This window comes from Malus sylvestris, chromosome 3 (genome assembly GCF_916048215.2).
Source record: "Malus sylvestris chromosome 3, drMalSylv7.2, whole genome shotgun sequence".
Classification (NCBI taxonomy): domain Eukaryota; kingdom Viridiplantae; phylum Streptophyta; class Magnoliopsida; order Rosales; family Rosaceae; genus Malus; species Malus sylvestris.
Genome location: NC_062262.1, coordinates 32,892,019 through 32,963,933, shown reverse-complemented (window position 1 = coordinate 32,963,933; position 71,915 = coordinate 32,892,019). Strand labels below are relative to the sequence as shown.

At 38.2% G+C, this 71,915-nt stretch overlaps 7 protein-coding genes across 7 annotated transcripts; all 7 read left to right on the top strand.

The window, feature by feature from the left end:
- Window positions 1-5,258: 5,258 nt before the first annotated feature.
- Window positions 5,259-6,449, top strand: LOC126617198 (NAC domain-containing protein 26-like). The gene is made up of 2 exons (XM_050285232.1): window positions 5,259-5,727; window positions 6,103-6,449. The coding sequence occupies exons 1-2, from the start codon at window positions 5,259-5,261 to the stop codon at window positions 6,447-6,449; spliced, it is 816 nt and encodes a 271-aa protein (XP_050141189.1).
- Window positions 6,450-9,138: 2,689 nt separating this feature from the next.
- On the top strand, window positions 9,139-10,540 carry LOC126617197 (NAC domain-containing protein 41-like). Its single transcript, XM_050285231.1, has 2 exons — window positions 9,139-9,603; window positions 10,010-10,540. The coding sequence occupies exons 1-2, from the start codon at window positions 9,139-9,141 to the stop codon at window positions 10,538-10,540; spliced, it is 996 nt and encodes a 331-aa protein (XP_050141188.1).
- A 5,955-nt stretch (window positions 10,541-16,495) lies between these two features.
- LOC126617196 (NAC domain-containing protein 41-like) lies at window positions 16,496-17,813 on the top strand. Its single transcript, XM_050285230.1, has 2 exons — window positions 16,496-16,960; window positions 17,367-17,813. Exons 1-2 carry the CDS (start codon window positions 16,496-16,498, stop codon window positions 17,811-17,813), a joined length of 912 nt encoding a protein of 303 aa, XP_050141187.1.
- Window positions 17,814-24,328: 6,515 nt separating this feature from the next.
- LOC126617195 (NAC domain-containing protein 41-like) lies at window positions 24,329-25,669 on the top strand. Its single transcript, XM_050285229.1, has 2 exons — window positions 24,329-24,793; window positions 25,223-25,669. The coding sequence occupies exons 1-2, from the start codon at window positions 24,329-24,331 to the stop codon at window positions 25,667-25,669; spliced, it is 912 nt and encodes a 303-aa protein (XP_050141186.1).
- Window positions 25,670-42,607: 16,938 nt separating this feature from the next.
- LOC126614322 (peroxisomal and mitochondrial division factor 2-like) lies at window positions 42,608-43,348 on the top strand. The gene is made up of 2 exons (XM_050281917.1): window positions 42,608-42,682; window positions 42,844-43,348. Exon 2 carries the CDS (start codon window positions 42,852-42,854, stop codon window positions 43,314-43,316), a length of 465 nt encoding a protein of 154 aa, XP_050137874.1. The 5' UTR covers window positions 42,608-42,682; window positions 42,844-42,851; the 3' UTR covers window positions 43,317-43,348.
- Window positions 43,349-49,300: 5,952 nt separating this feature from the next.
- Window positions 49,301-50,723, top strand: LOC126617194 (NAC domain-containing protein 83-like). Its single transcript, XM_050285227.1, has 2 exons — window positions 49,301-49,765; window positions 50,193-50,723. Exons 1-2 carry the CDS (start codon window positions 49,301-49,303, stop codon window positions 50,721-50,723), a joined length of 996 nt encoding a protein of 331 aa, XP_050141184.1.
- A 5,954-nt stretch (window positions 50,724-56,677) lies between these two features.
- On the top strand, window positions 56,678-58,009 carry LOC126617193 (NAC domain-containing protein 41-like). Its single transcript, XM_050285226.1, has 2 exons — window positions 56,678-57,142; window positions 57,563-58,009. The coding sequence occupies exons 1-2, from the start codon at window positions 56,678-56,680 to the stop codon at window positions 58,007-58,009; spliced, it is 912 nt and encodes a 303-aa protein (XP_050141183.1).
- The last annotated feature ends 13,906 nt before the right edge of the window (window positions 58,010-71,915 follow it).

Below are 71,915 nucleotides of genomic sequence, written 5' to 3'. Positions count from 1 at the left end.
TGCCCTTAGGCATATAGAAAAGTTCCTTGTAAGCCATTTCGAGGATGACAAGTTATATAGGTTGGTATGCCCAGAGAGACTCCAAATTCTAGGAGACTGATGAAAATTTCGTCGGATCAAGTTTTTAATAGTATTTAATTTAGTGGGGCAAAACGACGTCATCGGGTATAATATTTTTGTTAGGGAAAGGCAGTCATTGCACTTTACCTCGACGACTTCTTTCATCGGGCAAACTCATTTTTGCCCGACAAACGACTACTTCTCGTCGGATAAGACTTCCGGTGATGGGTTTTTGCAGGACCAACTTTTCCCAACGAACTTTTGTCGTCTACAGTCTTAGGCAACAAAACCAAATTTGACCCAACGAAATTTTCTAGTTGACATTGAAACTTTGCTCACTAATAAAAAGTATTGCTCTCTTTTCTACAGTCGTTAGAGTAAGCAATACATTACATATATATATATATATATATATATGTATGTATATATATGTATGTATGTATGTATATGCATGTAGAACTTTTTTATTTATTTTAGTAAGGATCGAAATTTATATTAACAAAAGCAAACGCGATTCTCGAATGCAGGAGAAGAATATTGTTCTTTGTATTCTTAGGAGAAAGGATGACATATCAAAGAAAAGGAAGCTGGAGGAACGAGATAACAATGAAGAAAACGCAGCTAATTACTTTCAACCTCAGGCGCTTAATGCTTTAACTGTTGAAGATTACAATAATGCCCCTAGCTATATGGAGCAAAACGCATTTGATCACTTTCAACCTCAGGGCATTTGATCACTTTCAACCTCAGGCACTTACTGCTACAACGATTGGAGATTACAGTACTAACCCTAGGTATACAGAAGAGAACGTAGCTAATCACCTTCAACCTCAGGGGCTTTATGCTGCAACTACTGGAGATTACAGTAATGCCCATTGGAATACAGAACAGAACGCAGCTGATCACTTTCAACCTCGTGATAAGGCGCATAATGCTACGAATGAAGATTTAACTATTATCCTTAGGCGCATGGAGGAGATCCTTATCGGCCGTTTTTGAGGATGACAAGTTATATGAGTCGGTATGTCCTGAGAGACTCCAAATTATAGAACAAGAAGAACAAATTGCCGCAGCTGTTGGTATTGCTTACACAAAAAGAGGATTAATGTAAAATGCTTGTTAGTCGTCACTGGTTTTGCCAACCAGAGCAAATCAATGGCTAACCACGAATTGTAAAGTGATCATGTTTTCTCCTTTATAACTTTCATACTGTTGATATTTTCCGTTTATATATTTACCTACTTCCTTGAATTGTATCATGCACCTTGACACCTTGAAATTGGGTTGCTTTGTGTAAGATTATTTCATAAATCAATATCCATAGGGAAGTCATTTTAAGAAACCGACGAATTCAAGAATCCTCGCTCGTGTAAATCAAATGAGCACAATGCCTCGTTTTAATTACTCGTGATGTAAGGAAGCTTTTTTTGCATTTGTGGTCTTAAGGGGACTGAGCCTTCTTTGCCAATCGCCTGATTGGCTATCATACTAACAAGTTACTTCAGGACGAATTATCAGGAGAAGGAAAATTTAATGTGTTGATCACACGTTATGACCTTGCCTTAAATCAGTCGGGGAGCTTATAACAATAAGCTTGGTTGTATTTGTTTCAAATAGAAGATAATGAACAAGCAGAAGATTTTATTCGCGGAAATTTTGTTGGTTGTATACATAAAACCTTTGCTTGTAGCGTTGAATTGGATTTCCTGAAATAGTTTGCTTAAATCCTCAAAGGAGCTGATTCCATGAAAACATTGGCATGCAACTGTACTCTCATCTTGTAGGCTCAAGTAGCAAGGTTAAACCTCTTCCCAATTTGCATGCTTGGAAAGAACTTTAATCAATGAAACTCCGCCTTCTAACCTATATACATGTTAACCCGCCGCAAGTCCGCCTTCTTTAAAACAAATGGGTAAAAGGTCAAGTGCTTCAGATAAGGCAACACACATCCCTGGATCAGAGCCCACCCTACCCTCGGGTGGAAGCAATGGAAGTTCTCTGGTAGGAGAGAACAAGCGCTTGCACATGATTTCAATTCAATTTTTCTAGAAAAGATCGGTCACTCTACATTCCCTTCCCTTTGAGATTTTTTTAGTAGTAATAGATTATGGTTTTAGATAAACGAATGTTGCTAACTTGCCATATATAAGTGCTAACTAGTTAGTAACTTAATGTAACTATAACTACTCAGCTAATCGCTTTCAACTTCAGGCGCTTAATTCATGCTATAACTAGGAAGATTACAATACATAGAGAAAAACACATCTGATAACTTCCAACCTCAGGCTTTTAATTCTACAAATGGAGATTTCACTAATGCCCTTAGGCATATAGAGAAGTTCCTTGTGAGCAATTTCGAGGATGACAAGTTATATGGGTTGGTATGCCCTAAGAGACTCCAAATTTTAGGAGATCGATGAAAATTTCGTAGGATCAAGTTTTTAATAGTATTTAATTTAGTGGACGTTATCGGATATAATATTTTCGTCGGGTAAAGGTAATCAATGCACTTTACCCTAGCGACTTCTTTCATTGGGCAAAATCATTTTTGCCCGACAAACGACTACTTCTCGTCGAATAAGACTTCGAGTGATGGGTTTTTGCAGGACCAACTTTTCCCAACCAACTTTTGTCATCTAACGTCTTAGGCGACAAAACAAAATTTGACCCAACGAAATTTTTCGTCCGCCCAGATGATTTATTTATTTTTGTAGTGCATGTTCTGCCAAAATAGGTATTTTACCTTCTCATGAAATTTGGCCTGTGAGCATTCCGACGGACATGAAATGTAAAATATTAATTTTCCAACATCCTGCCTCTCGATTTATGATGCTTTAGTGTAAATATATCACAATATAAATAAACAACAAAAAATTGGTAGAATGGACTTCATACAAAAGCCAGGGTTCAATTCACCAGGTACGTTCATAAACTGTGCAATACAATTGAAAAAATGGCATCAGAAAAAGCATATTCCTTTAAATCAATAGTATTGCACTTGGCAAAATAAAGCAAGGTTTTAAAAGACAGTAAGCACTAATCGGGCGGTGAGCTGATATCTAACACCTAGACAGATTTAAGTAAATTTACTATATAACATATAAATGAATTGAATTTACAATATTGTATATATATAAATGAATTGAATTAACTATTATTATTTCTCTAATTCACATCATAAAGCAAGGTTTTAGAAACATAAAGCTAGCATGAATTTTATAAAAACCCTGCCCAAATCAACGTCATTTTGAATTTAGGTTGTTCTTTAAAAAAAAAAATCATACGTTGAGGTTGCCTAGGCCCTTGAGGCGAACAACCTAGGCATTCAGGCTAGTCTATAGGCTATAGCCCACTCCTGCCGGGCAGAGGCATTTTCTTCATAGTTCCTCCCTAAAAACTGTCTAGGCGAGTCTTAAAAATAATTTTTTAAAACACGGGCTACGATCTAACAAACAGGTAGTCACGGTCTTTTCTTACCTTTAACCTCCACCCTAATCATTATTACTTCCTTATAATTCTTCCCAACATACATAACACAAAGAAATGCTTACCTCCAAATTATAAGCTGAAAGAGACAGGCACTTGACGTTGTCGATATTTTCAAGAATTTTGATTGAAAGATTATCGAAGAAAAATACCTGAGGAAAAAGCTACGGAGAACGGAGGGCAATGAGAACCACAGGAGCGCCGGAAGCGGTGACGTTTTTATCACCTCTGTAACTGTGAAGTGGGAACCTTCCAGGCTTCGATCATTTTTGAGAACTTGATTTATATTTTTGTACAATTTAGTTTTTTGTTTTTATATATATATTTTTAAAGTTTTTGCTTTGGTTGGGCCTTAGGATGACTTGGGTAAGGCCGACTAATTTGAATCTAATGGTAACTAAAAAAATATTACTAGAACATTGATAAATTAAGACGATGAAGAAGGAAAACTAGCATATTCCTAATCTACATTAAGAAATAAAAGGAAAAGTTTAAGAGTTGAACAAGCATGAGTAAGGCAGTTGTTAACCCAAACATCAAAAGTAAGTGAAATTGGTCGAAATGATCATTTTTAAATTCAAAATTTTGATATGTGATCTAATATCTTAGTAGAAAAGGTGTTGTTTTTAATTCGTCTCTCTGGCAACTTGTGAGTTGGGACTGCCATCACCTTCAACTCCTCCGAAGCCTTCCAATATCGACCACCTCTTCACCACCATCAAGTTTACCCAATTAATTAAAATAAATCCTTATTGTAACTTAAAGTTTTAAATACTACGATGTAGTGATATTCCTCTTCACTTGTAAGTGAAAGGTTTTAGGTTCGATTTATCGAACCACATTATTGTTAGCCTATTGTGAGGCTAAGCCCACCCTGTTCCCGATAGAGTAGATAATATCATTTGTTAAGAAAAAACATTAAATAGAAAGAAAAAGAGATATAAAACATCAAAATATAATTAATAAATGAGGTGACTAAATGTATTAAGGGACGAAAATTAGATATTGATCTTACACAAGGTTATACTCTAAAGTTATCTTTTCCAATGATTAAAATGAAGTTTTCTAATAAATACTATAATATGCCCCACACTTTGTGTGTGAAAATAATTTTAATTTTAATTGTAAAATGGGAAGGAGAAAGGAGAAAAAAAGGAATGTGGATTAGAGAGAGAAGTTTTCTTTTTTGTATTTTATTTTTCAAAATTAGAGGACGTTAGGATCACCCGTGGGTGAGGGTTTAAAAAAACTGCAAAATTTAATTTGTGTGAATTCACTTTACTGCCCATGATTTTGTTTTGTGGTAGGAAACAAAATTATCGTTTTACTCTTTTTTGATTGACAAAGAGGGTTTTATTAATGTAGTTTAGATATCTATAAAATATGTATGTATGTATGTATGTATGTATGTTTGTATGGTTGGGCAATTTAAACCATACATGTATAATGACGGTTACTTTTTTATACTGGAATTATTTCCCATTTAGCTAGCGGTTGATGATAAAGATAAAATACTCTCTTAATTCCAGTTAAAAAGGCCACGTAATAAACACCAAGTAATTTTAACTAGCTTGACACACAAGAAACCCTAGCCCATTGTTACCTATATAAATACATGCCGCTAGCTAATGATCACCCTATTCAGTATCATTACTTGCTCATCGCCTCCGCTTTTCTCATTCTTCTCAAATCCTTGCTATTAGAAAGTTATTATGGCTGGTTACTACCAAGTTCCAGTAGGGTACAGGTTCATGCCTCGAGACGACGAACTACTTCTTGGCTACCTTCGTCCCAAACTTGACGGACAGGACTATCCCAAGGGCATTGTTCATGACTGTGATCTCTACGGTCTTGAAGAACCATCGGACATATGGAGACGTCTTAACCGTGCATCACATGATGGTCAAGAATGTACAGATGATAAAGATATCTACGTCTTCACCACACTCAACTCGAAGGCTCCTAATGGCTCGCGTGTTTGCCGAACAGTTGGCACCACCGGCGGCACTTGGAAAGGCGAAGATGCCGGCAAGGAAATCTACGCTTCTGGGATTAAACAAGCTATTGGCTTCAGAAAAAGATTTACGTACAGGAACAAAGGATCCCCGCAGAATGACCATTGGATTATGCTTGAGTTCCATCTTGATCCATCTTTACTACGAAACAAACATCATCAAGTAAGTACACTTTTCTTTCTTTTAAATTGTTTTTAGGTTTTCTGTCTAAACTTGGCCTCTAGAAAAAAGTTAAGAAGAACGAATCAAAAGCTTATAAAATATATGCACGCTTATACATATATTAATATTGGCAGGCAAGGAAGTATATTGGCATGGGAACAATCTTATAAGGACTTAATTATTTGCGATTTGCGATTTCCTTTTTCTTTTTTCTTAATTTCCTAGTTGACATTGAAACTTTGCTCACTAATAAAAAGTATTGCTCTCTTTTCTACAGTCGTTAGAGTAAGCAATACATTATATATATATACACACACACACACACATATGTATGTATGTATGTATGTATATGCATGTAGAACCTTTTTATTTATTTGAGTTCCATTTGCTTCTCTCGCGGGTTCTCGGAGCGGACGCCGGCGGCTGACAAGGTCAGAGGCTCGCAACAGAGGGAAGTTTGTCAACAAGGTCAGAGGCTCGGGATTCCCGGAGATGAGCCTCGACGAAAGAGAGTGGGTGAAGAAAATGGTGATGACGGGGCAAGTCGCCGGAGGTCTGACGGCGTACGATCGCCACATCTTGTTGGCAGTAAACATCGGAGCGGCGAGCCTATCGTTTGTTGGGTCAGGGTTCATCGTCCTCTTCAAAAAGCTCCGCAAGTTCTCCTTCAAGCTCGTCTTCTACCTCGCGCTCCACATCGCCTTGGAAACTGATCCACGGAAATGAAAAGAAAAAGTAAAGTAAGTCTGCCAGAGAGGGTGGAGGTGGAGAGATAGAGACACAGTGGAGAGAAAAGAAGAAAAGCAAAAGATTTTCCTATTATTATGATTCCTTCTGTCTGCCAGGTGAAGAGACAGAGAGAGTGCAGTGGAAAAAAAAAGCAGAAAAAAAGCAAAAGAGAAAGCAAAAGCAAGGAATAAACACCACACTAGAATGATATGATTTACTTTCCTTGTTTTTGTATGATGTGATTTATTTTTCTTATCTTTCGGAGACATCTGTATAAACCCTATCAGAGGGTAATAATAATAATAAAAAAAAACGGCAAAGCCCAAAATAAATGGGCTGAAATGTTGTGTGGAGGGCAATGGCCCATAAGCCCAAAATAGAACCAACCAGGTGACCAAAAGTACCCCCAGTACTACAAAAAATTATTCGGCACCCCGCCGCTATTATCGCCAACCAGGTAATCAAAAGTACGCCCAGTACTCCAAACTATCCAGCAGCCTGCCGCTATTATCACTAACCAGGTGATCGAAAGTACGCCAAGTACTTCAAATTATACATGAGCATTACTCATGTCAATCATACATAAACATTCATGAGCATTACTCATATCAATCATACATAAACATTCATGAGCATCACTCATGTCAACTTTTATGAGCATCACTCATGTCAACATCCATGAGCATCACTCATGTCAATCAACATAAACATTCATGAGCATCACTCATGTCAATCAACTTCAAAAGCTTCATTTACAAAGCTCTAGCTTCAAAAGCTTCATTTACAGAGCTCTAGCTTCAAAAGCTTCATTTACAGAGCTCTAGCTTCAAAAGCTTCATTTACAAAAGCTCTAGCTTTAAAAGCTTCATTTACAGAGCTCTAGCTTCAAAAACTTCATCTACAAAAGCTCTAGCTTTAAAAGTTTCATTTACAGAGCTCTAGCTTCAAAAGCTTCATTTACAGAGCTCTAGCTTCAAAGCTTCACTTGCAAAGCTTCACCTACAAAGCTTCAGTGCAGGGTATACAAATACCGCCTCCGAACAACCGCCACTTCGGCCCATACATGGATTCAATTTGAAGTCTCCAGCCAACATACTCTATTGACCAAAGACTTGGGGATGTACCATATATTAGGCCTTAATTGGGCCTCATGAAAAATACTTGGGGGACTTAGCCTATTATTTATGTATCGAGGAGAGCATCGCCGCCTGCTGAGTAACCGCCTCGCCGCGAGCATCAATCCTAACCCATCACTTATGTATTGAGGAACGAGCCCTTAGTTTATAAAAGGGACTCCCTCACCATCATTAAAAAGCATCGCCGCCTGCTCTAGCCCATCATTTATGTATTGAGGAGCGAGCCCTTATTCTATAAAAGGGACTCCCTCACCTTCAACCGCCACAAGCCGAGCCAACCAAGGCAACATAAGCCACAAGCCGAGCAGCCTCGCAACATGTACTACATCTAGTTGAGCCTTATTTCACATTGAGCGTCGCCTCATATCGAGTATTCAGCTCTAGACGACATCTAGTTACTTCGGTCCACACATGGACTGAATTTCAAGTCTCCAGCCAAAAGACTCTCTTGATAAAAGACTTGGGGGACTAGTGTTTGTACCATACTTAGGGTCTCCGTATTTAGATCTCGTATAAATACTCGGGGGACTTAAATGTAATTATGTAATAAAGGAATGGGCAAATATGTAATAAGCGAGGAGCCCTTATTCTATAAAAGGACTTCTCACCCTCACAATTAGGGGAGGCCAATTCCTAGGCCATAGAAGGGCTCTCTCACCCTCAGAAGCTCTCTCCATCTCTCTCCCTCACCTCTCAGATAAATATAATATCAGTGTGGACGTAGCCCAAACATTGGGGCGAACCACGATACATCTTGTATTATTTACATTTCTTGCAGATTCACGGTCGGATTTACGTTGTTCCAAGACCTCCGGTTTTGTGCATCGACATAATTAATAAATGAGGTGACTAAATGTATTAAGGGACGAAAATTAGATATTGATCTTACACAAGGTTATACTCTAAAATTATCTTTTCCAAGGATTAAAATGAAGTTTTCTAATAAATACTAGCATATGCCCCACACTTTGTGTGTGAAAATAATTTGAATTGTAAAATGGGAAGGAGAAAGGAGAAAAAAAGGAATGTGGATTCGAGATAGAAGTTTTCTTTTTTGTATTTTATTTTTCAAAATTAGAGGATGTAGGGTTTAAAAAAACTGCAAAATTTAATTTGTGTGAATTTACTTTACTGCCCATGATTTTGTTTTGTGGTAGGAGACAAAATTATCGTTTTACTCTCTTTTGATTGACAAAGAGGGTTTTATTAATGTAGTTTAGACATCTATAAAATATGTATGTATGTATGTTTGTATGGTTAGGCAATTTAAACCATACATGTATAATGACGGTTACTTTTTTATACTGGAATTATTTCCCATTTAGCTAGCGGTTGATGATAAAGATAAAATACTCTCTTAATTCCTGTTAAAAAGGCCACGTAATAAACACCAAGTAATTTTAACTAGCTTGACACACAAGAAACCCTAGCCCATTGTTACCTATATAAATACATGCCGCTAGCTAATGATCACCCTATTCAGTATCATTACTTGCTCATCGCCTCCGCTTTTCTCATTCTTCTCAAATCCTTGCTATTAGAAAGTTATTATGGCTGGTTACTACCAAGTTCCAGTAGGGTACAGGTTCATGCCTCGAGACGACGAACTACTTCTTGGCTACCTTCGTCCCAAACTTGACGGACAGGACTATCCCAAGGGCATTGTTCATGACTGTGATCTCTACGGTCTTGAAGAACCATCGGACATATGGAGACGTCTTAACCGTGCATCACATGATGGTCAAGAATGTACAGATGATAAAGATATCTACGTCTTCACCACACTCAACTCGAAGGCTCCTAATGGCTCGCGTGTTTGCCGAACAGTTGGCACCACCGGCGGCACTTGGAAAGGCGAAGATGCCGGCAAGGAAATCTACGCTTCTGGGATTAAACATGCTATTGGCTTAAAGAAAAGATATACGTACAGGAACAAAGGATCCTCACAGAATGACCATTGGATTATGCATGAGTTCCATCTTGATCCATCTTTACTACGAAACAAACATCATCAAGTAAGCACACTTTTCTTTCTTTTAAATTGTTTTTAAGTTTTCTGTCTAATTATTCGGAAAATCACTATATAAAATTGGCCTCTAGAAAAATGTTAAAAGACAGATCACAAGCTTATAAAATATATTCACGCTTATGCATATATTAATATTGGCTGGCAAGGAAGTATATTGGCATGGGAACAATCTTATAAGGACTTAATTATTTGCGATTTCCTTTTTCGTTTTCTTAATTTTCTAGTTGACATTGAAACTTTGCAGTATTGCTCTCTTTTCTACAGTCGTTAGAGTAAGCAATACATTACACATATATATATATATGTATGTATATGCATGTTGAACATTTTTATTTATTTTAGTAAGGATCGGAATTTATATTAACAAAAGAAAACGCGATTCTCGAATGCAGGAGAAGAATACTGTTCTTTGTATTCTTAGAAGAAAGGATGACATATCAAAGAAAAGGAAGCTGGAGGAACGAGATAACTATGAAGAAAACGCAGCTAATCACTTTGAGCCCCAGGCGCTTAATGCTTTAACTGTTGAAGATTACAATAATGCAACAAGCTATATGGAGCAAAACGCATTTGATCACTTTCAACCTCAGGCACTTACTGCTACAATGATTGAAGATTACAGTACTGACCCTAGGTATACAGAAGAGAACGCAGCTAATCACTTTCAACCTCAGGGGCTTTATGCTGCAACTACTGGAGATTACAGTAATGCCCATTGGTATACAGAAGAGAACGCAGCTAATCACTTTCAACCTCAAGAGCATTATGCTGCAACTACCGGAGATTACAGTAATGCACATTGGTATACAGAACAGAACGCAGCTGATCACTTTGAACCTCATGATGAGGCGCATAATGCTACAAATGAAGATTTAACTACTGCCCTTAGGCGTATGGAGGAGATCCTTATGAACGGTTTTTGAGGATGACAAGTTATATGAGTTGGTATGTCCTGAGAGACTCCAAATTATAGAAGAAGAAGAAGAAGAAGAAATTGAAGCAGCTGTTGGTATTGCTTCCACAAAAACAGGATTAATGTAAAATGCTTGTTAGTGTTCACTGGTATTGCCAACCAGAGTAAATCAATGGCTAACCACGAATTGCAAAGTGATCATGTTTTGTCCTTTATAACTTTCATACTGTTAATATTTTCGGCTTATATATTTACCTTCTTCCTTGAATTGTATCACGCACCTTGACACCTTGAAATTGGGTTGCTTTGTGTAAGATTATTTCATAAATCAATATACATAGGGAAGTCTTTTTTAAGAAACCGATGAATTCAAGAATGCTCGCTCGTGTAAATCAAATGAGCACAATGCCTCGTTTTATTTACTTGTGTTGTAAGGAAGCTTTCTTTGCATTTGTGGTTTTAAGGGGATCGAGCCCTGTTTGCCAATCGCCTACTATCATACTAACAAGTTACTTCAGGGCGAATTATCAGGAGAGGAAAATTAAATGTGTTGATCACACATTATGACCTTGCCTTAAATCAGTCAGGGAGCTTATAACAATAAGCTTGGTTGAATTTGTTTCAAACAGAAGATATTTAACAAGCAGTACGTACTTTTTAATTTCTTGGAAATTTTATTGGTTGTAATAAAACCTTCGCTTTCAGCGTTGAATTAGATTTCCTGAAATAGTTGGCATGCAACCGTACTCTCATCTTCTAGGCTGAAGTAGCTATGTTAAACCTCTTCCCAATTTGCATGCTTGGAAAGAACTTTAATCAATGAAACTCCGCCTTCTAACCTATATATACATGTTAACCCGCCGCAAGTCCGCCTTCTTTAAAAAAATTTGTGAAATGTCAAGTGCTTCAGATAAGGCAACACACATCCCTGGATCGGAGCCCACCCTACCCTCGGGTGGAAGCAATGGAAGTTCTCTGGTAGGAGAGAACAAGCGCTTGCACATGATTTCAATTCAATTTTTCTTGAAAAGATCGGTCACTCTACATCCCTTTCCCTTTGAGATTTTTTTAGTAGTAATACATTATGGTTTTAGATAAACGAATGTTGCTAACTTGCCATATATAAGTGCTAACTAGTTAGTAACTTAATGTAACTTTAACTACTACTTAGCTAATCGCTTTCAACTTTGGGCGCTTAATTCATGCTATAACTAGGAAGATTACAATACATAGAGAAAAACACATCTGATAACTTCCAACCTCAGGCTTTTAATTCTACAAATGGAGATTTCACTAATGCCCTTAGGCATATATAGAGAACTTCCTTGTGAGCAATTTCGAGGATGACAAGTTATATGGGTTGGTATGCCCTAAGAGACTCCAAATTTTAGGAGATCGATGAAAATTTCGTAGGATCAAGTTTTTAATAGTATTTAATTTAATGGACGTTATCGGATATAATATTTTCGTCGGGTAAAGGCAATCAATGCACTTTACCCTAGCGACTTCTTTCATCGGGCAAAATCATTTTTGTCCGACAAACGACTACTTCTCGTCGAATAAGACTTCGAGTGATGGGTTTTTGCAGGACCAACTTTTCCCAACCAACTTTTGTCATCTAACGTCTTAGGCGACAAAACAAAATTTGACCCAACGAAATTTTTCGTCCGCCCAGATGATTTATTTTTTTTTGTAGTGCATGTTCTGCCAAAATAGGTATTTTACCTTCTCATGAAATTTGGCCTGTGAGCATTCCGACGGACATGAAATGTAAAATATTAATTTTCCAACATCCTGCCTCTCGATTTATGATGCTTTAGTGTAAATATATCACAATATAAATAAACAACAAAAAATTGGTAGAATGGACTTCATACAAAAGCCAGGGTTCAATTCACCAGGTACGTTCATAAACTGTGCAATACAATTGAAAAAATGGCATCAGAAAAAGCATATTCCTTTAAATCAATAGTATTGCACTTGGCAAAATAAAGCAAGGTTTTAAAAGACAGTAAGCACTAATCGGGCGGTGAGCTGATATCTAACACCTAGACAGATTTAAGTAAATTTACTATATAACATATAAATTAATTGAATTTACAATATTGTATATATATAAATGAATTGAATTAACTATTATTATTATTTCTCTAATTCACATCATAAAGCCATAACAAACTAATAGAAACCAAGTTAGAAACATAAAGCTAGCATGAATTTTATAAAAACCCTGCCCAAAACGACGCAATTTTGAATTTAGGTTGTTCTTTAAAAAAATTAAAAAAAAATCATACGTTGAGGTTGCCTAGGCCCTTGAGGCGAACAACCTAGGCGTTCGGGCTAGTCTATAGGCTATAGCCCACTCCCGCCGGGCAGAGGCATTTTCTTCATAGTTCCTCCCCAAAAACTGTCTAGGCGAGTCTTAAAAATAATTTTTTAAAACACGGGCTACGATCTAACAAACAGGTAGTCACGGTCTTTTCTTACCTTTAACCTTCACCCTAATCATTATTACTTCCTTATAATTCTTCCCAACATACATAACACAAAGAAATGCTTACCTCCAAATTATAAGCTGAAAGAGACAGGCACTTGACGTTGTCGATATTTTCAAGAATTTTGATTGAAAGATTATTGAAGAAAAATACCTGAGGAAAAAGCTACGGAGAACGGAGGGAAATGAGAACCACAGGAGCGTCGGAAGCGGCGACGTTTTTATCACCTCTGTAACTTTGAAGTGAGAACCTTCCAGGCTTCGATCATTTTTGAGAACTTGATTCATTTTTTTGTACAATTTAGTTGTTTGTTTTTATATATATTTTTAAAGTTTTTGCTTTGGTTGGGCCTTAGGATGACTTGGGTAAGGCCAACTAATTTGAATCTAATGGTAACTAAAAAAATATTACTAGAACATTTGTAAATTAAGAAGATGAAAAAGGAAAACTAGCATATTCCTAATCTACATTAAAATATGTAAGGAAAAGTTTAAGAGTTGAACAAGCATGAGTAAGGCAGTTTATAACCCAAACATCAAAAGTAAGTGAAATTGGTCGAAATGATCATTTTTAAATTCAAATTTTTGACATGTGATCTAATATCTTAGTAGATAAGGTGTTGTTTTTGAATTCGTCTCTCTGGCAACTTGCGAGTTGGGATTGCCATCACCTTCAACTCCTCCCAAACCTACCAATCTCGACCACCTCTTCACTGCCATCAAGATTATTGAACACCACCATCGTCTATGGAGACCAGGGCCCTTAAGTGTCCATGTCGGAATTGGTGATGGCTACTGTCGAGTGAATCGAGTCATGAGTGAATGGAACAGGAGTGTCTAAGTGAGGGAAAAAAATTAAATCCAACGGTGTAGTGGAAGTGAGATTAATCATTAAATCCAATCCAATTATCCAATGCTAGAGGTACATTTCTCCTATTTTTGGACCCGCCCTGCCCCGTCAATTCCTGTACCAGTCTTGTCCCACCCCGTCATGTTTCTTCTTCAAAATATTTAGACCCACCCTGTACCCGCCTCAAACTGCTTGAACCCACCCGACCTGCGGGTCCATGACTCATTTGCCTACCCCTTAGATTTTGATAATGTAAAATGGTTGTTCTCTTTGACTTTTTGTTATTTTTTTTATGCTTTTTGTTATTAGTTTACCCAATTAATTAAAATAAATCCTTATTGTAACTTAAATTTTTAAGTACTATGGTGTAGTGATATTCCTCTTCACTTGTAAGTGAAAGGTTTTTGGTTCGATTTTCACTAAAGGTGAAGTCGAACCACATTATTGTTAGCCTATTGTGAGGCTAAGCCCACCCTGTTCCCGATAGAGTAGATAATATCATTTGTTAAGAAAAAACATTAAAATTAGAAAGAAAAAGAGAAATAAAACATCAAAATATAATTAATAAATGAGGTGACTAAATGTATTAAGGGACGAAAATTAGATATTGATTACACAAGGTTATACTCTAAAATTATCTTTTCCAAGGATTAAAATGAAGTTTTCTAATAAATACTAGCATATGCCCCACACTTTGTGTGTGAAAATAATTTTAATTTTAATTGTAAAATGGGAAGGACAAAGGAGAAAAAAAGGAATGTGGATTAGAGAGAGAAGTTTTCTTTTTTGTATTTTATTTTTCAAAATTAGAGGATGTTAGGATCACCCGTGGGTGAGGGTTTAAAAAAACTGCAAAATTTAATTTGTGTGAATTTACTATTTGCCCATGATTTTGTTTTGTGGTAGGAGACAAAATTATCGTTTTACTCTCTTTTGATCAATGACTAAAATATCGATAATATCGGCGAAATATCGCCGATATTATCGTTTTTCAAAGAGACCGATATATTCCCACGTATCCCCCTAATTGTCATCAAAATATCGCGATATTATCGATAATATCGATAATATTGCGATATATTCAATATTATTGAAACAATCGTCATGGCTCCGTCGTCGAAAGGGCAGTCGAGGCTGCGTCGTCGCAGCTGCCTAGATCTCTCTTTGCAATCCAGGCTTAGACCCAAGATATGCGCCTCCGTCGTCGAAAATGAAAAATTCATTTTCTCCGGATCCCAAAACCCGCTCGGGTTTGAATCAAACCATTTGATGGATCCCCTTGCCTGATGGTGGTCGTCGGGAGGTGAGAAAGGGAGGAGGAACGGTCCACAGGTGGTGATGGCGCTCACCGGAATGTGCGCCACTGTGGTGCTCGGCGGGTGTGGGTGTGGTGGTCTGTGCTCCGGGAAGGAGAGTTGCAGAGAGATAGCCATGGTTGCTTTGCTAGAGGTTTCTGGAAAAGAGAGAGAGAGGGAGAAAGATTTCTGGGATTTTTAGTTTCACGGGGTGATAGGAAATAAGAGAGAGAGAGAAAGAGAGAGACTTATGGGATACGAAAAAGAAGAAAATAAAGTAGAGGAAGAAGAAGTGAGAGAGGAGGAACGAGATACGAAAAAGAAAATGTCTGATATAGGATTGGGAGTCTCAATTTGGGACCTTGGGTTATGTGAGGGAGGTGAGGTGGAAGGGTCACCATGTGGTTTAAAGAAAATGTTAAACACTAATTTCATTCAAAATATATTATATTTATTATTTTTTTTAAATTAAATTGTTTTATTTGGGAAATCCATCTTTGAGACCTTGAAAGTCTCTTTGAAGATCAAATCATGCTATATACTTGAAACTCTAACGTCACATATACTATATTTTTGTAAAAAAAAGAAACATATTTTTCATGTCTTTCTTATATTGTACTAATTCATTATATATAAATGATTATGGTGTGTTTAAACTTGTTTCATTAATTACTACATATTTTCTACACTCACAATGTTTGCCAGCTCGCTATATAATCAACTTAAATCAGTTAAATCCATCATGCAATGCATTTCCTTCCAATTTTTTGTGATAAACTAATATATAATTGACAAAATAAACATCCTGCAAAGATTCAATAAAAAATTTCCAAGTTTTTCTTACAATTTCCATGGTTTTTATTCAATTTTTATCGATATCGATAATATCCCGATATTTCCATCGAAATTTCCGTGTTTTTGGACTACCGATATTTCCAATATCATCGATATTTCATGCCTTGCTTTTGATTGACAAAAGGGTTTTATTAAGGTAGTTTAGATATCTATAAAATATGTATGTATGTTTGTATGGTTGGGCAATTTAAACCATACATGTATAATGACGGTTACTTTTTTATACTGGAATTATTTCCCATTTAGCTAGCGGTTGATGATAAAGATAAAATACTCTCTTAATTCCAGTTAAAAAGGCCACGTAATAAACACCAAGTAATTTTAACTAGCTTGACACACAAGAAACCCTAGCCCATTGTTACCTATATAAATACATGCCGCTAGCTAATGATCACCCTATTCAGTATCATTACTTGCTCATCGCCTCCGCTTTTCTCATTCTTCTCAAATCCTTGCTATTAGAAAGTTATTATGGCTGGTTACTACCAAGTTCCAGTAGGGTACAGGTTCATGCCTCGAGACGACGAACTACTTCTTGGCTACCTTCGTCCCAAACTTGACGGACAGGACTATCCCAAGGGCATTGTTCATGACTGTGATCTCTACGGTCTTGAAGAACCATCGGACATATGGAGACGTCTTAACCGTGCATCACATGATGGTCAAGAATGTACAGATGATAAAGATATCTACGTCTTCACCACACTCAACTCGAAGGCTCCTAATGGCTCGCGTGTTTGCCGAACAGTTGGCACCACCGGCGGCACTTGGAAAGGCGAAGATGCCGGCAAGGAAATCTACGCTTCTGGGATTAAACAAGCTATTGGCTTCAGAAAAAGATTTACGTACAGGAACAAAGGATCCCCGCAGAATGACCATTGGATTATGCTTGAGTTCCATCTTGATCCATCTTTACTACGAAACAAACATCATCAAGTAAGTACACTTTTCTTTCTTTTAAATTGTTTTTAGGTTTTCTGTCTAAACTTGGCCTCTAGAAAAAAGTTAAGAAGAACGAATCAAAAGCTTATAAAATATATTCACGCTTATACATATATTAATATTGGCAGGCAAGGAAGTATATTGGCATGGGAACAATCTGATAAGGACTTAATTATTTGCGATTTCCTTTTTCTTTTGTCTTAATTTTCTAGTTGATATTGAAACTTTGCTCAATAATAAGAAGTATTGCTCTCTTTTCTACAGTCGTTAGAGTAAGCAATACATTATATATATATATACATATGTATGTATGTATGTATATGCATGTAGAACCTTTTTATTTATTTTAGTAAGGATCAGAATTTATATTAACAAAAGCAAACGCGATTCTCAAATGCAGGAGAAGAATATTGTTCTTTGTATTCTTAGAAGAAAGGATGACATATCAAAGAAAAGGAAGCTGGAGGAAAGAGATAACTATGAAGAAAACGCAGCTAATCACTTTCAACCTCAGGCGCTTAATGATATAAATGTTGGAGATTACAATAATGCCCCTAGCTATATGGAGCAAATCGCATTTGATCACTTGCAACCTCAGGCACTTACTGCTACAACAACTGGAGATTACATTAATGACCCTAGGTATACAGAAGAGAACGCAGCTAATCACTTTCAACCTCAGGAGCATTATGCTGCAACCACCGGAGATTACAGTAATGCAGATTGGTATACAGAACAGAATGCAGCTGATCACTTTGAACCTCATGATGAGGCGCATAATGCTACAAATGAAGATTTAACTACTGCCCTTAGGCGTATGGAGGAGATCCTTATGAGCGGTTTTTGAGGATGACAAGTTATATGAGTCGGTATGTCCTGAGAGACTCCAAATTATAGAAGAAGAAGAAGAAATTGCAGCAGCTGTTGGTGTTGCTTCCACAAAAACAGGACTAATGTAAAATGCTTGTTAGTGTTCACTGGTATTGCCAACCAGAGTAAATCAATGGCTAACCACGAATTGTAAAGTGATCATGTTTTCTCCTTTATAACTTTCATACTGTTAATATTTTCGGCTTATATATTTACCTTCTTCCTTGAATTGTATCACGCACCTTGACACCTTGAAATTGGGTTGCTTTGTGTAAGATTATTTCATAAATCAATGTACATAGGGAAGTCTTTTTTAAGAAACCGACGAATTCAAGAATGCTCGCTCGTGTAAATCAAATGAGCACAATGCCTCGTTTTATTTACTTGTGTTGTAAGGAAGCTTTCTTTGCATTTGTGGTTTTAAGGGGATCGAACCTTGTTTGCCAATCGCCTACTATCATACTAACAAGTTACTTCAGGGCGAATTATCAGGAGAGGAAAATTTAATGTGTTGATCACACATTATGACCTTGCCTTAAATCAGTCAGGGAGCTTATAACAATAAGCTTGGTTGAATTTGTTTCAAACAGGAGATATTTAACAAGCAGTACGTACTTTTTAATTTCTTGGAAATTTTATTGGTTGTAATAAAACCTTCGCTTTCAGCGTTGAATTGGATTTCCTGAAATAGTTGGCATGCAACTGTACTCTCATCTTCTAGGTTCAAGTAGCTATGTTAAACCTCTTCCCAATTTGCATGCTTGGAAAGAACTTTAATCAATGAAACTCCGCCTTCTAACCTATATATACATGTTAACCCGCCGCAAGTCCGCCTTCTTTAAAAAAATTTGTGAAATGTCAAGTGCTTCAGATAAGGCAACACACATCCCTGGATCGGAGCCCACCCTGCCCTCGGGTGGAAGCAATGGAAGCTCTCCGGTAGGAGAGAACAAGCGCTTGCACATGATTTCAATTCAAATTTTCTAGAAAAGATCGGTCACTCTATATTCCTTTCCCTTTGAGATATGGTTTTAGATAAATGAATGTTGCTAACTTGTCATATATAAGTGCTAACTAGCTAGTAACTTAATGTAATTTTAACTACTACTCAGCTAATCACTTTCAACTTTGGGCGCTTAATTCATGCTATAACTAGGAAGATTACAATACATGGAGAAAAACACATCTGATAACTTCCAACCTCAGGCGTTTAATGCTACAGATGGAGATTTCACTAATGCCCTTAGGCATATAGAAAAGTTCCTTGTAAGCCATTTCGAGGATGACAAGTTATATAGGTTGGTATGCCCAGAGAGACTCCAAATTCTAGGAGACTGATGAAAATTTCGTCGGATCAAGTTTTTAATAGTATTTAATTTAGTGGGGCAAAACGACGTCATCGGGTATAATATTTTTGTTAGGGAAAGGCAGTCATTGCACTTTACCTCGACGACTTCTTTCATCGGGCAAACTCATTTTTGCCCGACAAACGACTACTTCTCGTCGGATAAGACTTCCGGTGATGGGTTTTTGCAGGACCAACTTTTCCCAACGAACTTTTGTCGTCTACAGTCTTAGGCAACAAAACCAAATTTGACCCAACGAAATTTTCTAGTTGACATTGAAACTTTGCTCACTAATAAAAAGTATTGCTCTCTTTTCTACAGTCGTTAGAGTAAGCAATACATTACATATATATATATATATATATGTATGTATATATATGTATGTATGTATGTATATGCATGTAGAACTTTTTTATTTATTTTAGTAAGGATCGAAATTTATATTAACAAAAGCAAACGCGATTCTCGAATGCAGGAGAAGAATATTGTTCTTTGTATTCTTAGGAGAAAGGATGACATATCAAAGAAAAGGAAGCTGGAGGAACGAGATAACAATGAAGAAAACGCAGCTAATTACTTTCAACCTCAGGCGCTTAATGCTTTAACTGTTGAAGATTACAATAATGCCCCTAGCTATATGGAGCAAAACGCATTTGATCACTTTCAACCTCAGGGCATTTGATCACTTTCAACCTCAGGCACTTACTGCTACAACGATTGGAGATTACAGTACTAACCCTAGGTATACAGAAGAGAACGTAGCTAATCACCTTCAACCTCAGGGGCTTTATGCTGCAACTACTGGAGATTACAGTAATGCCCATTGGAATACAGAACAGAACGCAGCTGATCACTTTCAACCTCGTGATAAGGCGCATAATGCTACGAATGAAGATTTAACTATTATCCTTAGGCGCATGGAGGAGATCCTTATCGGCCGTTTTTGAGGATGACAAGTTATATGAGTCGGTATGTCCTGAGAGACTCCAAATTATAGAACAAGAAGAACAAATTGCCGCAGCTGTTGGTATTGCTTACACAAAAAGAGGATTAATGTAAAATGCTTGTTAGTCGTCACTGGTTTTGCCAACCAGAGCAAATCAATGGCTAACCACGAATTGTAAAGTGATCATGTTTTCTCCTTTATAACTTTCATACTGTTGATATTTTCCGTTTATATATTTACCTACTTCCTTGAATTGTATCATGCACCTTGACACCTTGAAATTGGGTTGCTTTGTGTAAGATTATTTCATAAATCAATATCCATAGGGAAGTCATTTTAAGAAACCGACGAATTCAAGAATCCTCGCTCGTGTAAATCAAATGAGCACAATGCCTCGTTTTAATTACTCGTGATGTAAGGAAGCTTTTTTTGCATTTGTGGTCTTAAGGGGACTGAGCCTTCTTTGCCAATCGCCTGATTGGCTATCATACTAACAAGTTACTTCAGGACGAATTATCAGGAGAAGGAAAATTTAATGTGTTGATCACACGTTATGACCTTGCCTTAAATCAGTCGGGGAGCTTATAACAATAAGCTTGGTTGTATTTGTTTCAAATAGAAGATAATGAACAAGCAGAAGATTTTATTCGCGGAAATTTTGTTGGTTGTATACATAAAACCTTTGCTTGTAGCGTTGAATTGGATTTCCTGAAATAGTTTGCTTAAATCCTCAAAGGAGCTGATTCCATGAAAACATTGGCATGCAACTGTACTCTCATCTTGTAGGCTCAAGTAGCAAGGTTAAACCTCTTCCCAATTTGCATGCTTGGAAAGAACTTTAATCAATGAAACTCCGCCTTCTAACCTATATACATGTTAACCCGCCGCAAGTCCGCCTTCTTTAAAACAAATGGGTAAAAGGTCAAGTGCTTCAGATAAGGCAACACACATCCCTGGATCAGAGCCCACCCTACCCTCGGGTGGAAGCAATGGAAGTTCTCTGGTAGGAGAGAACAAGCGCTTGCACATGATTTCAATTCAATTTTTCTAGAAAAGATCGGTCACTCTACATTCCCTTCCCTTTGAGATTTTTTTAGTAGTAATAGATTATGGTTTTAGATAAACGAATGTTGCTAACTTGCCATATATAAGTGCTAACTAGTTAGTAACTTAATGTAACTATAACTACTCAGCTAATCGCTTTCAACTTCAGGCGCTTAATTCATGCTATAACTAGGAAGATTACAATACATAGAGAAAAACACATCTGATAACTTCCAACCTCAGGCTTTTAATTCTACAAATGGAGATTTCACTAATGCCCTTAGGCATATAGAGAAGTTCCTTGTGAGCAATTTCGAGGATGACAAGTTATATGGGTTGGTATGCCCTAAGAGACTCCAAATTTTAGGAGATCGATGAAAATTTCGTAGGATCAAGTTTTTAATAGTATTTAATTTAGTGGACGTTATCGGATATAATATTTTCGTCGGGTAAAGGTAATCAATGCACTTTACCCTAGCGACTTCTTTCATTGGGCAAAATCATTTTTGCCCGACAAACGACTACTTCTCGTCGAATAAGACTTCGAGTGATGGGTTTTTGCAGGACCAACTTTTCCCAACCAACTTTTGTCATCTAACGTCTTAGGCGACAAAACAAAATTTGACCCAACGAAATTTTTCGTCCGCCCAGATGATTTATTTATTTTTGTAGTGCATGTTCTGCCAAAATAGGTATTTTACCTTCTCATGAAATTTGGCCTGTGAGCATTCCGACGGACATGAAATGTAAAATATTAATTTTCCAACATCCTGCCTCTCGATTTATGATGCTTTAGTGTAAATATATCACAATATAAATAAACAACAAAAAATTGGTAGAATGGACTTCATACAAAAGCCAGGGTTCAATTCACCAGGTACGTTCATAAACTGTGCAATACAATTGAAAAAATGGCATCAGAAAAAGCATATTCCTTTAAATCAATAGTATTGCACTTGGCAAAATAAAGCAAGGTTTTAAAAGACAGTAAGCACTAATCGGGCGGTGAGCTGATATCTAACACCTAGACAGATTTAAGTAAATTTACTATATAACATATAAATGAATTGAATTTACAATATTGTATATATATAAATGAATTGAATTAACTATTATTATTTCTCTAATTCACATCATAAAGCAAGGTTTTAGAAACATAAAGCTAGCATGAATTTTATAAAAACCCTGCCCAAATCAACGTCATTTTGAATTTAGGTTGTTCTTTAAAAAAAAAAATCATACGTTGAGGTTGCCTAGGCCCTTGAGGCGAACAACCTAGGCATTCAGGCTAGTCTATAGGCTATAGCCCACTCCTGCCGGGCAGAGGCATTTTCTTCATAGTTCCTCCCTAAAAACTGTCTAGGCGAGTCTTAAAAATAATTTTTTAAAACACGGGCTACGATCTAACAAACAGGTAGTCACGGTCTTTTCTTACCTTTAACCTCCACCCTAATCATTATTACTTCCTTATAATTCTTCCCAACATACATAACACAAAGAAATGCTTACCTCCAAATTATAAGCTGAAAGAGACAGGCACTTGACGTTGTCGATATTTTCAAGAATTTTGATTGAAAGATTATCGAAGAAAAATACCTGAGGAAAAAGCTACGGAGAACGGAGGGCAATGAGAACCACAGGAGCGCCGGAAGCGGTGACGTTTTTATCACCTCTGTAACTGTGAAGTGGGAACCTTCCAGGCTTCGATCATTTTTGAGAACTTGATTTATATTTTTGTACAATTTAGTTTTTTGTTTTTATATATATATTTTTAAAGTTTTTGCTTTGGTTGGGCCTTAGGATGACTTGGGTAAGGCCGACTAATTTGAATCTAATGGTAACTAAAAAAATATTACTAGAACATTGATAAATTAAGACGATGAAGAAGGAAAACTAGCATATTCCTAATCTACATTAAGAAATAAAAGGAAAAGTTTAAGAGTTGAACAAGCATGAGTAAGGCAGTTGTTAACCCAAACATCAAAAGTAAGTGAAATTGGTCGAAATGATCATTTTTAAATTCAAAATTTTGATATGTGATCTAATATCTTAGTAGAAAAGGTGTTGTTTTTAATTCGTCTCTCTGGCAACTTGTGAGTTGGGACTGCCATCACCTTCAACTCCTCCGAAGCCTTCCAATATCGACCACCTCTTCACCACCATCAAGTTTACCCAATTAATTAAAATAAATCCTTATTGTAACTTAAAGTTTTAAATACTACGATGTAGTGATATTCCTCTTCACTTGTAAGTGAAAGGTTTTAGGTTCGATTTATCGAACCACATTATTGTTAGCCTATTGTGAGGCTAAGCCCACCCTGTTCCCGATAGAGTAGATAATATCATTTGTTAAGAAAAAACATTAAATAGAAAGAAAAAGAGATATAAAACATCAAAATATAATTAATAAATGAGGTGACTAAATGTATTAAGGGACGAAAATTAGATATTGATCTTACACAAGGTTATACTCTAAAGTTATCTTTTCCAATGATTAAAATGAAGTTTTCTAATAAATACTATAATATGCCCCACACTTTGTGTGTGAAAATAATTTTAATTTTAATTGTAAAATGGGAAGGAGAAAGGAGAAAAAAAGGAATGTGGATTAGAGAGAGAAGTTTTCTTTTTTGTATTTTATTTTTCAAAATTAGAGGACGTTAGGATCACCCGTGGGTGAGGGTTTAAAAAAACTGCAAAATTTAATTTGTGTGAATTCACTTTACTGCCCATGATTTTGTTTTGTGGTAGGAAACAAAATTATCGTTTTACTCTTTTTTGATTGACAAAGAGGGTTTTATTAATGTAGTTTAGATATCTATAAAATATGTATGTATGTATGTATGTATGTATGTTTGTATGGTTGGGCAATTTAAACCATACATGTATAATGACGGTTACTTTTTTATACTGGAATTATTTCCCATTTAGCTAGCGGTTGATGATAAAGATAAAATACTCTCTTAATTCCAGTTAAAAAGGCCACGTAATAAACACCAAGTAATTTTAACTAGCTTGACACACAAGAAACCCTAGCCCATTGTTACCTATATAAATACATGCCGCTAGCTAATGATCACCCTATTCAGTATCATTACTTGCTCATCGCCTCCGCTTTTCTCATTCTTCTCAAATCCTTGCTATTAGAAAGTTATTATGGCTGGTTACTACCAAGTTCCAGTAGGGTACAGGTTCATGCCTCGAGACGACGAACTACTTCTTGGCTACCTTCGTCCCAAACTTGACGGACAGGACTATCCCAAGGGCATTGTTCATGACTGTGATCTCTACGGTCTTGAAGAACCATCGGACATATGGAGACGTCTTAACCGTGCATCACATGATGGTCAAGAATGTACAGATGATAAAGATATCTACGTCTTCACCACACTCAACTCGAAGGCTCCTAATGGCTCGCGTGTTTGCCGAACAGTTGGCACCACCGGCGGCACTTGGAAAGGCGAAGATGCCGGCAAGGAAATCTACGCTTCTGGGATTAAACAAGCTATTGGCTTCAGAAAAAGATTTACGTACAGGAACAAAGGATCCCCGCAGAATGACCATTGGATTATGCTTGAGTTCCATCTTGATCCATCTTTACTACGAAACAAACATCATCAAGTAAGTACACTTTTCTTTCTTTTAAATTGTTTTTAGGTTTTCTGTCTAAACTTGGCCTCTAGAAAAAAGTTAAGAAGAACGAATCAAAAGCTTATAAAATATATGCACGCTTATACATATATTAATATTGGCAGGCAAGGAAGTATATTGGCATGGGAACAATCTTATAAGGACTTAATTATTTGCGATTTGCGATTTCCTTTTTCTTTTTTCTTAATTTCCTAGTTGACATTGAAACTTTGCTCACTAATAAAAAGTATTGCTCTCTTTTCTACAGTCGTTAGAGTAAGCAATACATTATATATATATACACACACACACACACATATGTATGTATGTATGTATGTATATGCATGTAGAACCTTTTTATTTATTTTAGTAAGGATTGGAATTTATATTAACAAAAGCAAACGCGATTCTCAAATGCAGGAGAAGAATATTGTTCTTTGTATTCTTAGAAGAAAGGATGACATATCAAAGAAAAGGAAGCTGGAGGAAAGAGATAACTATGAAGAAAACGCAGCTAATCACTTTCAACCTCAGGCGCTTAATGCTATAAATGTTGGAGACTACAATAATGCCCCTAGCTATATGGAGCAAATCGCATTTGATCACTTGCAACCTCAGGCACTTACTGCTACAACAACTGGAGATTACATTAATGACCCTAGGTATACAGAAGAGAACGCAGCTAATCACTTTCAACCTCAGGAGCATTATGCTGCAACTACCGGAGATTACAGTAATGCACATTGGTATACAGAACAGAACGCAGCTGATCACTTTGAACCTCATGATGAGGCGCATAAAGCTACAAATGAAGATTTAACTACTGCCCTTAGGCGTATCGAAGAGATCCTTATGAGCGGTTTTTGAGGATGACAAGTTATATGAGTCGGTATGTCCTGAGAGACTCCAAATTATAGAAGAAGAAGAAGAAATTGCAGCAGCTGTTGGTATTGCTTCCACAAAAACAGGATTAATGTAAAATGCTTGTTAGTGTTCACTGGTATTGCCAACCAGAGTAAATCAATGGCTAACCACGAATTGTAAAGTGATCATGTTTTGTCCTTTATAACTTTCATACTGTTAATATTTTCGGCTTATTTATTTACCTTCTTCCTTGAATTGTATCACGCACCTTGACACCTTGAAATTGGGTTGCTTTGTGTAAGATTATTTCATAAATCAATATACATAGGGAAGTCTTTTTTAAGAAGCCGATGTAAGAGTATGAGTATGATTCTTGCAAGTCTTGGGATAATTGATATTATAAAGAAGTCTAAATCATGTTGACAAGAGTTAATCCAATCATATTGGTATATTGAGGACTCTTGTGTTTGCTCGTTTATAGGACTCATATTGATATAAGGAATGCAGTCTTGTATTTCTTGTGGGATTGTTATAGGGCAATCCAGGTCTTGTAGGTCTTGTAGTATAAAACCACAAGCCCCTGCTCTCACAAAATACGCTCTTATTGTTCCAATTACCTATAACTTGGAGAGCATTGAGTTTTGCAGAGAGGAGAAGGTTGTGTGTAGATTTCTCTAATGGCTCTTAATCCTAATTTGTTGAACATAGTTATGATATGGTGTTTAGCACTTTCTTTCCTGTGATCAATGTCGTGAAGAACATGTGTGTTGCTGTGGGAGATATTCATCAGCCAAGCATGTCGGGTTCTATAAGATGAGGCAGGAAACTCAATAGCCTTGGGTTGGTATAGACACAAATCCAATCTTCACCATGTGTGGGATAGGGAGATCATACAACAAACTATGAAGGACTATTGTGATAGAACACACGGGAAAGACTTCGGCAAATAGTTTGCAGGTATGTGTTGCAGATATTACTTCAGTATTTGCATATACATAATATATTTGGAGTTATGATTGTGATTTAGTTGGTTAAATCTTACGTTCTTGGCTAGTTTATTATAGAGCTTATATGGTTGCTCTAACATGTGGTATCAGAGCCATAAGGATTCAACCATTAAATTCAACTCATGATTAAGAAATATTGCATAAAACCTCATTGCCTGGGTTTTCGAACTGAGCTTTAGGGCTCTTAGAAATACATAAATTCAAAAACTATGTATTTTGTTTATAATAAAGTCGTTGGAAAAGGAATCGTGAAACCGTGTCGTTTTAGGTAATATTTTAATAACTAAAATTTTTGTTGGCTGGGAGATTTGGATCTTTACCTTTGATGGTGTTCTTCGGAAAAAGGGCTCTCCCTTGCTCATCTAAATCTAAAATTAAGTCAAGATTGATGCTGAGATTGATACGGTCCTGAAACCATTCATAAAAGGGTATGTATTTTGAAATCTTATTGCAATTTCCTGAATTTTGTTTGACATTTAGACTGAGTTAAATGAAATTGGTGTCAAGATTAGTTCCTTGTTCTGAAACTTGTGTTTCTCAATCTAGGGTTGACAGAACTTTTTCATGCTTGCTTATTTGATGATAAGTATAGTAATTTAGCAGTATACATCTCTCTTAAACATCATAATTCTGATTTTCGAAATTATTGCTTTCGCTGTGTCGATTATGATGTCTGCAAATTGAGATAATTTTGGTTTATTATTCCTCCTTGTATTATTAGTGTAATGAATAAACTTGTATTCTGATATGCTAATTGTGTTATTAAGAACCATTGAACAAAGATCATGTTATTTGCATTTTGAGATTATACTATTATTCTGGTTCTTCATGTTGACGTTAACTCGTTCGTCATTCTATTGTTGCAATGGTACGAGGTACATGGGAATTGGGAATGATGGCAATCCGTATGGATAGGTCTCGAGCATTGATGGATAATTTGTTTCATTGATTTGGAGCCGAGGAATTGCAATTGGGTTGTCGAATACGAGTCCAATGATGCATTCAGGTAACTCAGTTCACTGTTTCATGCATAATTAATTGTTCTCCTATATGTGTGATTATAGTGCGATGAGTTGGAGCATAATGAATTAGGGCTTTTGCTATTCCGAGTATGCTTGTTTATTTTGTGAAGGCACAATTAAACTCGAAATCCCTATAGATGTCAACTTATGATTTATATGAGATGACTGGAATCATTCTTTCTGAATAAAGATTCATTAGACTAATATTTGGTGTACACATTGCTCTTCTATTTTTGAGTTAGAGCCTGTGTAATTAGATTAGGTGGAAAATATTGTTTTGTTGCTATTTTGTTGTCTCAAGCAGATGTAAGATTTCTCATTAACTTGCTTGAAACTTGGAAGCTTGCATCATGATTTTCCATTATGAATTATGATAATAGAATTTGACTTATTGTTGCTACCAAATACATGTGGCTTTTATGTGGGTCTGATTGGTTTGAATTATTCTAGAAAAGCAAAATTGGATTATACGAGTATCCATAATGATGTTTTTAAAATTATGAGTGTAATTCATATCCCAATTTTGGTTAGACTATATATAATAGGTTTTGGGGGTGTTGCCATATATGTGAATGATGTAGTTCGGAATTTTTTGGTTTGTTAATGCCAATATGTGCACTGTATAACCAAAAAAAAAAAAAAAAAAACATGTGAAGGCTCTTGTGTTAGTACCTGTATGAAATGATATAAATTGTTTAGTGAAACCTTGTTGGCAAGAATGTATTCTGAAACTCATCTCACTTGATATATTGTAAGTGTAAGAGATTTGATATTATGTATTAAATCTATAAGTACACTAAATTTTATTGGATGATCATCTTGATTATCTTGTTTTATTCAAGATGACTTGTGCCTTTATATCCAGACATTATCAAATTTTAGTTGATCTTGCTCGATGGGTATTGAACTAGTTAGGATCAAATTGAATGCAAGAATATTGTGCTTGCTATTCTAATTTGATTATTGTTGAAACTGGTGATTTTGGGTTTATGTGAGATAAGTTTTTCCGAATGGATTGTGACTATCTTTTGATACATAGACTGTTTGCATAATGGTTTAGGTGTATTTGACTAAACTGAGATTATGCAATTGGTAAGGAATCGGGAATCAATTGGTTCATATCTCCGGTTTCTTTATTGGCTTTGCAGTACATTCTGCTTATGCTTAAGTGGGAGAATCATATGTTCGAATGTAAGCATAAGGTTATTTAGGCCGGCCATTATAATTCATTTGGATGCTTGAAAACCAGATTATGGTTTTATTGAAGCAATTGGTAATTATTTATGTTACTTAATTTGTTTAAGTAATGAGAAGTTTAGTGCTATTTGCTGGAACTAAACTTAACTTGATATAGTGGGAGCAAATCAATTTATGTGTTTGTTCTGGTCAAGTAAAATCACATTTTTGTAAATACAAATTGGATGAATGTGATCATGGAATTTGTTTGCATATTGGTTGCGGCAATTGATCACATTGATAAGACATTCAGTGTATTGCAATGATTGTTAGTTAATACAGTTGATATTAACTTATACTTAACTTGTTTGTGTTAAGTATGGCCTAGATAAGTGGGAGCAAATTTGGTTTGGTTTTGCTATATTGGTTCACATAATTACAAAGTGCAAATTAAGTATGTTGTGACTTTTGAGTTAATTCTGCGATGTAACAGAAAAGATTCTTAAGTTCAATACTTTAAAATGCATAGGTAAGTTGTATGTGAGGTTAAGCTTTTGTTATCCAAAAGATTTGGTGATATGATAAAGCTATTGATTGATATAACTGTGCTATTCATACAATTATGAATAATTTTAAATTGATAGCCTACTGTCAAGAATGTTTGGTATTTTATATCAATTTTGGGCTATATGAGTGGGAGTAGACATCTTGGTTTACTCTTGAGCTTAGATACATTGCTATGAACATGAACTGGACATTGTGATTTGTAAGTTAAATCTGTATTTTGTGTTGCAGAGGCAATTATAAATTCATTGTTTTGGCTTATGTAAGCTGGATGTGTCTATATACTAGTGTGTTGATGAATGACTTATGCGATCACCTTTATAATAATTTGAGATGATTATCTGTTGTGATGAATCATACTCAAGTGGGAGAATGTAAGAGTATGAGTATGATTCTTGCAAGTCTTGGGATAATTGATATTATAAAGAAGTCTAAATCATGTTGACAAGAGTTATTCCAATCATATTGGTATATTGAGGACTCTTGTGTTTGCTCGTTTATAGGACTCATATTGATATAAGGAATGCAGTCTTGTATTTCTTGTGGGATTGTTATAGGGCAATCCAGGTCTTGTAGGTCTTGTAGTATAAAACCACAAGCCCCTGCTCTCACAAAATACGCTCTTATTGTTCCAATTACCTATAACTTGGAGAGCATTGAGTTTTGCATAGAGGAGAAGGTTGTGTGTAAATTTCTCTAATGGCTCTTAATCCTAATTTGTTGAACATAGTTATGATATGGTGTCTAGCACTTTCTTTCCTGTGATCAATGTCGTGAAGAACATGTGTGTTGCTGTGGGAGATATTCATCATCCAAGCATGTCGGGTTCTATAAGATGAGGCAGGAAACTCAATAGCCTTGGGTTGGTATAGACACAAATCCAATCTTCACCATGTGTGGGATAGGGAGATCATACAACAAACTATGAAGGACTATTGTGATAGAACACACGGGAAAGACTTCGGCAAATAGTTTGCAGGTATGTGTTGCAGATATTACTTCAGTATTTGCATATACATAATATATTTGGAGTTATGATTGTGATTTAGTTGGTTAAATCTTACGTTCTTGGCTAGTTTATTATAGAGCTTATATGGTTGCTCTAACAGCCGATGAATTCAAGAATGCTCGCTCGTGTAAATCAAATGAGCACAATGCCTCGTTTTATTTTCTTGTGTTGTAAGGAAGCTTTCTTTGCATTTGTGGTTTTAAGGGGATCGAGCCTTGTTTGCCAATCGCCTGCTTGGCTATCATACTAACAAGTTACTTCAGGGCGAATTATCAGGAGAGGAAAATTAAATGTGTTGATCACACATTATGACCTTGCCTTAAATCAGTCAGGGAGCTTATAACAATAAGCTTGGTTGAATTTGTTTCAAACAGAAGATATTTAACAAGCAGTACGTACTTTTTAATTTCTTGGAAATTGTATTGGTTGTATAATAAATCCTTCGCTTTTAGCGTTGAATTGGATTTCCTGAAATAGTTGGCATGCAACTGTTGGCACCACCGGCGGCACTTGGAAAGGAGAAGACGCCGGGAAGAAAATCTACGCTTCTGGGATTAAACATGCTATTGGCTTCAAAAAAAGATTTACGTACAGGAACAAAGGATCCCCACAGAATGACCATTGGACTATGCTTGAGTTCTGTTTATAACAGACTTAGGGCCTCCGTATTTAGACCTCGTATAAATACTCGGGGGACTCAAATGTCATTATGTAATAAATGGAGGGGCAAATATGTAATAAGTGAGGAGCCCTTATTCTATAAAAGGACTCCTTACTCTCCTCATTAAGGGATGCCAATTCTTAGGCCATGGGAAGAGCTCTCTCACCCTCAGAAGCTCTCACCCTCTCCTTCACAATCCTCTCAGAGAAATACAATATCAGTGTGGACGTAGCCCCAACATTGGGGTGAACCACGATACATATTGTGTTATTTACTTTCTTGTAGATTCACGGTTGGATTTACGTTGTTCCAAGACCCCTCCGGTTTGTGCATCAACATTTGGCGCCGTTTGTGGGAATCGACACGAAAAGTTATGTCGGTTTTCTCTCAATTTTTCACCTCCGTCGTGAATCTGCAGAAACCCAAGAACGAAACACCTGTAGAGTCACTGCAAAACCCATTTCTCAAAAATGCAAAAATGAAAACTCCTAAACTCAACCACGGTTTCTTCTCTCTCCTCTCTCTGTCTTGTAATCTGTCTCTAGTTTCTTCTTCTTGCATCTCTAAAAACCAAAACTCATTTTCCACAGGGTAAATGGCTCTGGCGATTTCCCATGCTTTTCTCTGCCCCAAATTGCAATTTTCGCAAAGGAATTTCTGCCCTAAAGTCCCAGAGTTGAGGCTGCTACCCTCTTTCTCACTCATTTTCTCTATGCAGCACAGAGAGCAAAATTACCTCTAGTGGACCAACCTCCAAACCACCATCGTGCTCTACTCCTCAAACTCAACTCGCCCGTGTCTTTTGTACGTGTCCCAAACTTGGACCCAAAGCTAGACCACCACGATCTCAGTCGGGTTCGACTTTCCCGACAAGCCCCGTCGTTTCCCCAACGAAATCGAAGGCGGATAAGTCCACTGCAGAACTCCGTTGAGTTTCAAAGAAATTGAGATGGATCAGTTTTCAGTTTTTGCAAAAAAAAAATAAAACTAAATTGATTGAAACCAAGTTGTGAGTTGTTTATTTTGGTTCCCTAATTCAAGCTGAAGCTTTCTCTGATGGCTTCCCCGTTTCAATTCAAGTTATTGAGCATGGCAGAAAAGATCAAGCCAATAGAAAAACCAGCAGTCAGGGCCTTCCACGAGCAGCAGACGGAGGTGAAAATGCGGTTCTACCGTAGATAGAAGGACACGGGCGTATCGTATATCTCCAACGTGGACCTCTACATCTCATTCTTCGACTTCAAGATAAGTAGTAGCAGCAGCAGCAGCTCGATGAAACGTGGGTTCATGGAGACCGTTGATCAAATTTGCCTACAGAAAAGCTCTACCTGTAGCGGTTCATGTGGTAGTTCATTATCAAGTAGTAGTTCTACAACAACTCCCGTCGTCATCACAGCCTCAGTTGCAAAAGCAAGAATAATTTGGTGGCCGCCGGAGCTTTGTAACGACAACTATGGCTCGGCCATGGCATGTACATGAACGCAACAAGCTATGGTGTTGTTCGATAGTCGCGGTGCTTACATCACCGACGGAGAACATGAACATAGTAGCAGATACAAGACTGTCAGGTGCTGCAGTAGAAGACAAGATAATCTACAAAAATAACTGGTTCGATCGAATGGCCATTAATCATTTTTCACAGAATGTCCAAGCTGAAACAAGAGATTGAAGGCTGGACTGCTAAGCTTTTGCCTTCCAGACAACAGTAAAACCTGTGCTCACCCATGCTTGTTGCCAACACGCTTGCCTGCTCACCCATGTTGTAAACTTGCAACTGTCGGCCATGGGAACCAGCCACACATGGTTTCAGGTATGCAAATGGAGTTACAACCAGCAAGGCAGCAAAAAAAAAAAAAAGGAAAAGAAAGTCTGTAGGTGGAGAAAAGGAATAAGATATATGCTGATGCCAAAGTGCTTTCGGAATACTTTTATCATTGTGGAATATTTTATGTACTGGGGAGGAGTGAAAGGAAGTGAGCCCTATTGGAGCGGGGAGATCAAGTAAAGCAAATGGGTGATGATAGAAAGGTTTTGTCACTTTGGCTTAAATCTTCAAGCGCCCTACCCCTCGCAACTGCCAGCTGGACATACTATCCCATTATCCAACCATATGCCATAACCACCTTTTGCAACAACTTTTTTGAATGATGTAATTTATTTTTCTAATCTTCCAGAGACATCTGTGTAACCCCATCAGAGAGTAATAAAAAATAAAAAAAACGACAAGCCCAAAATAATGGGTTGGAATGTTATGTGGATGGCGAATGCCCATATGTCCAAAAGAGCCAGGCCCTTTATTATCACCAACCAGGTGATCAAAAGTACGTCCAGTACTACAAAAAATTATTCGGCAACTTGCCGCTATCATCACCAACCAGGTGATCCAAAGTACGCCCAGTACTTCAAAATTATTCGGCACCCTGCCGCTATTATCACCAACCAAGTGATCAAAAGTATGTCCAGTACCCCAAAATTATACATGAGCATTACTTATGTCAATCATACATAAACATTCATGAGCATCACTCATGTTAATCATACATAAACATTCATGACCATCATTCATGTCAACATTCATGAGTATCACTCATGTCAACATTCATGAGCATCACTCATGTCAACATCCATGAGCATCACTCATGTCAACATCCATGAGCATCACTCATGTCAATCAACATAAAACATTCATGAGTATCACTCATGTCAATCAACTTCGAAAGCTTCATTTACAGAGCTCAAACTTCGAGAGCTCCAGCTTCAAAAGCTTCATTTACAGAGCTCCAACTTCGAGAGCTCCAGCTTCAAAAACTTTAGTTACAGAGCTCTAGTTTCGAGAGCTCCAGCTTCAAAAGCTTCATTTACAAAGCTCCAGCTTCAAAGCTTTACTTACAAAACTTTACCTACAAAGCTTCAGTTCAAGGTATACAAATACCGCCTCCGAACGACCGCCACTTTGGCCCATACATGGATTCAATTTGAATTCTCCAGCCAACAGACCCTATTGACTGAAGACTTGGGGGACTATACTATGTATCAAATATTGGGCCTCATAAAAAATACTTGGGGGACTTAGCCCATTATTTATATATTGAGGAGTGAACCATTATTTTATAAAATGGACTCCCTCACTTTCATTAGAGAGCACCCAGTATTCATATATTGAGGAACGAGCCCTTATTTTATAAAAGGGTTCATTAGAGAGCACACATTATTCATGTATTGAGGAGCGAACCTTTATTTTATAAAAGGGACTCCCTCACCTTCATTAGAGAGTATCGCCGCCAGCTGAGCAATCGCCTCACCGTGAGCATCACTCATAGCCCATCATTTTTGTATTGAGGAGCAATCCCTTATTCTATAAAAGGGACTCCCTCACCTTCAATGCCACAAGCCGAGCCAACCAAGGCAACATAAGCCACAAGCAGAGCAGCCTCGCAACATATGCTACTTCTGGTTGAGCATCATTTTAGCTTGGGCACCGCCTCATATTGAGTATCAATTTTGAACGACATCTAGTTACTTCGGCCCACACATGGACTGAATTTCAAGTCTCCAGCCAAAAGACTCTCTTGACTCAAGACATGGGGGACTACTGTTTATACCATACTTAAGGCTTTCGTATTTAGACCTCGTATAAATACTCGGGGGACTCAAATGTCATTATGTAATAAATGGAGGGGCAAATATGTAATAAGTGAGGATCCCTTATTCTATAAAAGGACTCCTCACTCTCCTCATTAAGGGAGGCCAATTCTTAGGCCATGGAAAGAGCTCTCTCACCCTCAGAAGATCTCACCCTCACCCTCACAATCCTCTCAGAGAAATACAATATCAGTGTGAACGTAGCCTAAACATTGGGATGAACCACGATACATCTTGTGTTATTTACTTTCTTGCAGATTCACGGTCGGATTTACGTTGTTCGAAGACTCCTCTGGTTTTGTGCATCAACAAGTTCCATCTTGATCCATCTTTACTACGAAACAAACTTCATCAAGTAAGTACACTTTTCTTTCTTTTAAATTGTTTTTAAGTTTTCTGTCTAATTATTCGGAAAATCACTATATAAAATTGGCCTCTAGAAAAAAGTTAAAAAAAACAGATCACAAGCTTATAAAATATATTCACGCTTATACATATATTAATATTGGCAGGCAAGGAAGTATATGGGCATGGGAACAATCTTATAAGGACTTAATTATTTGCGATTTCCTTTTTCGTTTTCTTAATTTTCTAGTTGACATTGAAACTTATATATATATATATATATATATGTATGTATGTATGCATGTATGTATATGCATGTAGAACCTTTTTATTTATTTTAGTTAGGATCGGAATTTATATTAACAAAAGCAAATGCGATTCTCAAATGCAGGAGAAGAATATTGTTCTTTGTATTCTTAGAAGAAAGGATGACATATCAAAGAAAAGGAAGCTTGAGGAACAAGATAACTATGAAGAAAACGCAGCTAATCACTTTCAACCTCAGTCGCTTAATTCTTTAACTGTTGAAGATTACAATAATGCCCCTAGCTATATGGAGCAAAACGCATTTGATCACTTTCAACCTCAGGCACTTACTGCTACAACGATTGGAGATTACAGTACTGACCCTAGGTATACAGAAGAGAACGCAGCTAATCACTTTCAACCTCAGGGGCTTTATGCTGCAACCACCGGAGATTACAGTAATGCCCATTGGTATACAGAACAGAACGCAGCTGATCACTTTCAACCTCGTGATAAGGCGCATAATGCTACAATGAAGATTTAACTGTTATCCTTAGGCGTATGGAGGAGATCCTTATGGGCCGTTTTCGAGGATGACAAGTTATATGAGTCGGTATGTCCTGAGAGACTCCAAATTATAGAAGAAGAAGAACAAATTGCCGCAGCTGTTGGTGTTGCTTCCACAAAAACAGGATTAATGTAAAATGCTTGTTAGTGTTCACTGGTATTGCCAACCAGAGTAAATCAATGGCTAACCACGAATTGTAAAGTGATCATGTTTTCTCCTTTAAAACTTTCATACTGTTATTAATATTTTCGGCTTATATATTTACCTTCTTCCTTGAATTGTATCACGCACCTTGACACCTTGAAATTGGGTTGCTTTGTGTAAGATTATTTCATAAATCAATATCCGTGGGGAAGTCTGTTGATGCACAAAACCGGAGGTCTTAGAACAATGTAAATCTAATCGTGAATCTGCTTGAAATATAAATAACACAAGATGTATCGTGGTTCACCCCATGGTTTAGGTTACGTCCACACTGATTGTATTTATTTGAGGGAGAGAGAGCTCTGAGAGTGAGAGCGTTGAGAGGGGGTGAGAAGGCCTATGAATTGGCCTCAGGAATGGCCTCCCCTAATTGTGAGGGTGAGAAGTCCTTTTATAGAATAAAGACTCCTCACTTATTACATATTTGCCCATTCCTTTATTATATAATTACATTTGAGTCCCCCGAGTATTTGTACGAGATCTAAATATGGAGGCCTTAAATATGGTATAAACAGTAGTCCCGCAAGTCTTCAGTCAAGAGAGTCTTTTGGCTGGAGACTTGAAATTCGGTTAATGTGTGGGCTGAAGTAACTAGATGTTGTCTTGAACTAATGCTCGATATGAGGCGGTGCTCAATCTGAAATGATGCTCAACTAGAAGTAGCACATGCAGTGAGGCTGCTCGGCTTGTGGCTTATGTTGCCTTGGTTGGCTCGGCTTATGGCTTTTGAAGGTGAGGGAGGCCCTTTTATAGAATAAGGGCTCGCTCCTCAATACATAAGTGATGGGTTAGGAGTGATGCTCGCGGTGAGGCGGTTGCTCATCTGGCGGCGTTGCTCTCTAATGAAGGTGAGGGAGTCCCTTTTATAAAATAAAGGCTCGCTCTTCAATACATAAGTGATGGGTTAGAGTTAATGCTCGCGGTGAGGCGATTGCTCAACTGGCGGCATTGCTCTCTAATGAAGGTGGGGGAGTCCCTTTTATAGAATAAGGGCTTGCTCCTCAATAAATAAGTGATGGGCTCAGTCCCCCAAGTATTTTTCATGAGGCCCAATATATGGTACATAATGTAGTCCCCCAAGTCTTCGGTCAATAGAGTTTGTTGGCTGGAGACTTCAAATTGAATCCATGTATGGGCCGAAGTGGCGGTTGTTCGGAGGCGGTATTTGTATACCCTACATTGAAGCTTTGTAGGTGAAGCTTTGCAAGTGAAGCTTTGAAGCTAGAGCTCTATAAATGAAGCTTTCGAAGCTGGAGCTTTTGTAAATGAAGCTTTTGAAGCTAGAGCTCTGTAAATGAAGCTTTTGAAGCTAGAGCTTTGTAAATGAAGCTTTTGAAGCTGATTGACATGAGTGATGCTTATGAATGTTTGATTGACATGAGTGATGCTCATGAATGTTTGATTGACATGAGTGATGCTCATGAATGTTTATGTATGATTGATATGAGTGATACTCATGAATGTTTATGTATGATTGACATGAGTAATGCTCATGTATAATATGAAGTATTGGGCGTACTTTTGATCACTTGGTTGGTGGCATGAAGGAGAGTACGGGTTGTACATTTCATCACCTAGTTGGTGTCATGAATGGCTAGTTGCCAAATGATATTAGAGTACGGGTTATACATTTCATCACCTGGTTGGTGGTAATAGCAGCGGGTTGTCGAATAATTTTGGAGTACTGGGAGTACTTTTGATCACCTGGTTGTTGGTAATAACGGTAGGTTGTCGAATAATTGTGGAGTACTGGGCGTACTTTTGATCGCCTGGTTGGGGCTATTTTGGGCTTATGGGCCTTCGCCCTCTACACAACATTCCAGCTCATTTATTTTGGGCTTTGCCCTTTTTTTTATTTTTTTATTTTTTTATTACCCTCTGATGGGGTTTATACAGATGTCTCCGAAAGATAAGAAAAATAAATTACATCATTGCAAAAACAATAAAAGCAAATCACATCATTCTGGTGGGATGTTTATTCCTTGCTTTTGCAGTATGAGTGTTTATTCCTTGCTTTTGCTTTTGTTTCCCGCAACTCACTTGATTGCTTTTGCCTTTCCTCTGCACTTTTATTGCTTTTGTTTTTGTTTCCCATGTACTCTCCTCATTCATTCTTTGATTTTTCTGTCAGCAAGACTTTCCCTCTTTTCAAGGCTCACTGCCAACCAGACTAGATTTTGCCTCCACATGGTGGGTAAGAAAGTGCATAACCCATGTGCTATCTTCTCTGATTTTTCTGTTGGCAGGGTCCCCCTTCACCATCTAGGGTCCCGTCTCCAACTGCTCCAAACTCCAAGAGTGACAAAATGTCGAGAAGTTGCATGTTATGCTGTCACATTTTGCTTTTTCTTTTTGCTTTTTCTTTCCACTGCGTCTGAACATTAGCTGGTGTACTCTAGCTGTAAAATCTGTGAGATCTGGAGAAAGTTGTCTGGAGAAATGCAATAGCTGATGTTGATGGACCATATTTCGGGATTCGATGGACCACCATGTTTCGAGGTTCAGTTGATAGAGATGAGGGGCTGGTGGTTGAACTCGGTGAGGAGAGGGGTCGACACAGGTGGCGAGGTCGGAAACATTTGTAGAGGACGGTGTCGGAAGCGAGGAGAGGTCGCAGTGAGAGTTGAGATCGTCGAGTTTTTCGACGTGGCCGGAGATGGAGTCGTCGATGGTGGTATGGGTGACGACGAAGTGGCTGGTGGCGGTGCACTCGGGGTCGCTAGTGACTGGTGGTGCCACTGCTAGATCTGAAAAATCGAAAGTCTCGCAGGCATGAAGGAAGAGAGGAATTGGACGATCAGGGAACCAGAAACCCTCTTATGCAGCGAAATCAATGGGAACCCTAATGATTTGCAGGCGGAAGCTAAAATCTGGAAATTTTGAAGGTTTAAAGAAGGCGGAAGCTGAAATCTTAGTATCATCAAGCTCCTGTGGTTAGCAGATTTCCAATTTTCAAGGTCAGGTGGCTCTTCACGGCCAAACTCAGTGGTTCCTGAACCAGGCTTTCTCTCATGAATTAAAATCATTTGTTCATCAGATCCTGATGCAAGAAACCGACCATGTTTAGCCCACCTACACCTTGTGATCACCCCTACCCGTGGCAAGCCTAAGTCCACCAGGTTGAACGTCAATGGAGAAAATTTGCATTCCCTCATGTCTAATCCAACTGGGCTTCTCTAAAATCATCTTTGCTACTTATTTCCTGAACCTAACAAAACAATACCACCTTTGTGTCAAAGAAGAGACCATTTCTTTGAGCGCGTTGAGAGAGATTGAAGAGATATTGAGAGATTGTTGTGTAAGCAAGCCGAGGCAGTGGCATATGGATGGAAGTTGTGCATCATCTCTGGGCGTTTTGAGATTTAGCCATGAGAGAAAGATTTGTCATTGTCGTCGTGCAGCGGGAGATCGCAGAGGGAAAAAGCATCTTCCTCAACTTCTTGCTATTGAAAATCTGAGAAAGTTTCCATCTTTGTGATCTGGGTAGTGGTGCGATTGATTTGTTTGTGTTGCTGGTTGCGTTTGGTAGTGGTTTTTGTATTCAGAAGCTTTGAAATTTGCATCTGGTAGTGGTTTTTTGGGTTGTGCAGATTCACGGTGGAGGTGAAAAATTGAGAGAGAACCGACATAGTTTTTTGTGTCGATTCCCAAAGACGGCGCCAAATGTTGATGCACAAAACCAGAGGTCTTGGAACAACGTAAATCCGACCGTGAATCTGCATGAAATATACATAACCCAAGATGTATCGTGGTTCACCCCAATGTTTGTGCTACGTCCACACTGATTGTATTTATTTGAGGGAGAGAGAGCTCTGAGAGTGAGAGCGTTGAGAGGGGGTGAGAGGACCTAGGAGAGGGCTCGCTCCTCAATACATTAGTGATGGGCTCAGTCCCCAAAGTATTTTTCATGAAGCCCAGTTGAGGCCCAATATATGGTACACAACGTAAATTCGAGGTCTTGGAACAACATTATGTACCATATATTCTGAGGCCAATTCCTAGGCCAATTCTCAGGCCATTTTTAGGCCAATTCCTAGGCCCTCTCACCCCCTCTCAACGCTCTCACTCTCAGAGCTCTCTCTCCCTCAAATAAATACAATCAGTGTAGAAGTAGCCCAAACCTTGGGGTGAACCACGATACATCTTGTGTTATTTATATTTCATGCATATTCACGGTCAGATTTTCGTTGTTCCAAGACCTATGGTTTTGTGCATCAACAAAGTCATTTTTAAGAAACCGACGAATTCAAGAGTGCTCGCTCGTGTAAATCAAATGAGTACAATGCCTCGTTTTAATTACTCGTGATGTCAGGAAGCTTTTTTTGCATTTGTGGTCTTAAGGGGACTGAGCCTTCTTTGCCAATCGCCTGATTGGCTATCATACAAACAAGTTACTTCGGACGAATTATCAGGAGAAGGAAAATTTAATGTGTTGATCACACGTTATGGCTTTGCCTTAAATCAGTTGGGGAGCTTATAACAATAAGCTTGGTTGTATTTGTTTCAAATAGAAGATAATTAACAAGCAGAAGATTTTATTCGCGGAAATTTTATTGGTTGTATACAAAAAACCTTTGCTTGTAGCGTTGAATTGGATTTCTTGAAATAGTTTGCTTAAATCCTCAAAGGAGCTGATTCCATGAAAACATTGGCATGCAACTGTACTCTCATCTTCTAGGCTCAAGTAGCTACGTTAAACCTCTTCCCAATTTGCGTGCTTGGAAAGAACTTTAACCAATGAAACTCCGCTTTCTAACCTATATACATGTTAACCCGCCGCAAGTCCGCCTTCTTTAAAACAAATGGTTAAAAGGTCAAGTGCTTCAGATAAGGCAACACACATCCCTGGATCGGAGCCCACCCTACCCTCAGGTGGAAGCAATGGAAGTTCTCTGGTAGGAGAGAACAAGCGCTTGCACATGATTTCAATTCAATTTTTCTAGAAAAGATCGGTCACTCTACATTCCTTTCCCTTTGGGATTTTTTTAGTAGTGATAGGTTATGGTTTTAGATAAACGAATGTTGCTAACTTGCCATATATAAGTGCTAACTAGTTAGTAACTTAATCTAACTTTAACTACTCAGCTAATCGCTTTCAACTTCAGGCGCTTAATTCATGCTATAACTAGGAAGATTACAATACATAGAGAAAAACACATTTGATAACTTCCAACCTCAGGCTTTTAATTCTACAAATGGAGATTTCACTAATGCCCTTAGGCATATAGAGAAGTTCCTTGTGAGCCATTTCGAGGATGACAAGTTATATGGGTTGGTATGCCCTAAGAGACTCCAAATTCTAGGAGACCCATGAAAATTTCGTAGGATCAAGTTTTTAATAGTATTTAATTTAGTGGGGCAAAACGATGTTATCGGGTATAATATTTTCGTTAGGTAAAGGCAATCAATGCACTTTATCCTAGCGACTTCTTTCATCGGGCAAAATCATTTTTGCCCGACAAACGACTACTTCTCGTCGAATAAGACTTCGAGTGATGGGTTTTTGCAGGACCAACTTTTCCCAACCAACTTTTGTCATCTAAAGTCTTAGGCGACAAAACAAAATTTGACCCAACGAAATTTTTCGTCCGCCCAGATGATTTTATTTTTTTATATATTTTTTTGTAGTGCATGTTCTGCCAAAATAGGTATTTTACCTTCTCGTGAAATTTGGCCTGTGAGCATTCCGACGGACATGAAATGTAAAATATTCATTTTCAAACATCCTGCCTCTCCATTTATGATGCTTTAGTGTAAATATATCACAATATAAATAAACAACAAAAAATTGGTAGAATGGACTTCATACAAAAGCCAGGGTTCAATTCACCAGGTACGTTCATAAACTGTGCAATACAATTGAAAAAATGGCATTAGAAAAAGCAGATTCCTTCGAATCCCTAGTATTGCACTTGGCAAAATAAAGCAAGGTTTTAAAAGACACTAAGCACTAATCGGGCGGTGAGCTGATATCTAGCGCCTAGACGGATTTAAGTAAATTTACTATATAATATATAAATTAATTGAATTTGCAATATTGTATATATATAAATGAATTGAATTAACTATTATTATTATTTCTCTAATTCACATCATAAAGTCATAACAAACTAATAGAACCAAGTTAGAAACATAAAGCTAGCATGAATTTTATAAAAACCCTGCCCAAAACGATGTCATTTTGGATTTAGGTTGTTCTTAAAAAATAAAAAAAAAATCAAACGTTGAGGTTGCCTAGGCGCCTGAGGCGAACAACCTAGGTGTTCAGGCTAGTCTATAGGCTATGCCCACTCTAGGGATGGACATTGGTTATGGCGGGCGGATAACCGCAATTATTTACCCATAACCGTTTATACTCATACCCGCATAACCGTTTACCCGTTGGGTAATTGCCTAAACGGTTATACCCATACCCATAACGCGTACCCATTTAACCGTAACCGTTTACCCGTTTATCTATACCCGTTTACCGTTTATCCATTTTTTAAACCCATTTACCCCTTTTTACTCGCAACATTCTCATCCCACGCACGCTCGCAGATCACTAAACCGCCATTGCTGATTGCTTTCAGGTTTCCTCTCTCTCTCTCTCATGCTTTCGTTCCCCGATAAAATAAAAAACTGTAAGAAAATTGATAGAGAAAACTGCCAAACAGGGATTTTGAAGTTTTGTAGTTTTTATTTGCGGATTGTGATTGGCATTCTGTTGTTTGTTTGTTTGTGTGTGTTTTAGGGTTGGAAATGGCAGAGAAGACGACGGTTGAAATCGTGGCCGAGGCGGCTGAGGATTTCTTCGATGCCGATCAGGCGGCGGAGTTGGGCCGCAAGGTCGAGGGTTTGGAGTGGGAGAAGCTTGAGCTGCAGCGCGAGAACAAGGAGACGAAAGAGAAAATCCAGGAATTGATGGCGGAGATCGAGAAATTGAAGAGCAGCGAGAAGGAGACGAAGGAGAGGCTTAGGGAGATGGAGTTGGTGATCGAACGGACTGAGGAGGGGAAAGATGTGCTGGAATCGGTTGCGAATAGAGCGATGGAGCTTGAGACTGAGGTAGTGAGGCTCCAACACGATCTGATCTCCGCCATGGCCGAAGGGGAGAGAGAGAGACAAGCGGAGATGAGAGGGAGCAGCGAGGAGAGAGAGACAAGCGGCGGACGGAGGTCCTGGCCTCCTGGCGGAGAGAACGAACAGTACAGTCTTACAGATTAGGTATTTTTGTTTTTTTAATTTTATATATCTATTAATATAAACGGGTAAACGGTAACCGTTATAACCGCGGTTAATACCCATAACCGTCCATTTAAATTTAGCGGGTAAACGGTTATACCCATAACCGTTTATTTATCTAAACGGTTACCCATAACCGTAACCGTTTAATTTAAATGGACGGATATCCGCGGTTATCCATAACCAATGGGTATTTGCCCATCCCTAGCCCACTCCCGCCGGGCAGAGGCATTTTCTTCATAGTTCCTTCCTCCCCAAAAACTGTCTAGGCGAGTCTTAAAAATATTTTTTTAAAATACGGGCTACGATCTAACAAACAGGTAGTCACTGTCTTTTCTTACCTTTAACCTCCACCCTAATCATTATAACTTCCTTATAATTCTTCCCAACATACATAACACAAAGAAACAAGTGAGGACATGCTTACCTCCAAATTATAAGCTGAGAGAGACAGGCACTTGACGTTGTCGATATTTTCAAGAATTTTGATTGAAAGATTATTGAAGAAAAATACCTGAGGAAAAAGCTACGGAGAACGGAGGGAAATGAGAACCACAGGGGCATCGGAAGCGGCGACGTTTTTATCACCTCTGTAACTGTGAAGTGGGAACCTTCCAGGCTTCGATCATTTTTGAGAACTTGATTCATATTTTTGTACAATTTAGTTTTTTTGTTTATATATATATTTTTAAAGTTTTTGCTTTGGTTGGGCCTTAGGATGACTTGGGTAAGGCCAACTAATTTGAATCTAATGGTAACTAAAAAAATATTACTAGAACATTGATAAATTAAGAAGATGAAGAAGGAAAACTAGCATATTCCTAATCTACATTAAAAAATGTAAGGAAAAGTTTAAGAGTTGAACAAGCATGAGTAAGGCAGTTTATAACCCAAACGTCAAAAGTAAGTGAAATTGGTCAAAATTATCATTTTTAAATTCAAATTTTTGACATGTGATATAATATCTTAGTAGATAAGGTGTTGTTTTTGAATTCGTCTCTCTAGCAATTTGCGAGTTGGGACTGCATCACCTTCAACTCCTCCCAAACCTTCCAATCTCGACCACCTCTTCACCGCCATCAAGATTATTGAACACCACCATCGTCTATGGAGACCAGGGCCATCAAGTGTCCAAGTCGGAATTGGTGATGGTTGCTGTCGAGTGACTCGAGTCATGAGTGAATGGGACAGGAGTGTCTAAGTGATGGAAAAAAATTAAATCCAACAGTGTAGTGGAAGTGAGATTAATCATTAAATCCAATCCAATTATCCAATGCTAGAGGTACATTTCTCCTATTTTTGGACCGCCCTACCCCGTCAATTCCTATACCAGTCCTGTCCCACCCCGTCATGTTTCTTCTTCAAAATATTTAGACCCGCCCTGTACCCGCCTCAAACTGCTTGAAGTTGAACCCACCCGACCTGCGGGTCCATGACTCATTTGCCTACCCCTTATATTTTGATGATGTAAAATGGTTGTTCTCTTTGACATTTTGTTATTTTTTGGGATGCTTTTTGTTATTAGTTTACCCAATTAGTTAAAATAAATCGTTATTGTAACTTAAATTTTTAAGTACTACGATGTAGTGATATTCCTCTTCACTTGTAAGTGAAATGTTTTATGTTCGATTTTCACTAAAGGTGAAGCTGAATCACATTATTGTTAGCCTATTGTGAGACTAAGCCCACCATGTTCCCGATAGAGCAGATAATATCATTTGTTAAGAAAAAACATTAAAATTAGAAAGAAAAAGAGAAATAAGACATCAAAATATAATTTGTTTGTACCATACTTAGGGCCTCTGTATTTAGATCTTGTATAAATACTCGGGGGACTTAAATGTAATTATGTAATAAAGGAATGGGCAAATATGTAATAAGTGAGGAGCCCTTATTCTATAAAAGGACTCATCACCCTCACAATTAGGGGAAGCCAATTCCTAGGCCATGGAAGGGCTCTCTCACCCTCAGAAGCTCTCTCCATCTCTCTTCCTCACCTCTTAGATAAATACAATATCAGTGTGGACGTAGCTCAAACATTGGGATGAACCATGATACATCTTGTGTTATTTACATTTCTTGCAGATTCACAGTCGGATTTACGTTGTTCCAAGACCTCCGGTTTTGTGCATCAACATTTGGCGCCGTCTGTGGGAAACGACACGAAAAACTATGTCGGTTCTCTTTCATTTTTTCATCTCACCAGAAAACCTCACTCTTTGGGCTTTTCCAAGAAACCTTCGCAGAATCTGTGCAGTCTAAAAAAAAAAGGTCCAAAACCCATTTTTTTTTCTCTCTCTCTCTATTCATTTCTGGAAGATCTGCAACTCACAAATCTGTCTACATAAAAACTCTGCGTTTTGCTGCTTCCTGGGAAAAGAAGCTATGAGCGACTCAATTGAGCCCGCAACAACATCGTCTTCGGCCAAGGATCCGGCCCTCTTGGTTCACCCGCGCCGCGAGTCGTTCAAGCTCGGGCTACTGCCCATCCCCAAGCCCATTTTCACCGACCTGACCTTTGCTCAAGCAGAAGCTGATCGTAAAGTCGCCGAGTCACCGAGTCGACTCGTTCGCGATCTCCGAGGCAATTCAGATTGCAAGGCGTCCAAGGGTAGTCTCATTATTCTTGAACCAGCGAAGAAAATTACACACAACTCGATCGTGGGATTTCTTGGGACTTGAGCAAGAGGGTGTTGTTCCACCTAATTCAATCTGGAAGAAGGCAATATATGGTGAAGATTCGATCATAGGAAACCTTGATACTGGCGCAAGGCCAGAATCCAAAAGCTTTAGTGATGAGGGGTATGGACCGATTCCATCCAAGTGGAAAGGAATCTGTCAAAATCAGACAGATCCAAAATTTCACTGCAACAGTTAAACATGATATGCTCGTTGTTAATGCATATTTGAGTTCCATTTGCTTCTCTCGCGGGTTCCCGGAGCGGACGCCGGCGGCTGACAAGGTCAGAGGCTCGCAACAGAGGGAAGTTCGTCAACAAGGTCAGAGGCTCGGGATTCCCGGAGATCAGCCTCGACGAAAGAGAGTGGGTGAAGAAAATGGTGATGACGGGGCAAGTCGCCGGAGGTCTGACGGCGTACGATCGCCACGTCTTGTTGGCAGTAAACATCGGAGCGGTGAGCCTATCGTTTGTTGGGTCAGGGTTTATCGTCCTCTTCAAAGAGCTCCGCAAGTTCTCCTTCAAGCTCGTCTTCTACCTCGCGCTCCACATCGCCTTGGAAACTGATCCACGGAAATGAAAAGAAAAAGTAAAGTAAGTCTGCCAGAGAGGGTGGAGGTGGAGAGATAGAGACACAGTGGAGAGAAAAGAAGAAAAGCAAAAGATTTTCCTATTATTATGATTGCTTCTGTCTGCCAGGTGAAGAGACAGAGAGAGTGCAGTGGAAAAAAAAAGCAGAAAAAAAAAAGCAAAAGAGAAAGCAAAAGCAAGGAATAAACACCATACTAGAATGATATGATTTACTTTCCTTGTTTTTGTATGATGTGATTTATTTTTCTTATCTTTCGGAGACATCTGTATAAACCCCATCAGAGGGTAATAATAATAATAAAAAAAAACGGCAAAGCCCAAAATAAATGGGCTGAAATGTTGTGTGGAGGGCGAAGGCCCATAAGCCCAAAATAGAACCAACCAGGTGACCAAAAGTACCCCCAGTACTACAAAAAATTATTCGGCACCCCGCCGCTATTATCGCTAACCAGGTAATCAAAAGTACGCCCAGTACTCCAAACTATCCAGCAGCCTGCCGCTATTATCACCAACCAGGTGATCGAAAGTACGCCAAGTACTTCAAATTATACATGAGCATTACTCATGTCAATCATACATAAACATTCATGAGCATTACTCATATCAATCATACATAAACATTCATGAGCATCACTCATGTCAACATCCATGAGCATCACTCATGTCAATCAACATAAACATTCATGAGCATCACTCATGTCAATCAACTTCAAAAGCTTCATTTACAAAGCTCTAGCTTCAAAAACTTCATTTACAGAGCTTTAGCTTCAAAAGCTTCATTTACAAAAGCTCTAGCTTTAAAAGCTTCATTTACAGAGCTCTAGCTTCAAAAAGTTCATCTACAAAAGCTCTAGCTTTAAAAGCTTCATTTACAGAGCTCTAGCTTCAAAAGCTTCATTTATAGAGCTCTAGCTTCAAAAGCTTCATTTACAGAGCTCTAGCTTCAAAAGCTTCATTTACAGAGCTCTAGCTTCAAAGCTTCACTTGCAAAGCTTCACCTACAAAGCTTCAGTGCAGGGTATACAAATACCACCTCCGAACAACCGCCACTTCGGCCCATACATGGATTCAATTTGAAGTCTCCAGCCAACATACTCTATTGACCAAAGACTTGGGGATGTACCATATATTAGGCCTTAATTGGGCCTCATGAAAAATACTTGGGGGACTTAGCCTATTATTTATGTATCGAGGAGAGCATCGCCGCCTGCTGAGTAACCGCCTCGCCGCGAGCATCACTCCTAACCCATCACTTATGTATTGAGGAACGAGCCCTTAGTTTATAAAAGGGACTCCCTCACCATCATTAAAAAGCATCGCCGCCTGCTCTAGCCCATCATTTATGTATTGAGGAGCGAGCCCTTATTCTATAAAAGGGACTCCCTCACCTTCAACCGCCACAAGCCGAGCCAACCAAGGCAACATAAGCCACAAGCCGAGCAGCCTCGCAACATGTACTACATCTAGTTGAGCCTTATTTCACATTGAGCGTCGCCTCATATCGAGTATTCAGCTCTAGACGACATCTAGTTACTTCGGTCCACACATGGACTGAATTTCAAGTCTCCAGCCAAAAGACTCTCTTGATAAAAGACTTGGGGGACTAGTGTTTGTACCATACTTAGGGTCTCCGTATTTAGATCTCGTATAAATACTCGGGGGACTTAAATGTAATTATGTAATAAAGGAATGGGCAAATATGTAATAAGCGAGGAGCCCTTATTCTATAAAAGGACTTCTCACCCTCACAATTAGGGGAGGCCAATTCCTAGGCCATGGAAGGGCTCTCTCACCCTCAGAAGCTATCTCCATCTCTCTCCCTCACCTCTCAGATAAATATAATATCAGTGTGGACGTAGCCCAAACATTGGGTCGAACCACGATACATCTTGTATTATTTACATTTCTTGCAGATTCACGGTCGGATTTACGTTGTTCCAAGACCTCCGGTTTTGTGCATCGACATAATTAATAAATGAGGTGACTAAATGTATTAAGGGACGAAAATTAGATATTGATCTTACACAAGGTTATACTCTAAAATTATCTTTTCCAAGGATTAAAATGAAGTTTTCTAATAAATACTAGCATATGCCCCACACTTTGTGTGTGAAAATAATTTGAATTGTAAAATGGGAAGGAGAAAGGAGAAAAAAAGGAATGTGGATTCGAGATAGAAGTTTTCTTTTTTGTATTTTATTTTTCAAAATTAGAGGATGTAGGGTTTAAAAAAACTGCAAAATTTAATTTGTGTGAATTTACTTTACTGCCCATGATTTTGTTTTGTGGTAGGAGACAAAATTATCGTTTTACTCTCTTTTGATTGACAAAGAGGGTTTTATTAATGTAGTTTAGACATCTATAAAATATGTATGTATGTATGTATGTATGTATGTTTGTATGGTTAGGCAATTTAAACCATACATGTATAATGACGGTTACTTTTTTATACTGGAATTATTTCCCATTTAGCTAGCGGTTGATGATAAAGATAAAATACTCTCTTAATTCCTGTTAAAAAGGCCACGTAATAAACACCAAGTAATTTTAACTAGCTTGACACACAAGAAACCCTAGCCCATTGTTACCTATATAAATACATGCCGCTAGCTAATGATCACCCTATTCAGTATCATTACTTGCTCATCGCCTCCGCTTTTCTCATTCTTCTCAAATCCTTGCTATTAGAAAGTTATTATGGCTGGTTACTACCAAGTTCCAGTAGGGTACAGGTTCATGCCTCGAGACGACGAACTACTTCTTGGCTACCTTCGTCCCAAACTTGACGGACAGGACTATCCCAAGGGCATTGTTCATGACTGTGATCTCTACGGTCTTGAAGAACCATCGGACATATGGAGACGTCTTAACCGTGCATCACATGATGGTCAAGAATGTACAGATGATAAAGATATCTACGTCTTCACCACACTCAACTCGAAGGCTCCTAATGGCTCGCGTGTTTGCCGAACAGTTGGCACCACCGGCGGCACTTGGAAAGGCGAAGACGCCGGGAAGAAAATCTACGCTTCTGGGATTAAACATGCTATTGGCTTAAAGAAAAGATATACGTACAGGAACAAAGGATCCTCACAGAATGACCATTGGATTATGCATGAGTTCCATCTTGATCCATCTTTACTACGAAACAAACATCATCAAGTAAGCACACTTTTCTTTCTTTTAAATTGTTTTTAAGTTTTCTGTCTAATTATTCGGAAAATCACTATATAAAATTGGCCTCTAGAAAAATGTTAAAAGACAGATCACAAGCTTATAAAATATATTCACGCTTATGCATATATTAATATTGGCTGGCAAGGAAGTATATTGGCATGGGAACAATCTTATAAGGACTTAATTATTTGCGATTTCCTTTTTCGTTTTCTTAATTTTCTAGTTGACATTGAAACTTTGCAGTATTGCTCTCTTTTCTACAGTCGTTAGAGTAAGCAATAAATTACACATATATATATATATATATATATATATATGTATGTATGTATATGCATGTTGAACATTTTTATTTATTTTAGTAAGGATAATCGGAATTTATATTAACAAAAGAAAACGCGATTCTCGAATGCAGGAGAAGAATACTGTTCTTTGTATTCTTAGAAGAAAGGATGACATATCAAAGAAAAGGAAGCTGGAGGAACGAGATAACTATGAAGAAAACGCAGCTAATCACTTTCAGCCCCAGGCGCTTAATGCTTTAACTGTTGAAGATTACAATAATGCAACAAGCTATATGGAGCAAAACGCATTTGATCACTTTCAACCTCAGGCACTTACTGCTACAATGATTGGAGATTACAGTACTGACCCTAGGTATACAGAAGAGAACGCAGCTAATCACTTTCAACCTCAAGGGCTTTATGCTGCAACTACTGGAGATTACAGTAATGCCCATTGGTATACAGAAGAGAACGCAGCTAATCACTTTCAACCTCAGGAGCATTATGCTGCAACTACCGGAGATTACAGTAATGCACATTGGTATACAGAACAGAACGCAGCTGATCACTTTGAACCTCATGATGAGGCGCATAATGCTACAAATGAAGATTTAACTACTGCCCTTAGGCGTATGGAGGAGATCCTTATGAACGGTTTTTGAGGATGACAAGTTATATGAGTCGGTATGTCCTGAGAGACTCCAAATTATAGAAGAAGAAGAAGAAGAAGAAATTGAAGCAGCTGTTGGTATTGCTTCCACAAAAACAGGATTAATGTAAAATGCTTGTTAGTGTTCACTGGTATTGCCAACCAGAGTAAATCAATGGCTAACCACGAATTGCAAAGTGATCATGTTTTGTCCTTTATAACTTTCATACTGTTAATATTTTCGGCTTATATATTTACCTTCTTCCTTGAATTGTATCACGCACCTTGACACCTTGAAATTGGGTTGCTTTGTGTAAGATTATTTCATAAATCAATATACATAGGGAAGTCTTTTTTAAGAAACCGATGAATTCAAGAATGCTCGCTCGTGTAAATCAAATGAGCACAATGCCTCGTTTTATTTACTTGTGTTGTAAGGAAGCTTTCTTTGCATTTGTGGTTTTAAGGGGATCGAGCCCTGTTTGCCAATCGCCTACTATCATACTAACAAGTTACTTCAGGGCGAATTATCAGGAGAGGAAAATTAAATGTGTTGATCACACATTATGACCTTGCCTTAAATCAGTCAGGGAGCTTATAACAATAAGCTTGGTTGAATTTGTTTCAAACAGGAGATATTTAACAAGCAGTACGTACTTTTTAATTTCTTGGAAATTTTATTGGTTGTAATAAAACCTTCGCTTTCAGCGTTGAATTAGATTTCCTGAAATAGTTGGCATGCAACTGTACTCTCATCTTCTAGGCTGAAGTAGCTATGTTAAACCTCTTCCCAATTTGCATGCTTGGAAAGAACTTTAATCAATGAAACTCCGCCTTCTAACCTATATATACATGTTAACCCGCCGCAAGTCCGCCTTCTTTAAAAAAATTTGTGAAATGTCAAGTGCTTCAGATAAGGCAACACATATCCCTGGATCGGAGCCCACCCTACCCTCGGGTGGAAGCAATGGAAGTTCTCTGGTAGGAGAGAACAAGCGCTTGCACATGATTTCAATTCAATTTTTCTAGAAAAGATCGGTCACTCTACATCCCTTTCCCTTTGAGATTTTTTTAGTAGTAATACATTGGTTTTAGATAAACGAATGTTGCTAACTTGCCATATATAAGTGCTAACTAGTTAGTAACTTAATGTAACTTTAACTACTACTTAGCTAATCGCTTTCAACTTTGGGCGCTTAATTCATGCTATAACTAGGAAGATTACAATACATAGAGAAAAACACATCTGATAACTTCCAACCTCAGGCTTTTAATTCTACAAATGGAGATTTCACTAATGCCCTTAGGCATATAGAGAACCTCCTTGTGAGCAATTTCGAGGATGACAAGTTATATGGGTTGGTATGCCCTAAGAGACTCCAAATTTTAGGAGATCGATGAAAATTTCGTAGGATCAAGTTTTTAATAGTATTTAATTTAATGGACGTTATCGGATATAATATTTTCGTCGGGTAAAGGCAATCAATGCACTTTACCCTAGCGACTTCTTTCATCGGGCAAAATCATTTTTGTCCGACAAACGACTACTTCTCGTCGAATAAGACTTCGAGTGATGGGTTTTTGCAGGACCAACTTTTCCCAACCAACTTTTGTCATCTAAAGTCTTAGGCGACAAAACAAAATTTGACCCAACGAAATTTTTCGTCCGCCCAGATGATTTATTTTTTTTGTAGTGCATGTTCTGCCAAAATAAGTATTTTACCTTCTCATGAAATTTGGCCTGTGAGCATTCCGACAGACATGAAATGTAAAATATTAATTTTCCAACATCCTGCCTCTCCATTTATGATGATTTAGTGTAAATATATCACAATATAAATAAACAACAAAAAATTGGTAGAATGGACTTCATACAAAAGCCAGGGTTCAATTCACCAGGTACGTTCATAAACTGTGCAATACAATTGAAAAAATGGCATCAGAAAAAGCAGATTCCTTCAAATCCCTAGTATTGCACTTGGCAAAATAAAGCAAGGTTTTAAAAGACAGTAAGCACTAATCGGACGGTGAGCTGATATCTAACACCTAGACAGATTTAAGTAAATTTACTATATAACATATAAATTAATTGAATTTACAATATTGTATATATATAAATGAATTGAATTAACTATTATTATTATTTCTCTAATTCACATCATAAAGCCATAACAAACTAATAGAAACCAAGTTAGAAACATAAAGCTAGCATGAATTTTATAAAAACCCTGCCCAAAACGACGTAATTTTGAATTTAGGTTGTTCTTTAAAAAAATTAAAAAAAAATCATACGTTGAGGTTGCCTAGGCCCTTGAGGCGAACAACCTAGGCGTTCGGGCTAGTCTATAGGCTATAGCCCACTCCCGCCGGGCAGAGGCATTTTCTTCATAGTTCCTCCCCAAAAACTGTCTAGGCGAGTCTTAAAAATAATTTTTTAAAACACGGGCTACGATCTAACAAACAGGTAGTCACGGTCTTTTCTTACCTTTAACCTTCACCCTAATCATTATTACTTCCTTATAATTCTTCCCAACATACATAACACAAAGAAATGCTTACCTCCAAATTATAAGCTGAAAGAGACAGGCACTTGACGTTGTCGATATTTTCAAGAGTTTTGATTGAAAGATTATTGAAGAAAAATACCTGAGGAAAAAGCTACGGAGAACGGAGGGAAATGAGAACCACAGGAGCGTCGGAAGCGGCGACGTTTTTATCACCTCTGTAACTTTGAAGTGAGAACCTTCCAGGCTTCGATCATTTTTGAGAACTTGATTCATTTTTTTGTACAATTTAGTTGTTTGTTTTTATATATATTTTTAAAGTTTTTGCTTTGGTTGGGCCTTAGGATGACTTGGGTAAGGCCAACTAATTTGAATCTAATGGTAACTAAAAAAATATTACTAGAACATTTGTAAATTAAGAAGATGAAAAAGGAAAACTAGCATATTCCTAATCTACATTAAAATATGTAAGGAAAAGTTTAAGAGTTGAACAAGCATGAGTAAGGCAGTTTATAACCCAAACATCAAAAGTAAGAGAAATTGGTCGAAATGATCATTTTTAAATTCAGATTTTTGACATGTGATCTAATATCTTAGTAGATAAGGTGTTGTTTTTGAATTCGTCTCTCTGGCAACTTGCGAGTTGGGATTGCCATCACCTTCAACTCCTCCCAAACCTACCAATCTCAACCACCTCTTCACTGCCATCAAGATTATTGAACACCACCATCGTCTACGAAGACCAGGGCCCTTAAGTGTCCATGTCGGAATTGGTGATGGCTACTGTCGAGTGAATCGAGTCATGAGTGAATGGAACAGGAGTGTCTAAGTGAGGGAAAAAAATTAAATCCAACGGTGTAGTGGAAGTGAGATTAATCATTAAATCCAATCTAATTATCCAATGCTAGAGGTACATTTCTCCTATTTTTGGACCCGCCCTGCCCCGTCAATTCCTGTACCAGTCTTGTCCCACCCCGTCATGTTTCTTCTTCAAAATATTTAGACCCACCCTGTACCCGCCTCAAACTGCTTGAACCCACTCGACCTGCGGGTCCATGACTCATTTGCCTACCCCTTAGATTTTGATGATGTAAAATGGTTGTTCTCTTTGACTTTTTGTTATTTTTTTTATGCTTTTTGTTATTAGTTTACCCAATTAATTAAAATAAATCCTTATTGTAACTTAAATTTTTAAGTACTATGGTGTAGTGATATTCCTCTTCACTTGTAAGTGAAAGGTTTTTGGTTCGATTTTCACTAAAGGTGAAGTCGAACCACATTATTGTTAGCCTATTGTGAGGCTAAGCCCACCCTGTTTCCGATAGAGTAGATAATATCATTTGTTAAGAAAAAACATTAAAATTAGAAAGAAAAAGAGAAATAAAACATCAAAATATAATTAATAAATGAGGTGACTAAATGTATTAAGGGACGAAAATTAGATATTGATTACACAAGGTTATACTCTAAAATTATCTTTTTCAAGGATTAAAATGAAGTTTTCTAATAAATACTAGCATATGCCCCACACTTTGTGTGTGAAAATAATTTTAATTTTAATTGTAAAATGGGAAGGACAAAGGAGAAAAAAAGGAATGTGGATTAGAGAGAGAAGTTTTCTTTTTTGTATTTTATTTTTCAAAATTAGAGGATGTTAGGATCACCCGTGGGTGAGGGTTTAAAAAAACTGCAAAATTTAATTTGTGTGAATTTACTATTTGCCCATGATTTTGTTTTGTGGTAGGAGACAAAATTATCGTTTTACTCTCTTTTGATCAATGACTAAAATATCGATAATATCGGCGAAATATCGCCGATATTATCGTTTTTCAAAGAGACCGATATATTCCCACGTATCCCCCTAATTGTCATCAAAATATCGCGATATTATCGATAATATCGATAATATTGCGATATATTCAATATTATTGAAACAATCGTCATGGCTCCGTCGTCGAAAGGGCAGCCGAGGCTGCGTCGTCGCAGCTGCCTAGATCTCTCTTTGCAATCCAGGCTTAGACCCAAGATATGCGCCTCCGTCGTCGAAAATGAAAAATTCATTTTCTCCGGATCCCAAAACCCGCTCGGGTTTGAATCAAACCATTTGATGGATCCCCTTGCCTGATGGTGGTCGTCAGGAGGTGAGAAAGGGAGGAGGAACGGTCCACAGGTGGTGATGGCGCTCACCGGAATGTGCGCCACTGTGGTGCTCGGCAGGTGTGGGTGTGGTGGTTTGTGCTCCGGGAAGGAGAGTTGCAGAGAGATAGCCATGGTTGCTTTGCTAGAGGTTTCTGGAAAAGAGAGAGAGAGGGAGAAAGATTTCTGGGATTTTTAGTTTCACGGGGTGATAGGAAATAATAGAGAGAGAGAAAGAGAGAGACTTATGGGATACGAAAAAGAAGAAAATAAAGTAGAGGAAGAAGAAGTGAGAGAGGAGGAACGAGATACGAAAAAGAAAATGTCAGATATAGGATTGGGAGTCTCAATTTGGGACCTTGGGTTATGTGAGGGAGGTGAGGTGGAAGGGTCACCATGTGGTTTAAAGAAAATGTTAAACACTAATTTCATTCAAAATATATTATATTTATTATATATTTTTTTTAAATTAAATTGTTTTATTTGGGAAATCCATCTTTGAGACCTTGAAAGTCTATTTGAAGATCAAATCATGCTATATACTTGAAACTCTAACGTCACATATACTATATTTTTGTAAAAAAAAGAAACATATTTTTCATGTCTTTCTTATATTGTACTAATTCATTATATATAAATGATTATGGTGTGTTTAAACTTATTTCATTAATTACTACATATTTTCTACACTCACAATGTTTGCCAGCTCGCTATATAATCAACTTAAATCAGTTAAATCCATCATGCAATGCATTTCCTTCTAATTTTTTGTGATAAACTAATATATAATTGACAAAATAAACATCCTGCAAAGATTCAATAAAAAATTTCCAAGTTTTTCTTACAATTTCCATGGTTTTTCTTCAATTTTTATCAATATCGATAATATCCCGATATTTCCATCGAAATTTCCGTGTTTTTGGACTACCGATATTTCCAATATCATCGATATTTCATGCCTTGCTTTTGATTGACAAAAGGGTTTTATTAAGGTAGTTTAGATATCTATAAAATATGTATGTATGTTTGTATGGTTGGGCAATTTAAACCATACATGTATAATGACGGTTACTTTTTTATACTGGAATTATTTCCCATTTAGCTAGCGGTTGATGATAAAGATAAAATACTCTCTTAATTCCAGTTAAAAAGGCCACGTAATAAACACCAAGTAATTTTAACTAGCTTGACACACAAGAAACCCTAGCCCATTGTTACCTATATAAATACATGCCGCTAGCTAATGATCACCCTATTCAGTATCATTACTTGCTCATCGCCTCCGCTTTTCTCATTCTTCTCAAATCCTTGCTATTAGAAAGTTATTATGGCTGGTTACTACCAAGTTCCAGTAGGGTACAGGTTCATGCCTCGAGACGACGAACTACTTCTTGGCTACCTTCGTCCCAAACTTGACGGACAGGACTATCCCAAAGGCATTGTTCATGACTCTGATCTCTACGGTCTTGAAGAACCATCGGACATATGGAGACGTCTTAACTGCGCATCACATGATGGTCAAGATTGTACAGATGATAAAGATATCTACGTCTTCACCACACTCAACTCGAAGGCTCCTAATGGCTCGCGTGTTTGCCGAACAGTTGGCACCACCGGCGGCACTTGGAAAGGCGAAGATGCCGGCAAGGAAATCTACGCTTCTGGGATTAAACAAGCTATTGGCTTCAGAAAAAGATTTACGTACAGGAACAAAGGATCCCCGCAGAATGACCATTGGATTATGCTTGAGTTCCATCTTGATCCATCTTTACTACGAAACAAACATCATCAAGTAAGTACACTTTTCTTTCTTTTAAATTGTTTTTAGGTTTTCTGCCTAAACTTGGCCTCTAGAAAAAAGTTAAGAAGAACGAATCAAAAGCTTATAAAATATATTCACGCTTATACATATATTAATATTGGCAGGCAAGGAAGTATATTGGCATGGGAACAATCTTATAAGGACTTAATTATTTGCGATTTCCTTTTTCTTTTGTCTTAATTTTCTAGTTGACATTGAAACTTTGCTCAATAATAAAAAGTATTGCTCTCTTTTCTACAGTCGTTAGAGTAAGCAATACATTATATATATATATATATATATATATATACATATGTATGTATGTATGTATATGCATGTAGAACCTTTTTATTTATTTTAGTAAGGATCAGAATTTATATTAACAAAAGCAAACGCGATTCTCAAATACAGGAGAAGAATATTGTTCTTTGTATTCTTAGAAGAAAGGATGACATATCAAAGAAAATGAAGCTGGAGGAAAGAGATAACTATGAAGAAAATGCAGCTAATCACTTTCAACCTCAGGTGCTTAATGATATAAATGTTGGAGATTACAATAATGCCCCTAGCTATATGGAGCAAATCGCATTTGATCACTTGCAACCTCAGGCACTTACTGCTACAACAACTGGAGATTACATTAATGACCCTAGGTATACAGAAGAGAACGCAGCTAATCACTTTCAACCTCAGGAGCATTATGCTGCAACCACCGGAGATTACAGTAATGCAGATTGGTATACAGAACAGAATGCAGCTGATCACTTTGAACCTCATGATGAGGCGCATAATGCTACAAATGAAGATTTAACTACTGCCCTTAGGCGTATGGAGGAGATCCTTATGAGCGGTTTTTGAGGATGACAAGTTATATGAGTCGGTATGTCCTGAGAGACTCCAAATTATAGAAGAAGAAGAAGAAATTGCAGCAGCTGTTGGTGTTGCTTCCACAAAAACAGGATTAATGTAAAATGCTTGTTAGTGTTCACTGGTATTGCCAACCAGAGTAAATCAATGGCTAACCACGAATTGTAAAGTGATCATGTTTTCTCCTTTATAACTTTCATACTGTTATTAATATTTTCGGCTTATATATTTACCTTCTTCCTTGAATTGTATCACGCACCTTGACACCTTGAAATTGGGTTGCTTTGTGTAAGATTATTTCATAAATCAATGTACATAGGGAAGTCTTTTTTAAGAAACCGACGAATTCAAGAATGCTCGCTCGTGTAAATCAAATGAGCACAATGCCTCGTTTTATTTACTTGTGTTGTAAGGAAGCTTTCTTTGCATTTGTGGTTTTAAGGGGATCGAACCTTGTTTGCCAATCGCCTACTATCATACTAACAAGTTACTTCAGGGCGAATTATCAGGAGAGGAAAATTTAATGTGTTGATCACACATTATGACCTTGCCTTAAATCAGTCAGGGAGCTTATAACAATAAGCTTGGTTGAATTTGTTTCAAACAGGAGATATTTAACAAGCAGTACGTACTTTTTAATTTCTTGGAAATTTTATTGGTTGTAATAAAACCTTCGCTTTCAGCGTTGAATTGGATTTCCTGAAATAGTTGGCATGCAACTGTACTCTCATCTTCTAGGTTCAAGTAGCTATGTTAAACCTCTTCCCAATTTGCATGCTTGGAAAGAACTTTAATCAATGAAACTCCGCCTTCTAACCTATATATACATGTTAACCCGCCGCAAGTCCGCCTTCTTTAAAAAAATTTGTGAAATGTCAAGTGCTTCAGATAAGGCAACACACATCCCTGGATCGGAGCCCACCCTGCCCTTGGGTGGAAGCAATGGAAGCTCTCCGGTAGGAGAGAACAAGCGCTTGCACATGATTTCAATTCAAATTTTCTAGAAAAGATCGGTCACTCTATATTCCTTTCCCTTTGAGATATGGTTTTAGATAAATGAATGTTGCTAACTTGTCATATATAAGTGCTAACTAGCTAGTAACTTAATGTAATTTTAACTACTACTCAGCTAATCATTTTCAACTTTGGGCGCTTAATTCATGCTATAACTAGGAAGATTACAATACATGGAGAAAAACACATCTGATAACTTCCAACCTCAGGCGTTTAATGCTACAGATGGAGATTTCACTAATGCCCTTAGGCATATAGAAAAGTTCCTTGTAAGCCATTTCGAGGATGACAAGTTATATAGGTTGGTATGCCCAGAGAGACTCCAAATTCTAGGAGACTGATGAAAATTTCGTCGGATCAAGTTTTTAATAGTATTTAATTTAGTGGGGCAAAACGACGTCATCGGGTATAATATTTTTGTTAGGGAAAGGCAGTCATTGCACTTTACCTCGACGACTTCTTTCATCGGGCAAACTCATTTTTGCCTGACAAACGACTACTTCTCGTCGGATAAGACTTCCGGTGATGGGTTTTTGCAGGACCAACTTTTCCCAACGAACTTTTGTCGTCTACAGTCTTAGGCAACAAAACCAAATTTGACCCAACGAAATTTTCTAGTTGACATTGAAACTTTGCTCACTAATAAAAAGTATTGCTCTCTTTTCTACAGTCGTTAGAGTAAGCAATACATTACATATATATATATATGTATGTATGTATGTATATGCATGTAGAACTTTTTTATTTATTTTAGTAAGGATCCGAATTTATATTAACAAAAGCAAACGCGATTCTCGAATGCAGGAGAAGAATATTGTTCTTTGTATTCTTAGGAGAAAGGATGACATATCAAAGAAAAGGAAGCTGGAGGAACGAGATAACAATGAAGAAAACGCAGCTAATTACTTTCAACCTCAGACGCTTAATGCTTTAACTGTTGAAGATTACAATAATGCCCCTAGCTATATGGAGCAAAACGCATTTGATCACTTTCAACCTCATGGCATTTGATCACTTTCAACCTCAGGCACTTACTGCTACAACGATTGGAGATTACAGTACTAACCCTAGGTATACAGAACAGAACGTAGCTAATCACCTTCAACCTCAGGGGCTTTATGCTGCAACTACTGGAGATTACAGTAATGCCCATTGGAATACAGAACAGAACGCAGCTGATTTCTTTCAACCTCGTGATAAGGCGCATAATGCTACGAATGAAGATTTAACTATTATCCTTAGGCGCATGGAGGAGATCCTTATCGGCCGTTTTTGAGGATGACAAGTTATATGAGTCGGTATGTCCTGAGAGACTCCAAATTATAGAACAAGAAGAACAAATTGCCGCAGCTGTTGGTATTGCTTACACAAAAAGAGGATTAATGTAAAATGCTTGTTAGTCGTCACTGGTTTTGCCAACCAGAGCAAATCAATGGCTAACCACGAATTGTAAAGTGATCATGTTTTCTCCTTTATAACTTTCATACTGTTGATATTTTCCGTTTATATATTTACCTACTTCCTTGAATTGTATCATGCACCTTGACACCTTGAAATTGGGTTGCTTTGTGTAAGATTATTTCATAAATCAATATCCATAGGGAAGTCATTTTAAGAAACCGACGAATTCAAGAATCCTCGCTCGTGTAAATCAAATGAGCACAATGCCTCGTTTTAATTACTCGTGATGTAAGGAAGCTTTTTTTGCATTTGTGGTCTTAAGGGGACTGAGCCTTCTTTGCCAATCGCCTGATTGGCTATCATACTAACAAGTTACTTCAGGACGAATTATCAGGAGAAGGAAAATTTAATGTGTTGATCACACGTTATGACCTTGCCTTAAATCAGTCGGGGAGCTTATAACAATAAGCTTGGTTGTATTTGTTTCAAATAGAAGATAATGAACAAGCAGAAGATTTTATTCGCGGAAATTTTGTTGGTTGTATACATAAAACCTTTGCTTGTAGCGTTGAATTGGATTTCCTGAAATAGTTTGCTTAAATCCTCAAAGGAGCTGATTCCATGAAAACATTGGCATGCAACTGTACTCTCATCTTGTAGGCTCAAGTAGCAAGGTTAAACCTCTTCCCAATTTGCATGCTTGGAAAGAACTTTAATCAATGAAACTCCGCCTTCTAACCTATATACATGTTAACCCGCCGCAAGTCCGCCTTCTTTAAAACAAATGGGTAAAAGGTCAAGTACTTCAGATAAGGCAACACACATCCCTGGATCGGAGCCCACCCTACCCTCGGGTGGAAGCAATGGAAGTTCTCTGGTAGGAGAGAACAAGCGCTTGCACATGATTTCAATTCAATTTTTTCTAGAAAAGATCGGTCACTCTACATTCCTTTCCCTTTGAGATTTTTTTAGTAGTAATAGATTATGGTTTTAGATAAACGAATGTTGCTAACTTGCCATATATAAGTGCTAACTAGTTAGTAACTTAATATAACTTTAACTACTCAGCTAATCGCTTTCAACTTCAGGCGCTTAATTCATGCTATAACTAGGAAGATTACAATACATAGAGAAAAACACATCTGATAACTTCCAACCTCAGGCTTTTAATTCTTCAAATGGAGATTTGACTAATGCCCTTCGTGGACGTTATCGGATATAATATTTTCGTCGGGTAAAGGCAATCAATGCACTTTATCCTAGCGACTTCTTTCATCGGGCAAAATCATTTTTGCCCAACAAATGACTACTTCTCGTCGAATAAGAGTACGAGTGATGGGTTTTTGCAGGACCAACTTTTCCCGACCAACTTTTGTCATCTAAAGTCTTAGGCAACAACACAAAATTTGACCCAACGAAATTTTTTGTCCGCCTAGATGATTTTTTATTTTTTTTTTTGTAGTGCATGTTCTGCCAAAATAGGTATTTTACCTTCTCGTGAAATTTGGCCTGTGAGCATTCCGACGGACATGAAATGTAAAATATTAATTTTCCAACATCCTGCCTCTCCATTTATGATGTTTTAGTGTAGATATATCACAATATAAATAAACAACAAAAAATTGGTAGAATGGACTTCATACAAAAGCCTGGGTTCAATTCACCAGGTACGTTCATAAACTGTGTAATACAATTGAAAAAATGGAACTTTAACGAAAAGCACCCGGTACTGTTCACTTTAACGAAAAACCATATTTTTATACTAAAAAGTCAATCCTGGTACTATTCACTTTACCCTTTATTTTGTCTTTATCATTAAAACTCTAAGTTTTCAAGCCCTTTTCATTAATTTTCCTTTGAAAAAATGGCATCAGAAAAAGCAGATTCCTTCGAATCCCTAGTATTGCACTTGGCAAAATAAAGCAAGGTTTTAAAAGACACTAAGCACTAATCGGACAGTGAGCTGATATCTAACGCCTAGACAGATTTAAGTAAATTTACTATATAACATATAAATGAATTGAATTTACAATATTGTATATAAATAAATGAATTGAATTAACTATTATTATTATTTCTCTAATTCACATCATAAAGTCATAACAAACTAATAGAAACCAAGTTAGAAACATAAAGCTAGCATGAATTTTATAAAAACTCTGCCCAAAACAACGTCATTTTGAATTTAGGTTGTTCTTTAAAAAAAATAAAAAAAAATATGTTGAGGTTGCCTAGGCCCTTGAGGTGAACAACCTAGGCGTTCAGGCTAGTCTATAGGCTATAGCCCACTCCCGCCGGGCAGAGGCATTTTCTTCATAGTTCCTCCCCAAAAACTGTCTAGGCGAGTCTTAAAAATAATTTTTTAAAACACGGGCTACGATCTAACAAACAGGTAGTCACAGTCTTTTCTTACCTTTAACCTCAACCATAATCATTATTACTTCCTTATAATTCTTCCCAACATACATAACACAAAGAAATGCTTACCTCCAAATTATAAACTGAAAGAGACAGGCACTTGACGTTGTCGATATTTTCAAGAATTTTGATTGAAAGATTATTGAAGAAAAATACCTGAGGAAAAAGCTACGGAGAGCGGAGGGAAATGAGAACCACAGGAGCGTCGGAAGCGGCGACGTTTTTATCACCTCTGTAACTGTGAAGTGGGAACCTTCCAGGCTTCGATCATTTTTGAGAACTTGATTCATATTTTTGTACAATTTAGTTTTTAGTTTTTATATATATTTTTAAAGTTTTTGCTTTGGTTGGGCCTTAGGATGACTTGGGTAAGGCCAACTAATTTGAATCTAATGGTAAGTAAAAAAATATTACTAGAACATTGATAAATTAAGACGATGAAGAAGGAAAACTAGCATATTCCTAATCTACATTAAGAAATAAAAGGAAAAGTTTAAGAGTTGAACAAGCATGAGTAAGGCAGTTGTTAACCCAAACATCAAAAGTAAGTGAAATTGGTCGAAATGATCATTTTTAAATTCAAAATTTTAACATGTGATCTAATATCTTAGTAGATCATGTGTTGTTTTTTAATTCGTCTCTTTGGCAACTTGTGAGTTGGGACTGCCATCACCTTCAACTCCTCCGAAACCTTCCAATATCGACCACCTCTTCACCACCATCAAGATTGTTGAACACCACCATCGTCTATGAAGACCAGGGCCATCTAGTGTCCAAGCCGGAATTGGTGATGGTTGTTGTCGAGTGACTCGAGTCATGAGTGAATGGGACAGGAGTGTCTAAGTGAGGGAAAAAAATTAAATCCAACGGTGTAGTGGAAGTGAGATTAATCATTAAATCCAATCCAATCATCCAATGCTAGAGGTACATTTCTCCTATTTTTGGACTCGCCCTGCCCCGTCAATTCATGTACCAGTCCTATCCCACCTCGTCATGTTTCTTCTTCAAAATATTTAGACCCACCTTGTACCCTCCTCAAACTGCTTGAACCCACCCGACCTGCGGGTCCATGACTCATTTGCCTACCCCTTAGATTTTGATGATGTAATATGGTTGTTCTCTTTGACTTTTTGTTATTTTTTGGGATGCTTTTTGTTATTAGTTTACCCAATTAATTAAAATAAATCCTAATTGTAACTTAAATTTTTAAGTACTACGATGTAGTGATATTCCTCTTCACTTGTAAGTGAAAGGTTTTAGGTTTGATTTTCACTAAAGGCAAAGTCGAACCACATTATTGTTAGCCTATTGTGAAGCTAAGCCCACCATGTTCCTGATAGAGTAGATAATATCATTTGTTAAGAAAAAACATTAAATTAGAAAGAAAAAGAGAAATAAAACATCAAAATATAATTAATAAATGAGGTGACTAAATGTATTAAGGGACGAAAATTAGATATTGATCTTACACAAGGTTATACTCTAAAATTATCTTTTCCAAGGATTAAAATGAAGTTTTCTAATAAATACTATCATATGCCCCACACTTTGTGTGTGAAAATAATTTTAATTTTAATTGTAAAATGGGAAGGACAAAGGTGAAAAAAAGGAATGTGGATTAGAGAGAGAAGTTTTCTTTTTTGTATTTTATTTTTCAAAATTAGAGGACGTTAGGATCACCCGTGGGTGAGGGTTTAAAAAACTGCAAAATTTAATTTGTGTGAATTTACTTTACTGCCCATGATTTTGTTTTGTGGTAGGAAACAAAATTATCGTTTTACTCTCTTTTGATTGACAAAGAAGGTTTTATTAATGTAGTTTAGATATCTATAAAATATGTATGTATTTATGTATGTTTGTATGGTTGGGCAATTTAAACCATACATGTATAATGACGGTTACTGTTTTATACTGGAATTATTTCCCATTTAGCTAGCGGTTGATGATAAAGATAAAATACTCTCTTAATTCCTGTTAAAAAGGCCACGTAATAAATACCAAGTAATTTTAACTAGCTTGACACACAAGAAACCCTAGCCCATTGTTACCTATATAAATACATGCCGCTAGCTAATGATCACCCTATTCAGTATCATTACTTGCTCATCGCCTCCGCTTTTCTCATTCTTCTCAAATCCTTGCTATTAGAAAGTTATTATGGCTGGTTACTACCAAGTTCCAGTAGGGTACAGGTTCATGCCTCGAGACGACGAACTACTTCTTGGCTACCTTCGTCCCAAACTTGACGGACAGGACTATCCAAAGGCATTGTTCTGTTGTGCCTTGGCCCGTTTATCAGTGCGGAAATGAGATTCAGATTGTACCTCACCAAAAACACACTCAGTTGAACAGAATAAATTACAAGAAATAAAGACACCGAGAAATTTACGAGGTTCAACAAACACCTGCTTACGTCCCCGGAGAGATGTTGCTCTTCACTATGAAAATAACAGTACAAGTACAAACAACAACAACAACAAAGCATTTTCCCACTAAGTGGGGTCGGCTATATGAATCCTAGAACGCCATTGCGCTCGGTTTTGTGTCATGTCCTCCGTTAGATCCAAGTACTCTAAGTCTTTTCTTAGAGTCTCTTCCAAAGTTTTCCTAGGTCTTCCTCTACCCCTTCGGCCCTGAACCTCTGTCCCGTAGTCACATCTTCGAACCGGAGCATCAGTCAGCCTTCTTTGCACATGTCCAAATCACCGGAGCCGATTTTCTCTCATCTTTCCTACAATTTCGACTACTCCTACTTTACCTCGGATATCCTCATTCCCAATCTTATCCTTTCTCGTGTGCCCACACATCCCACGAAGCATCCTCATCTCCGCTACACCCATTTTGTGTACGTGTTGATGCTTCACCGCCCAACATTCTGTGCCATACAACATCGCTGGCCTTATTGCCGTCCTATAAAATTTTCCCTTGAGCTTCAGTGGCCTACGACGGTCACACAACACGCCGGATGCATTCTTACACTTCATCCATCCAGCTCGTATTCTATGGTTGAGATCTCCATCTAATTCTCCGTTCTCTTGCAAGATAGATCCTAGGTAGCGAAAACGGTCGCTTTTTGTGATCTTCGCTAGATTGCTCCGGTCATTAGTGTGGATAAGTATATAAATGGATAGAGATAGGAAAGCAAACACAAGATGTACGTGGTTCACCCAGATTGGCTACATCCACGGAATAGAAGAGTTCTCATTAATTGTGAAGGGTTTACACAAGTACATAGGTTCAAGCTCTCCTTTAGTGAGTACAAGTGAATGATTTAGTACAAATGATATTAGGAAATATTGTGGGAGAATGATCTCGTAATCACGAAACTTCTAAGTATTGGAGTGTGGTGTCGTCTTGACTTGCCTTATCTGTCTCATAGGTAGATGTGGCATCTTCTCTGGAAGTACTCTTCCTCCATCCAGGGGTGGTATCTTTAACTGGTGGAGATGCACAAGGTAATGTATCAATTTCACTTGAAGCTTACTTGTAGTTTCAGGCTTGGTCAAGCGCGATACAAACCATGTAGTAGGAGTCCCCCAAGTCGCCGAGCTAGGGGGTCTGCTGAAAGAGGTGACAGACAAGGTAAGCAATCAGAGCTCCGACTGATTGTTCACCTTCTCCCCATCTTGCAGCAGCATGAAGGATAAAGAGAAGAAAAATGAGAAGAGATGATATGAGATACTTTTGCTTTTGAAGAAGTAACTTTCCACAAGCTTATTCTTGAACTGAGCTGGAGGGTTTTCTGGTTTCCTCCAGAGTATAAGGCCGACTGAAGAATTTGAGGGTCAAAACAAGTCCATCAAATCTAGAGTACGTTCCACCCTGCTGATATGGGATACTTTTGCTTTTGACAGAGTAATGGATGTATCGGCACGTGTGCTGTTACGCTTGTCTCCACATGCTTCCTTGTATCCTTCGCATTTGCCCTATCTGTTCCTCAAGCAGATGCGGAATCTTCCCTGGAAACATAAGATGTTGAAGATGAGTACTCGAGAGCAATGCCAGGTAAGTAATCAGGTAAGAGGTTCCAGGCAGTCAGTTCCTGGCTGGAAGCTTGATTCCAAGTGCTGACTGATTGCTCTCTTTCTCCTTGTCTTGCAGGTAAAAACAAGGCCAAAGGAAAAGACAGGGAAAAAGCATGATATGGGATACTCTTGCTTTTAACCCTGATGATATGAGATATTCTTGCTCTAGTATAGCTTGTTTGCAGAGGTATTATCGGGGGGAAAGAAAGCTGAATATTTCGAAAGGCTTCGTTGGGAGTGCCCTCTCAGATATGATGAAGGGTTGAGCATTTTTGCAGGTCTGCCTGTCCGTTGGGGATGGAGGTCGACATATATAGGAGTCTCCCTAACAACAAGTAGTAATGTTATTCCTTTACCCTGCTTGGTCATAGCACGGTAGTGGGAGCTGCCAGTTTCACATGTTTTAACTCTGTCAGAGCACTTTGAAAAAGTGGTCTGTGGTATCTGGCTCTCGAGATTCGAAGAACGATGCCTCTTCGATTTTTGAGAAAGCAATCATGCTGGGGGTCTGACTCTCGAGATTCGGATAGCAGTGTCTCTTCGATTTTTGAGGAAGTAATCATGTTGGGAGTCTGGCTCTCGAGATTCGGAGGGCGGTGCCTCTTCGATTTTGGAGCAAGCAATCTTGTTGGGAGTGTTGTTTCGAATGTGAGTAAAGGTTGGGCATGTTTGCTAGTCTACCTTGCCACGAAGCACAAAGGTTGACACACAGGGACTTTCCAATTATCCAGCAATGGTACTGTTCCTTTACCCTCTCTTCGATTTTGAGAAAGTAGTCATGTTGGGAGTTTGGCTCTCGAGATTCGGAGGACGGTGCCTCTTCGATTTTGGAGCAAGCAATCTTGTTGGGAGTGTTTTCTCGAATGTGAGTAAAGGTTGGGCATGTTTGCTAGTCTACCTTGCCACGAAGCACAGAGGTTGACACACAGGGACTTTCCAATTATCCAGCAGTGGTACTGTTCCTTTACCCTTGTGGGTAATAATATGGTAGCTAGACCTTCAAAATTTATGTGTCTAAACTTTGTTAGTGCTGTTTCTTTGCTATTCTTTTACCTTTCTTGGTCAGAGCGATGTAGTGGGAGCTGCAAGCTTCACGTGCTCAACTTTGGCAGAGAACTTTGGCAAAGTTATCTGTGGTACCCATGAGCTATTGTTGCGTGTGGGAAGTGGGTGATTGGACAATAAGATTCATGTGATTTCTACTTCACCAGAAGTCTTCGACATAATGCCCATAATTTCTGCAAAGCTGAGTGTGCGTGTGACAGGTGCTGACAAGGCTAGAAAAGTAGGTGCCTCTTCGATTTCTGAGATCGGCCCTCGTGGTCTCTGAGCAGCCCAGCTTTTGAGAAAGCGAGCGCCTCTTCGATTGATTCGGAGAACGATGCCTCATCGATTTTTGAGAAAGCAATCATGCTGGGGGTCTGGCTCTCGAGATTCGGGGAGCAGTGTCTCTTCGATTTTTGAGAAAGTAATCATGTTGGGAGTCTGGCTCTCGAGATTCGGAGGGCGGTGCCTCTTCGATTTTGGAGCAAGCAATCTTGTTGGGAGTGTTTTCTTGAATGTGAGTAAAGGTTGGGCATGTTTGCTAGTCTACCTTGCCACGAAGCACAGAGGTTGACACACAGGGACTTTCCAATTATCCAGCAATGGTACTGTTCCTTTACCCTCTCTTCGATTTTTAAGAAAGTAGTCATGTTGGGAGTCTGGCTCTTGAGATTCGGAGGACGGTGCCTCTTCGATTTTGGAGCAAGCAATCTTATTGGGAGTGTTTTCTCGAATGTGAGTAAAGGTTGGGCATGTTTGCTAGTCTACCTTGCCACGAAGCACATAGGTTGACACACAGGGACTTTCCAATTATCCAGCAGTGGTACTGTTCCTTTACCCTTGTGGGTAATAATATGGTAGCTAAACCTTCAAAATTTATGGGTCTAAACTTTGTTAGTGCTGTTTCTTTGCTATTCTTTTACCCTTCTTGGTCAGAGCGATGTAGTGGGAGCTGCAAGCTTCACGTGCTCAACTTTGGCAGAGAACTTTGGCAAAGTTTTCTGTGGTACCCATGAGCTATTGTTGCGTGTGGGAAGTGGGTGATTGAACAGTAAGATTCATGTGTTTTCTACTTCCCCAGAAGTCTTTGACAGAATGCCCATAATTTCCGCAAAGCTGAGTGTGCGTGTGACAGGTGCTGACAAGGCTGGAAAAGTAGGTGCCTCTTTGATTTCTGAGATCGGCCCTCGTGGTCTCTGGGGAGCCCAGCTTTTGAGAAAGCGAGCGCCTCTTCGATTTCTGAGATCGGCCTTCGTGGTCTTTGAGCAGCCCAACTTTTGAGAAAGCAAACGCCTCTTCGATTTCTGAGATCAACCCTCGTGATCTCTAAGCAGCCCGGCTTTTGAGAAAGCAGACGCCTCTTCGATTTCTGAGCAGGCGCCTCTTCGATTTCTGAAGCTCCGTCGAGTACAGATTTTTATAGGGGCTGGCATTAAGTTCCAAAACACACTTGAATCTCCACCAGTAGAAGCTTCATTCTTGCACTTCTAAGATCTTGATTTGTCCGACATCTTCTCTCTTCAACACCTTTGAAAATGTCTGGCCCCTCCGACCGTCGTTTTGACTTGAACCTTGTTGAAGAGGTAGCCCCGCCTTCTCCAGACAACATATGGCGCCCATCCTTCGTCTCCCCTACTGGTCCTCTTACCGTTGGGGATTCCGTGATGAAGAATGATATGACCGCTGCGGTGGTGGCCAGGAACCTTCTCACTCCTAAAGATAACAGACTACTTTCCAAACGGTCTGATGAGTTAGCTGTTAAGGATTCGCTGGCTCTCAGTGTTCAGTGTGCAGGTTCTGTGTCTAATATGGCCCAACGCCTATTTGCTCGAACCCGCCAAGTTGAATCATTGGCGGCTGAAGTGATGAGTCTCAAACAGGAGATTAGGGGGCTCAAGCATGAGAATAAACAGTTGCACCGGCTCGCACATGACTATGCTACAAACATGAAGAGGAAGCTTGACCAGATGAAGGAAACTGATGGTCAGGTTTTACTTGATCATCAGAGATTTGTGGGTTTGTTCCAAAGGCATTTATTGCCTTCGTCTTCTGGGGCTGTACCGCGTAATGAAGCTCCAAATAATCAACCTCCGATGCCTTCTCCTTCTAGGGTTCTGTCCAGTACTGAGGCTCCAAATGATCCCCCTCTGGTGCCTTCTCTTTCTGGGGCTCTACCGACTGCTGAGACTTCTCCTAAGCAACCTTTGTGAAGGCTCCCTCTTGTGTGTTTATTTTGAATCATGTATATGTACATATTTGTAGCTTATCGGGGATATCAATAAATAAGCTTTCCTTCATTTCAACGTATTGTGTTAAATACACCAAAGCCTTCTTCGCTAAGTTCTTTGAATTTTCTTTTGTTGAAGCTTGTATGTTGAAGCTTTCTGAGTGGAGCATGTAGGTTGGGGTAGTGTTCCCTTAATTTCCCGAGTGAGGAAAACTTCTCGGTTGGAGACTTGGAAAATCCAAGTCACTGAGTGGGATCGGCTATATGAATCTTAGAACGCCATTGTGCTCAATCCTGTGTCATGTCCTTCGTTAGATCCAAGTACTCTAAGTCTTTTCTTAGAGTCTCTTCCAAAGTTTTCCTAGGTCTTCCTCTACCCCTTCGGCCCTGAACCTCTGTCCCATAGTCGCATCTTTAAATCGGAGCGTCAGTAGGCCTTCTTTGCACATGTCCAAACCACCGTAACCGATTTTCTCTCATCTTTCCTTCAATTTCGGCTACTCCTACTTTACCCCGGATATCCTCATTCCTAATCTTATCCTTTCTCGTGTGCCCACACATCCAACGAAGCATCCTCATCTCCGCTACACCCATTTTGTGTACGTGTTGATGTTTCACCGCCCAACATTCTGTGCCATACAGCATCGCCGGCCTTATTTCCGTCCTATAAAATTTTCCCTTGAACTTCAGTGGCATACGGCGGTCACACAACACGCCGGATGCACTCTTCCACTTCATCCATCCAGCTTGTATTCTATGGTTAAGATCTCCATCTAATTCTCCGTTCTTTTGCAAGATAAATCCTAGGTAACGAAAACGGTCGCTCTTTGGTATTTCTTGATCTCCGATCCTCACCCCTAACTCGTTTTGGCCTCCATTTGCACTGAACTTGCACTCCATATATTCTGTCTTTGATCGGCTTAGGCGAAGACCTTTAGATTCCAACACTTCTCTCCAAAGGTTAAGCTTTGCATTTACCCCTTCCTGAGTTTCATCTATCAACACTATATCGTCTGCGAAAAGCATACACCAAGGAATATCATCTTGAATATGTCCTGTTAACTCATCCATTACCAACGCAAAAAGGTAAGGACTTAAGGATGAGCCTTGATGTAATCCTACAGTTATGGGAAAGCTTTCGGTTTGTCCTTCATGAGTTCTTACGACAGTCTTTGCTCCTTCATACATATCCTTTATAGCTTGGATATATGCTACTCGTACTCATTTCTTCTCTAAAATCCTCCAAAGAATGTCTCTTGGGACCCTATCATACGCTTTTTCCAAATCTATAAAGACCATGTGTAAATCCTTTTTCCCATCTCTATATCTTTCCATCAATCTTCGTAAGAGATAGATTGCCTCCATGGTTGAGCGTCCTGGCATGAACCCGAATTGGTTGTCCGAAACCCGTGTCTTTTGCCTCAATCTATGCTCAATGACTCTCTCCCAGAGCTTCATTGTATGACTCATTAGCTTAATACCCCTATAGTTCATGCAATTTTGTACGTCGCCCTTATTCTTGTAGATAGGCACCAAAGTGCTCGTTCGCCACTCATTTGGCATCTTCTTCGTTTTCAAAATCGTATTGAAAAGGTCAGTGAGCCATGTTATACTTGTCTCTCCCAAAAGTTTCCACACTTCGATTGGTATATCGTCTGGGCCTATTGTTTTTTTATGCTTCATCTTCTTCAAAGCTACAACCACTTCTTCCTTCCGGATTCGACGATAAAAAGAGTAGTTTCTACACTCTTCTGAGTTACTCAACTCC

Excerpts from the sequence above, each read along its gene's own strand:
- LOC126617196 (XM_050285230.1), top strand. The coding sequence starts at position 16,496 with ATGGCTGGTTACTACCAAGTTCCAGTAGGGTACAGGTTCATGCCTCGA. Across the intron at positions 16,961-17,366 it reads TACGAAACAAACATCATCAA|GAGAAGAATATTGTTCTTTG; the intron begins GTAAGTACACTT and ends TCTCAAATGCAG.
- LOC126617194 (XM_050285227.1), top strand. The coding sequence starts at position 49,301 with ATGGCTGGTTACTACCAAGTTCCAGTAGGGTACAGGTTCATGCCTCGA. Across the intron at positions 49,766-50,192 it reads TACGAAACAAACATCATCAA|GAGAAGAATACTGTTCTTTG; the intron begins GTAAGCACACTT and ends TCTCGAATGCAG.
- LOC126617193 (XM_050285226.1), top strand. The coding sequence starts at position 56,678 with ATGGCTGGTTACTACCAAGTTCCAGTAGGGTACAGGTTCATGCCTCGA. Across the intron at positions 57,143-57,562 it reads TACGAAACAAACATCATCAA|GAGAAGAATATTGTTCTTTG; the intron begins GTAAGTACACTT and ends TCTCAAATACAG.
- LOC126617197 (XM_050285231.1), top strand. The coding sequence starts at position 9,139 with ATGGCTGGTTACTACCAAGTTCCAGTAGGGTACAGGTTCATGCCTCGA. Across the intron at positions 9,604-10,009 it reads TACGAAACAAACATCATCAA|GAGAAGAATACTGTTCTTTG; the intron begins GTAAGCACACTT and ends TCTCGAATGCAG.
- LOC126614322 (XM_050281917.1), top strand. The coding sequence starts at position 42,852 with ATGGCAGAGAAGACGACGGTTGAAATCGTGGCCGAGGCGGCTGAGGAT.
- LOC126617195 (XM_050285229.1), top strand. The coding sequence starts at position 24,329 with ATGGCTGGTTACTACCAAGTTCCAGTAGGGTACAGGTTCATGCCTCGA. Across the intron at positions 24,794-25,222 it reads TACGAAACAAACATCATCAA|GAGAAGAATATTGTTCTTTG; the intron begins GTAAGTACACTT and ends TCTCAAATGCAG.
- LOC126617198 (XM_050285232.1), top strand. The coding sequence starts at position 5,259 with ATGGCTGGTTACTACCAAGTTCCAGTAGGGTACAGGTTCATGCCTCGA. Across the intron at positions 5,728-6,102 it reads AAACAAACATCATCAAGTAA|TTCCATTTGCTTCTCTCGCG; the intron begins GTACACTTTTCT and ends TATTTATTTGAG.